Source organism: Rutidosis leptorrhynchoides, unplaced genomic scaffold, assembly GCF_046630445.1.
Source record: "Rutidosis leptorrhynchoides isolate AG116_Rl617_1_P2 unplaced genomic scaffold, CSIRO_AGI_Rlap_v1 contig80, whole genome shotgun sequence".
Lineage (NCBI taxonomy): Eukaryota > Viridiplantae > Streptophyta > Magnoliopsida > Asterales > Asteraceae > Rutidosis > Rutidosis leptorrhynchoides.
This window is the reverse complement of record NW_027266872.1, coordinates 695-72,129: the sequence shown is the minus strand read 5'-3', so window position 1 is coordinate 72,129 and position 71,435 is coordinate 695. Positions and strand designations below refer to the sequence as shown.

The 71,435-nt window shown below is 34.6% G+C and overlaps 8 protein-coding genes and 3 pseudogenes across 8 annotated transcripts in view; 8 read left to right on the top strand and 3 right to left on the bottom strand.

The window, feature by feature from the left end:
* Positions 1-6,407: 6,407 nt before the first annotated feature.
* On the top strand, positions 6,408-9,745 carry LOC139885132 (immune-associated nucleotide-binding protein 9-like; annotated as a pseudogene).
* A 1,042-nt stretch (positions 9,746-10,787) lies between these two features.
* On the bottom strand, positions 10,788-15,241 carry LOC139885131 (agamous-like MADS-box protein AGL11). Its single transcript, XM_071869078.1, has 7 exons — positions 15,060-15,241; positions 11,813-11,897; positions 11,628-11,689; positions 11,397-11,496; positions 11,236-11,277; positions 11,097-11,138; positions 10,788-10,985 (listed from the first exon to the last, which is right to left on the bottom strand). The coding sequence occupies exons 1-7, from the start codon at positions 15,239-15,241 to the stop codon at positions 10,788-10,790; spliced, it is 711 nt and encodes a 236-aa protein (XP_071725179.1).
* Positions 15,242-22,677: 7,436 nt separating this feature from the next.
* LOC139885130 (putative 12-oxophytodienoate reductase 11) lies at positions 22,678-24,433 on the top strand (annotated as a pseudogene).
* Positions 24,434-25,604: 1,171 nt separating this feature from the next.
* Positions 25,605-27,333, top strand: LOC139885129 (putative 12-oxophytodienoate reductase 11). The gene is made up of 5 exons (XM_071869077.1): positions 25,605-25,681; positions 25,931-26,071; positions 26,170-26,300; positions 26,402-26,578; positions 26,741-27,333. Exons 1-5 carry the CDS (start codon positions 25,605-25,607, stop codon positions 27,331-27,333), a joined length of 1,119 nt encoding a protein of 372 aa, XP_071725178.1.
* Positions 27,334-29,183: 1,850 nt separating this feature from the next.
* Positions 29,184-30,974, top strand: LOC139885127 (12-oxophytodienoate reductase 1-like). Its single transcript, XM_071869076.1, has 5 exons — positions 29,184-29,236; positions 29,571-29,711; positions 29,810-29,927; positions 30,042-30,219; positions 30,382-30,974. Exons 1-5 carry the CDS (start codon positions 29,184-29,186, stop codon positions 30,972-30,974), a joined length of 1,083 nt encoding a protein of 360 aa, XP_071725177.1.
* Positions 30,975-34,376: 3,402 nt separating this feature from the next.
* LOC139885126 (putative 12-oxophytodienoate reductase 11) lies at positions 34,377-36,238 on the top strand. Its single transcript, XM_071869075.1, has 5 exons — positions 34,377-34,471; positions 34,721-34,861; positions 35,007-35,137; positions 35,222-35,374; positions 35,646-36,238. The coding sequence occupies exons 1-5, from the start codon at positions 34,377-34,379 to the stop codon at positions 36,236-36,238; spliced, it is 1,113 nt and encodes a 370-aa protein (XP_071725176.1).
* Positions 36,239-37,651: 1,413 nt separating this feature from the next.
* On the bottom strand, positions 37,652-40,169 carry LOC139885125 (replication protein A 70 kDa DNA-binding subunit B-like). Its single transcript, XM_071869074.1, has 10 exons — positions 40,020-40,169; positions 39,647-39,911; positions 39,469-39,565; positions 39,221-39,351; positions 39,049-39,133; positions 38,841-38,961; positions 38,699-38,739; positions 38,336-38,456; positions 38,074-38,253; positions 37,652-37,813 (listed from the first exon to the last, which is right to left on the bottom strand). Exons 1-10 carry the CDS (start codon positions 40,167-40,169, stop codon positions 37,652-37,654), a joined length of 1,353 nt encoding a protein of 450 aa, XP_071725175.1.
* A 12,472-nt stretch (positions 40,170-52,641) lies between these two features.
* Positions 52,642-54,442, top strand: LOC139885124 (putative 12-oxophytodienoate reductase 11). The gene is made up of 5 exons (XM_071869073.1): positions 52,642-52,736; positions 52,971-53,111; positions 53,246-53,376; positions 53,469-53,645; positions 53,847-54,442. The coding sequence occupies exons 1-5, from the start codon at positions 52,642-52,644 to the stop codon at positions 54,440-54,442; spliced, it is 1,140 nt and encodes a 379-aa protein (XP_071725174.1).
* A 627-nt stretch (positions 54,443-55,069) lies between these two features.
* LOC139885122 (putative 12-oxophytodienoate reductase 11) lies at positions 55,070-61,841 on the top strand. Its single transcript, XM_071869072.1, has 5 exons — positions 55,070-55,122; positions 55,373-55,513; positions 55,644-55,774; positions 60,903-61,079; positions 61,249-61,841. Exons 1-5 carry the CDS (start codon positions 55,097-55,099, stop codon positions 61,839-61,841), a joined length of 1,068 nt encoding a protein of 355 aa, XP_071725173.1. The 5' UTR covers positions 55,070-55,096.
* Positions 61,842-62,336: 495 nt separating this feature from the next.
* LOC139885123 (uncharacterized) lies at positions 62,337-64,645 on the bottom strand (annotated as a pseudogene).
* A 4,979-nt stretch (positions 64,646-69,624) lies between these two features.
* LOC139885136 (agamous-like MADS-box protein AGL12) overlaps positions 69,625-71,435 on the top strand; it is a gene marked incomplete at its 3' end in the record, with an annotated part of 2,502 nt that continues 691 nt past the window's right edge. The window contains exons 1-4 of the mRNA XM_071869082.1: positions 69,625-69,806; positions 69,994-70,096; positions 71,049-71,110; positions 71,352-71,435. The exon at positions 71,352-71,435 is cut by the window's right edge and continues 16 nt beyond it. Of these exons, the coding sequence (XP_071725183.1) occupies positions 69,625-69,806; positions 69,994-70,096; positions 71,049-71,110; positions 71,352-71,435 (431 nt within the window). The remainder of the gene's footprint in view (positions 69,807-69,993; positions 70,097-71,048; positions 71,111-71,351) is intronic.

The following is a 71,435-nucleotide window of genomic DNA, read 5'->3' as shown; positions in this document are numbered from 1 at the left end:
GGTTCACTCACCAATGCAACCAGGCTTTTAAACTAAAAAAATAAAGAAGAAATGGCGATTTCAAATTTTGTATTTCATTACCATTCATAAGGAAAAACGATTATAGAATGTGTGTTTTTATAGTCGATCACTCACTGACCTAGCTGACATGGAAATTAAAATCGAATTACAACCTAGATTTTAAGGAAAACCAGAAAATCGAAAGTGGTAAAGTAAAACTAGAAATAGTTTTTCTCACACACGATTTTGTTTCCTCTCAATTACAGGCTGTATTTTCACTCTAGACTAAGTCATAGGGTATCTTTGAGTAGAATAGCATTGTGAAATAGTAAAAATAACAGACTGAACTTCATCTTCTTCCTCACGACAAAGACGCCATTTTTGTTAACTTTTTGCTAGACTTTTGTTCTGGGCTTGATCAAGATTGTAAGAGCATGTGAACTCCATCTACATACTACTAACAACTTGACTGAAACTTAACTTTACAGAAACCAACTCTAAAGTTTGAATTTCGTCTCTGAATTGACGAACAAGTTACATAGATGTAACACCCGTACTCTAATTTAGACGCGTATTTTAATTAGATATTTCGATTAGCCGTAGTTTCTTTTTTTCTTTCGGCGTAACAATTTAGACGCTATTAATTTAATAAGCTAATAGTAGGATAGTATAAATTTTATCATATACGAAATGAAAACTCTCAACATTAAGAACATGAGTGATTCAAACATTTATCTATCTACTTGTCCTCTGCTCACATAGTCAACTATCTCTATCTCCGTCAAGGAGCAATTTATCCAAATTATTGTCTACTTTACCATTTTCACTTAACAAGATTACTTGTGAGAAACCACAGTTTTTAAACTGTGAATAGAAAATCTAAAAGGCTACGGGAGACAAACCTAGCTACTCCATTGAATATTTTGGGACTACTCTACCGACACTACATTCACAACATTCATTCATTATATACTTCCTCCGTTTCATTCATTTTCGTCACAGAAAATTCAAGCATTCAACACAAATTTTTCAAGCATTCAAACATTCTAAAATTTCCAAACCATTCAAACACAGTTCAATTACAGTCCATTTTCTTCCGTAACAAGCTTACGAAAGATTATAACTGACGAAAATAATACAATCGTCTAATTAATCGTACTGTCCAAAACTCAAATTCCCAGAATCAATCCAAATCAAAATATGTTGTAGAATAGACATAAAGAAATGTTTTTCGTTAAAGGAGTTACCGATCGGACGACCGGAGAGAGATCGTGTCCGGAGGTTGAAGATGAAATAATGATTGAACCGGTTTGGTTCAATCATTTATATAGCAGAGGATAAAATCGGTCTAATATGTTAAATGACTATCCTACCCTTAAGCTTTTAAACTATTTACAAAATAACCAGCGTGATTTATTTCGGTAAGTAAAAGTCAAAGGATAAAATTGTCTTCTCACAGTATTAAAATCGGTTCAAATCGGTTTCTTTTGGTTCAACTCGAATTGTTTCAATCAGTACCGGATCGGTTTGATTCTATTTATCCGTACCTATATTAAACGACTTAAATACCCCTCCGTGTTTTACAAAATTACCAATGCGTCAGTATTAAGCCAAAGGTTATTCTGGTTATTTTCCAAAACCCGAACTTATTTTATCTGCCAAACCTAATAAAATTATTTTTACTTGACCCGAACCTACCAAATTTTTACAGTAGGTTAAAAATACTATTTTAAACTTAATATGTGAAAATTGAAATTTTAAGATAACAGATTTAATTTATTTCGAATTTTGGTTAAATTAGAGGTTAAAGATATATTGTTAAAGTAATTAATTATTTTAAAAATAGTAAATCAGTTTAGAAAATTATAGAAAAATTATAATATATTATTTTAAATGATTAGTAATATTGCGTAAATTTCCTAAATATTTTTATAGTATAAAAGTATTTAATTCTATGATTGTGGAAATTTGATTTTTATATAAATGTTTTAAGGGTAACTTAGAGTTATTCCGACGAATGTGACGTATACGGATTAATTCTTAATAAACACTAATATGACTAGTCTAATTAAAATTTGAACGTCTAGACATTTTTTTCATCATAAAATTAAAAAGTAATGATTGTTATATATCGTCTAGTAGGTAACGAAACTACAGGCGACGTTGGAGAAGTAGCTAATACCGATTAGCTAATTAACGGTCTTCATCACTGTGAGTAGACTTTTAATTATAGAAGGCGATTACATTTATGTATCATGCATATTGCTTGTATATAATATATATAATAGCTACCTAGGATTGGTTGTATTATATATATAATAGCTACATAGGATTTGTTGTATTATATATACGAATATAAATATATATACGAATTGGGAAATAATTTGGAATTGATATATATATATATATTGGAAAAAATATTATAAACTATATGATAAATAATCATATATATATAATTTGGGAGAAAATATCTGGAAATAATTCTAAATATATTAAGTGGATAAATATCTTAAAAATTTATAATAAATTACTATTACATGTAACCACATGTGGGAAACTCGGACGGATACATACATAAACTGATTCGTGAGTTCGACGGGACTCACACTATAAATCTACGCTTGTTCTACGAAACACCTAGATTGGGGTTGTCATGACAGGACGCTGGGCTACAGAGATCTACGGGCTGTAGTTCAGAAACTCGACCAGAGCCTGGTTGGGGAGTAGAATGATAGCTGTCCCAGTGGAAGGGCACTAGACTTTATCGAATTATCGATAGAGGTTAGACAGTGGGATAAAGTGGTTACTATATAAATAAATAATTTATTGTTTAAATTGATTGGAAAATATATATATCTTGAAATACATAAAAATTATTTGAGATAAAAAATCATTTAAGATTTTGGATATGCATTACATGATAATATTTTCAAATATTAATATGGGTAGAATCTAGAATATATATATAAGGGAGGGAAAAACCCTCCTATAATTAACGGCCTACTCATGGGATTTTATATCTCATAAACGTTGAATAAAATTTTTACAGGTAACGAGTAGTTGGGAAGTTCAGCGCGGACTTGTAGAATAAACTATCGTTCGGAGAACGAGGTAGATTACTCCACAGCCTCGAGCAGAGCCTAGTACTTATCTTTATTAAATAATCCTGTTGGGCGGTACTGGTGCCGAAGTGTGTCTTAGACTTAACCTGGCTTTTATTATTTCTATAAACTTATTTGTAACTAAAATATCTTATTATGTTTTATGGATATAAAACTCGAATAAAGATTTGTTTGCTAAATTGATAAGTATTAAAAACGTAATCCCCGATGCCTCTCGAGTGATCTCCCGTCTTTAGAGGGAAATCCTTAGAGGGAAATCGCGAGTGGGGTGTCGCAACAGAGCTACATACCCATTTAACATCATCTTCATTTCTACTTCAGAACTTCAGTTTAAGCATTTAGACACCTTCAATGGAGTATCCTTATCGTTTCTGGATCAATGAATTCAACTGCAACAACTTATAATGACAATGCTTGATTTTCGTTCTTCAGTACACAACTCGAACATCCATTATGAACTTCAGGCCATATTAGACTAAATTGGACTTAACAACTACTTCATATCAACTAAACGAAGCTACCTAGAACACTAATTCCATTGATTACTGCAGAAATTGAAGATTCGGACTTAAAATAAATATGGAATCCTAACCAAATTGGGACTTTTTGATTTAGAGATTTGCGGACCAATTGCTCTTAGAGGTGTTGTAGACGACACCCTCCTGAGTATTTTGATGGGTCGCCTGAGTTTCGACTATGCTCCGGGATGCTCCACAGATCGTAGATATTGATTTCTGTCGAGAGACTTTTTGTAAAACTGACGAGGTCCCTGACTTTTCCAGTAGGTACAGAGCAGTCCTCGAACTTTTGACGATGTGCAGTTTCGTCTTTTCTGCATAAACTCTTTATTTCTTCTCCGTTCGATCTTTCAGGGCGCTGTTTTGGTTGATTTTTTTTCGAAAACTCTACTAACATCTTCAGGAAAGCTTCCACGATCGAATTGTCAAAGACTGGCTCCTCTTCTGTGACTTTCTTCTTCTTCTTCAAGCTTGATTGCTTCTGCAGGAAGCTATCAACAAACTTTGATTTCTTCTTTTCTTTCTTTTCTGTAGCCATTTGAGCTTCTATGATCTCAAGCTCCTCGAGATGATCTATTCCAACAGAATTAAATCAAAAGTTGATAGAAAAATATTTCAGGATCTAAATAACATACATAAATTTCATTTAGGAAACACTGTCGCTCTGTGGAAATCGAAAAGTAGCTTTCGACAACAAGACAATGGATCAAGCTAAAAGGGAAACACAAGTCGAGCAGCTTCTCTCTCTGGTGGGCATGGTTATTTCAAAAAACGGTGGAAAGCTATATAGAGATGATTTAGTCAATTGAATTGGTGCTTTTATATATAATCTTTTTTTTTTTTTTTTTATGAATATATTGCTATATACATGAATATGTTGTGCTGATACTTCGTTTTCTTTATTTGACAGAAAGGTGCTATGGAGCTTCGAGATCGGCAATCACTTGTTGATTCCGAGAGTACTGACATAAACAAGTGGAAAGAGGAAGTGGAAAGCTCTAATGAGAAGCATTTGGAGCGAATTACTGAGATGGTACTTAATTTACTCACTTCATTCATGGGATTTTTTTCAAAGCTAATTTTTTTCTGAAGTTGATAACTTGAAATGATCTTAATGTACCTTGATCGTGGATCAACTAACCTTGATCATTCTCATTATTATCTAATTATCTAGAATTACAAGCTTAGTATCCTTGTATAGATGGATATTTCACAACCATGGGTTTTGCCTATGTTTAGAGGGCAAAGAGCTTTTAGAAATTTAATCTCTTTCAAATTCTGATCCTTTACTTGCTAGACTAGTATTGATTATACGATATTATTAGTTGCATTCATAGTAAGTTATATTGTGAGATATTGGCAATCTTTTGAAAATTTTGTAAGGCATGCTCAATTTATTTGCATTACTATGTATTTATTATGAAAATGTCAATTCGTAATTATGCATATAGGTTCAGTCGAGGCTTGAAGTGACTGCTGATCAGCTTCAAATCCGATTGGCAGAAGAGCAAGCTGAACGATTAAGATCCAATGAGGAAATCCTTAAGCTTAGGGAGAGCCTTGAAAAAGCAATGAGAGAGACTGAAGAATTAGTAATGAAACTACAAGCTAACAACAATGAAAACAAGAACAGCTTTGGATATAAGGTTAAGGAGGGCTTTGAAAATGCACGTTGAGAGACTGACGAGTTATGGAAGAAAGCTTATGGAAACAAGGATGTGCTTAGGGAGAGCCTTGAGAAAGCACTGAAAGGGATTGAAGAGTTATGGAAACAAGCGTTTATTGAAAATAAGAATTATGGAAATATGGTTAGGGAGAGCATGGAAAAAGCACAGAGAGAGACTGAATTGTTGTGGAAACAAATGTGTGATTCTCTCAGAGCCTTCTTCAGCAAGTAAACTTGCCGTGTGCCACAATCTTTATATATTCTGTTTCGATTTCCTAGTACTAATTTTGGATGTTAATTGCAAACTTCTTTTGTTTTTTTTTTAATCCAAGTGCGAATATTTGGATGTTAGTAATTAAAACAGAAAATTTCCATTATGTTTAGTGATTCATTTCTTTATAATGAGCTGCTAATCTTGAACATGCTGGATTTTTTCTAAGTATGAAGAGTAGCAGCTCGTCAATTGTTTTTATCGGTCGCGATGTGACTCATCACACCTTAGCTCAATATAGTCGATCAAAATATTTTTATCGACAAAAAAATGAATTTCGTCTCTAGCTAAAGAAAAATAAATTAGAAGAGGACATAGTCAGAGACGGTCGAGTTTCAAAAAAACAAAGAATAAAATAAAATCTGAACAAATGCTACTACTTATTAGTAATATTGTAGTAGTATTAAATAAATAAATTAATCGAGTAAACTCTTCAACTTCCTCCGCTGCTATTTATTTGCTTTTCTTCTCCCTAGTTGTGTTCTCCCCCCTCCTACCGAGGTAAGTATTCTCACGTCTTCTGCTTATTTTGGTTTCTTTCATAGAAGGTACCTTTTCTTTTACTTCATTTGAGTTTGGAATGATAGATCGTTTATTGAATTGCCTAATTGGTTAATTTCATTACTTTAGATTCTTTACCTTACTTGAATTTGGATTTTTTTCCTTGAAACCCTACTCGGTTAGTAGCTATATTCGAGAGAATTGCCTGTCGTTATGCTTCGCTTGGTGCATGTTTCTATTCTCAATGCCCCAAATTTATATAGTGTGATTAGACTTTTTTATTTTTAGATGATCGAGTGTTATTTCTTGATGTAGTTTGATTTTACACGATGGGTGGAAGTCCAATATATGAAGATTGGGAATTTACAACTCATCCAATGATGTTAGTACGCTCGTTTTAGTTGGCCGCACTGGAAATGGTAAGAGTTCGACAGGAAACAGTATTTTGGGAAGAAATGCATTTGAGTCAAAGCTCCGTCAAGCTGGCGTTACCCGTACTTGTGAATTGCAGGGAACCATTTGAATGATGGTCAAAAGGTTAATGTTATTGATACACCTGGTAATGTCCCATATTGACCATGACAAATTTTTCCTTTTTATTACTCCCGTCGTCCCAAAATACATAGAATTTTTCCGATGAATATTTTAGGAAGTAGTGAGAATTATCATGCTATTATTACATACATGAACCCTTAATTGTGTTTTGCACCATTACAGGTCTCTTTGAACACTCTGAGGAAGACTATTTTGTCAAAGAAATTGTCAAATGCATTGATATGGCCAAGGATGGGATTCATGCAATCCTAGTCGTTCTCTCGGCAAGGTCTCGCTTTTCGCAAGAAGAAGCTGATGTAGTTCATAGCTTGGAGACATTGTTTGGGAGAAAAATATTTGACTACATGATTGTAGTCTTCACTGGTGGAGATGATCTCGAGCATAATGAGCAAGCCATCGAAGAGCTCTTGAATGACAAGTGTCCACCCGTTCTTAAAGGTTACTAACTTACTTCAATTGCTTGTGTATTACGGACATCACAGAAGTTTTGACCCAAGTAATAAGTTTGGACTCAAAAATTATTATTATTATTATTATTTTGATAAATAAGATTTGATAAACAAGCATCAGTATTAAACCAAGAGTACCTAAACCCATCAAGTAAGGAAAAGAAAGTACCGCAGCCTTGATAGAAGCTATATTTTTCCATTTCTTATTTTTTAGTTGAAAGTACTTTAACATGTAAATAAATTTTATTTAGGAAACTCTGGCTCTTTGTGGAAATCGAATTGTAACCTTTCACAACTGGGCGGATGATCAAGCTAAGAAAGAAAAACAAGTCCAGGATCTCCTCTCTCTTGTAACTTGGTTGTCTCAGAAAACGGTGGAAAGCCATATAGAGATCATTTATTTGTTGAAGTGAAGGTTAATGCTTTTCCAAATTTTTGTCATTTATGCGCAATATTTTTGCTAAAATTACCTCATCCAAATAATTGGTTGGCTTATTTAACAGAAAGGTGCTAAGGAGCTTCGAGATCGGCAATTACTTCCCATGAGTGATATGAATAGGTTTAAAGAGGAAGCAGAAAGATCTTACGAGGAGCACCTGAGGCGAATTTCTGAGATGGTACTTCTCTTCATTGATATTACATGGATTTGCATTTCAAAGCTGAGAATTAATTTTCTTAAGTTGACGTAGGTGTCATTATTATGTGTATACTATGTGTTGTGGTAATTGTGTGCCTTCTGTTGAAGGGGAAGGAAACTTGTTTGTTTCTTTTTAAACATTCGTAAAGCATGCGCTTGCTAAATTATCTTATTGGCGTTAAATTATTTATTCTGATTAATTCAATGTGTATAGGTTCAATCAAGGCTTAAAGAAACCGCTAATCGGCTTCAACAGCAATTAGCAGAGGAGCGAGCTGCACGAAAGGAAGCAGAAAATATGGCAAAAGAAGCCCAAAAGAAATCGGATGAGGAGATCCAAAAGCTTAGAGAGAACCTTGAGAAAGCTGAGAGAAAGGCCGAAGAGTCACAGAAACATAATTGTGTCATTCTTTGATGAGTTGTTTTCACCTCTATATGCTTCAAACTGTTTTTTTCTTAATTTCTTGAAATCTTAACACACTATGTGTTGATGTTAACTGCAAACGGTGCGGTATAATTGGATGTTAGCTATAAAAACTGTTGAATTCCCTATTATGTCTAAACCCTTTGTTATTTTTATAAGCTTAGGGAGAGCCTTGAAAAAGCAATGGGAGAGACCGAGTAAGTAATGAAACTACAAAGCTAACAACATCGGAAACAATAAACAGTTTCGGAAATAAGGTTAGGGAGAGCTTTGAAAATGCACGTAGAGAGATGCGAGTTATGAAAGAAAGCTTAGGGAAACAAATACAGTATGCTTAGGGAGAACCTTGAGAAGGCACAGAAAGGGATTAATGAGTTATGGAAAGAAGAATTATGGAAACCAGTTAGGTAGAGCCTGGAAAAAGCACAGAGAGTGACTGAATGGAACAAATGATAAGTTTTCTTAGAGCCTTCTTCTGCAAGTAAACTTGCGGCCAAAGAAATCTTTATACTCTTTTTCGATTTTTTAGGATTGAATTTTGGATGTTGACTGCAAACGTGATTTTATTATTTGTTTATTTGAAATCCAATTGCAAATTAATATGTGGATGTTAGTTATCAAAACAGAACATTTTCCATTCTGTCTAGTGAATTTTATATGTTGTGGGTATCGAACTGGTGATGTTGAATGTGGCATACTGCTAATCATATTTGATTATTTTCAAAATAGGAGACTGCAACAGTTTAATTCAAGAGCTTATTTATAGAAGATTAGAAGATTAGAAGGAAAGACAAGTCAAAGATCTTCTCTCTCTTGTGAACATGGTTATTTCAGAAAATGGTGGAAAGCCATACATAGATGATTTATATGTCGAATTAAAGGTTAGTAAATATGCTTGCCTAATCTTTGTCATTTAAATCTACATGCAATCTAATTAGTTGGCTTAAATATTATTTAACAGAAAGGTGCTATGGAGCTTCAAGAGCGGCAATTACTTGATTCGCAGAGAGGTTACACGAGTGATCAGATGAAAAGGTTGAACGAGGAAGCTGAAAGGTCTTATGAGAAGGACCTGAGTGAAATTTCTGAGATGGTACTTTCTTCATTGATACATGGATTTGCATTTAAAGCTGTAAAATTAATTTTCTGAAGTTAATGTAGAGGAATAGCTCTGATTAGACTAGGAAGTGAATGGAAGGGTGTGTGCGAAGTGCAATGCCTCAGATTAAAACCGTTTCCCTCCAATCAAGGAAAAAACTATATATGGCTATCACATGCACACACAAATTTATATATATTGAAAGAATCTTTCATGTTAAATTGGATGTGTTTTTATTAAGTTCATCTTATGAGTCATTGTATTCTATTTGTTTGCAGTATTTATATTCTGATTATAGATTTAATGTATAATAGGTTCAATTAAGGCTTAAAGAAACTGCTAACGGGCTTAAGAAGAAATTAGAGGAGGAGAGAGCAAAAAGAAATGAGGCACAAAAGAAATCGGATGAGGAGATACAAAAGCTTAGAGAGGACCTTGAGAAAGCAGAGAGAAAGGCCGAGGAGGCAGTGAAACAGAAAGAAGGTGGTTGTGTCATTCTTTAAGAGTTTTTTATGTATGCAAGGTTATCTAAGTCATCTAGTTTGGTCGCATCCAGCTTTATGCTTCAAACTTGTTCCATTCTTGAAATTCTAGCTCTAGCACAATCATTTTGATGTTGGCTGCATATGTTTTGATTCATATCTTGAAATTCCAGTGCAGTGTAATTGGATGCTAGCTATTATTATTGTTGTTATTATTATTTTGACTATAAGGGGGGGAATGTAAAAAGATATGAGAATAAAGGCCACATATGGCCATATGTATGCAAGACAGGAGTAGTTTTGCAACTTTCATCATTTAATGGGGGTGACGAATACCAAAACTCCGTTTTTCATGAAGATACATATGGCCATATGTATGGCTGGGATGGATGGCGACCTGACATTTCATTTTTTGAATTTTTCCAAACTGATTGAAACCGATTATACTCGGTCACTTAATTTGTTGGAAAATTTGAAGCTCATATGCACATGTATGTAGTCAATCATATTATACGTTTGCATATGAGTGAAATTGCAAAACATATCTATTTTGAGACGGAAGTAGTAACTAATAGTCGAAACCATATATAACATCAAAACAGTATATATATATATATATGTATATAAGCTGCATGATGTGACTTGCAGTTGATTATGAGATGGTGTTTAATGATAATAATATTGAAATGAACTAGGAAAAGTAAACTAGGATTGGTGTTAGAGCCGAACTTGAGGAATTCGTTAGATATTTGGCTATTGCAGGATTATATATATACTCCATAGTTTAATTTGCATCCTGAATGGGGAAAAAATGAGTAGCACTTCAAACCAACAATTTAATTAAAACTCAAATGATGAATTCTTAGTCCCCTGTTAACAAGGGGTTTGAATCATTGACAGAAGAATCTAATATATATTTATGTTTATAGTAGTAGACGACATTCTTTATTATCCATTATGAAGCTCCGATGCCAAGCATCTTACCTGCATACCAGATCAAATATCCATGTGTGAAATCGTTTATTCTAGGATCATCCATTATTGTGATTAATTAATAACTAATCTACTTCGTAACTGTTAAAAACGAAAACATAATGGAGTACCCGAGATGAAGAATCTTCTTGTTAGGGTGAGAGAATGAGTTTCCAGCATTGTCCATCATGTTATGCTCAAAGAAGTTTCGAGAAGCCAATGCCTGGATTGCATTCAGCTCTGGTCCGGTCACCATATTCGCCTGTTGGAGCCTCTCGATCTCTGATATCTGAATTTTTACACCAAATAATTAACTATTAATATGAATCTCCGGCCTAGGAAATCAAATTAAATAGGAATCTGTAACAGTTTTTGGCAATTACTATATACTTTGTTTTACCTTAGTACGAATACAAACACTCTCGTTTTCTAGCTCAACCTCCTGTATAATAAGAATTCACCAACCTCATGCTTTCAAAGTATACGAAGAAAGAAAAAAACAAAGAGTAATGCGTAAAAGTAAAAGTAATATAGATTACCCTTTTTTGCAAATACTCGATTTCGGCTAGCAGCATCTCGTGCTACAGCAATATATTCACAGTAGAAAAAAATTAATCAATAAGAAGCTATGAAAATGTAACGCAGAATCAACACATTTCGAACTTTTTCTTGGGTTATTAATAATTCATAGATATGTTACCTTCTTTGATCTGATTCTTGAAATTCCCCGTTCAAGCCTATTCTCTAACTGCTTTAGTTCCTTCACGGTTAAGTTACTCAATGAATCTCCCATTAAATGCCTAAAAATCCATACACAAGAACCATTTCCAGTTAATTAACGTGTTTGTTTAAACTGATTTGTAGAGCATTCTAATAAATTATTATAACTAAACAATATTATTTCCATGTTCAATGAGAAAATAAGACGTACATGTTGGTATTCTGAAGCATTCGAATTTGTTGTCGCAGCTTTGCAGACTCTTGTTGATAATACTGGGCCAATTCCAATCATCACATGACATGGATTTGAATTCAGTAACATTTTTTTCTTTTTTTTACTTTTCCCAATCAAATATGTAAACTAATTATTGACATGCATATTTTTATATAGCTTACTTGAGCATTGATTTCTGTCACTGAGCTTGTGGTTGTACTATCAGAACATGCCTTCTTGTACCTTTCAATGGTTGATCTTATGCTACTATATACAAAAGACAAAGAACAATTATAGATTAATTTTGATCAAACATTTGTGTTAAGGAAGTTGTAAACGTACAAAAATTATGCTAAAATGCACCCAGGATATCAGAATGATTATATATAATAGAGACACACCATGAATTAACATGCTTGGACATTCTACCTATTTATCATTATACATGGATGCTATATATATCAAACACCGAGGACATCTTCCGATTTCCAATATCTCTTGATTTTATTTTAAAATAGACTCAACCGGTTAATAATAAAACCCCATATGCTTCTTCTCATAATCTTATGATATGGAATCGTATTGGTGATGACATAATGCAAAATTGAAAGCAATAGAAGATTTGAAGCAGAAAAACCAGAAACTAAACCATTGTGTACTGACCAAGTTTTGATGGATTAATCTAATTTTCTTGAATGTTTTTTGGTTCTGAACTTGTTAGAAGACTATATATGATTAAACGTTATCAAATACTCCCTCCGTCCTAAAATAGATACAAATTACGAAGGTAGTACAAACAAAGAATTGAAAGATTTCAAGGCTAAGGACATGGAAACAAAAGAAACTCACAGTCCCCATACATAAAACAAAGGAATTAGGAAAGGATATATCAAAGATATATTACAACTTTTGCCTCATTTTCCAAACTAGTGTATATCATTTAATGTCTAATTGATTAATAAACAAGAAGTTGGCCATACATTCATAAATATATAAAGACAGAATATTCACGCAAAAAGCGTGCTGGCAGTGCATCTACACAACTCCCAAATTGGTGCAAACAAATCTTCTGAAACTTGAGTGTAGTCTAAAAGCTCCACTCCTTTTCATTATTTTATTTCTAATGCTACAATTCGATACTATTACATATGATTTATTTTCCTTTATAAAAGTTGTTTCAAATTAGTCAATTTTCCTATTTTGAGTATTAATTGGTTTGAATAAATAATGTTTTTGTTAACATAAAATGTTCGAAAAACGATTCATATATTATATATAAACTTTGGCTCAAAGCAATTGAAAAAACTAAATAAATCAAAATATTTTATACTTAATTGTTTTAATTTTAAGTTTTACTTTTCCAATTTACCCTTCTCCGCAATGCTAGAACGGCCAGTGCCACTATGTACCAACCGACCACCCGATGTCGCACCATTTTTATCACTCTAAAAGAAAGTGTCGTTCCAAATTCAGGATTCTAGAATTAAATATTGGTTAATCATATTTTGTCACGTCATTATAATTTTAACGTTAACAATGAAACTTGTGCAATTTACACGAATGACCTAAAAACACTCTCAATGTGGACATTTAGATGAATCATACGAATGGCTAAGATTTTTTTTGTTAAGAAACAAAACTATTTGGTGGAGTCAAAAGAATGAATCACCAATATATGTATCTCAATGACAAAATCTATGTCTCCAGCTGAAATATGTTTATTTCTGTTTGCGTATTTAACATTTGAATGAAGAACTTGAGTTTAGAAGTGGAAGTCAGTCAGTTAACTTGTGGGGTGGAAGAATGAAATGATGATAGGAAAAAGAAACCCTGGAACCAGCTGGTACTTTCGGATATACATAAAAGAATAAAATTAAAAACAAAAAATGAGCTAAAAAGAAAAATAATGCCATTGGAGAAGTCAATAAAGACAAGCAAAAAAGATTGCAGTTTGGGAAAGCTAAAAATGGAAACACAGTGCCATTGAACACTGAGATACATAAATGAACCAAAAAGGAAAATCATATCACAAGTTTGCCCAAAAGAAAATCCATTTTGTTCCTTTCAACTGAATTCTACACCAATAGATTCTTACTAATTACAAACCCTAAAATGGAAACCAAAGGACCACTACACATACTAATTACCCCCCTCCATCAACAGCAGCCGGTCTGTTCATATTGGTGTAATTCAAAAAGCCTTGAATGTTGATATGAACCGGACAACTGGTTGATGATTACTATTATATTCTTTCAATTTTATAATCATGGATTATTAAATTTTTCCAACCAATGCTTATGAATGTTAATTAGTTTAATCTGTTATATGGAGTACTTGCCTAACTCATTCGTTAGCGAAAACGAAATGGGAAAGGCAATTTGGCTCCTTCTTACTCAATGTAGCTCTCAAACATTTGGAATGAAATTTATCTCTTTGAATCAAAAATAAATAAATTACCCACACATAGCAAATGAAAGAAAGCCCGCATTCAACAAACAATTCATTATTCGGGGGACACGTAAGGCACTCACTGTCTACTCCAAATCAACAGTTAGATGCAAGCTAAAGGTGGTAGACTAAAGCTTTAAAATCTCGAGATCAATCTCAACATAATGCATAACAGACAAATTCCAACATGGGTTGTAGTCGTAGCAACATGAAGTGAAGTATGGGACTGAAATCAAGTTTGGGGAGGAAATGTTTTTTTTGATGAATGGAGATGGAAATATAGGGTTAAGGTTGGAGATGGAAAATTTTTTCGATGAATGGAGGACGAGTTATTCGAGTAATTTATGAATATGGGACCGAAATCAAGTTTGGGGAGGAAGAAATTACAAAACTTAACTCTAGAGGCCCATTAATATGTTGTTTTATAAGTAATTGAAGGAATTAGCTGAAACTGTAAGATTCTACTGATCATAACCTGAGACCCTACAAGATCTCACAATCTTAAAGAGTTAAATTGTGTCAAGATTTTGACGATATTTCATAACTCTTGTTTGCGAGGATATGATCCCGAGATATCAGCCCAAACTTCATCCAAGACAAAAATCATGAACTAAAGTTTCAAACTTTATTCAACCATATTGGTCAAGCACTCAAGCTTCTCTCTCTGAGAATCTGAGCACAATGTCAGCTTCTACTTTTTCAACTTCAAATGAAAACTAGCTTGTTTTAATGATGAACAAATTATGTATCATGATTTTTATCTTCAAGGAATATCAACCAATAATAGTATTCAAAGAATAAAAGTTTCCAATTTTATATTAATTACACATAATAGTTTTAACATATTAGACAAGACAAGATCATCTATAATCTTCTTAACTAAAAATGATTGTTTTAAGCTAGACAATGTGCATGGAAAGCAAAAGCAAACAGGACAAGAAACATTGATAAAATTAGGAAGATCTGAACAAAATTACTTACTTGTTGTTGGAGTACTCGTAAAGACGGCCTCGGTTTGAGAAGACGATGAGAGCTACTTCTGCATCACATAGCACCGATAATTCGTAAGCTTTCTTCAAAAGTCCATTCCTTCTCTTGCAGAAGGTCACTTGACGATTCGTTGTGTTCTCTATCCTTTTTATTTCTATCTTTCCTCTCCCCATTCTAAACTCCCCTATTTCACTTTGATCTCCTGCAATCTGAAATAAAATAAATTAACACTTACTTTCTTATGATAATCAGTAAATTCACAGTAACAATATTAATCAAAAAACCATACTCCATTTATGCTTCAATTTTTATACTATAGTTTATCGTAGAAAATTAAAGTAGAAAGCGAAAGAAAAAGAAAAATATAAATAAAAAAGAGATGGATTATCCGATTAATTTAAACTTGTGCTTCAGCATATGCAAAAGTGTTTCAAAGGTTTCATTGTTGGAAGGAAAGGGACTCAAATAAAATGAATAATTTCAAGAACGAAAAATATCTTACTACACAGGTACAAATCTTATAAATCATGCATTAGCTATAGGATATTATTTAGGCTTGTCCAAACCCAGATCCAAAGCAGATTTTGAGCTCCAATCAGAGAATGAAACTGAGATCTACTCTCTCCGTGGGACAAGATCATAAAGAAATTTGAAGGAAGATTTTAAAATAACCAAAACCATAGCAAAAAAATATGTCGGTAAACCTAAAACTCATATGACCAGATTGACGAACCAAGAAAAACATAAAGGAAAAGGAAAACATAAACTAGTGATAAAGGTTAGATTTCAACATAAGTACTTTTAAACAATCTGGAGAATACCAGTACTTTAATCAATCTCTCTTTAAAACCGATAAACTATGTTAATTTTTTTCTTTTTAAGAGCTAAATAGCAAGGGATCATATATTTGAAAAATATATTCCATGAAAAAAATAGATAAATCCCTTAGAAGTATTTTCCATAAGAAGACCAAATATAGAGATGGGTAGTACTGTTGAATCAGAAAAAACATAAATCCTTTTTTTAAGAGAAAAAAAAAAAACAGAAGATTTCTCTTTGTTCTGGAAACAGATCTATCTATATACATTATGATGGTATACATAAATAAAAATTATGTATATATATTTGCAAGAAACTGGGAACTTTCCATATATAACTTAGTTTTCTAATTTATTTTATTTCAATTAGACTACTATAATACAGTAAGAATGAATTGTGTGATGATAATGATGATGTATTGATTTAAGAGCAAAAAATTTTCTCTCAAGGGAAGAATTGACCTACCTTTGGCCTTACACTCCGGCTACACAGCTTTCGGAAAAGGAAAAATCGAACCCAAAAGGATCCCTTCTCAAAGACTAGCAGTTTGTTTGTAAATCTCTCTCTTTCCAATATCTATATATTTATAGCTATTTCCTTCTTTGTGTATCTCTAGAGAGAGAAGGAAGATAGAGAGAAGGGGCTGAGAGACGTGGGAATTGATTCTTTACCAAAACAGGATGCAAGAAGTTGTAGTTTTTAGCCAAATGAAAGAGCTTTGCAGGTTCCAATTCGTACCATTATATATGTATATGCAATTTTCATTCACTCTCCATCCTAAAATTACTCTACCAAATTACCATATACATATATATATATATATTATTTCAAACACCGATTCATAGTGTTTTTTTCATCTCCTTAGCTATAATACTTTTTTGTTAACAAAATCTAGACTAATTTCCGGGGTCAAGAAGCAATGGCCTCCGTCTGGTTTCTAAATTCATTTTCATCAATCTACTAAGACAATTTTTTATATAATATATAGCCTAAGAGAATACAATATGGGGGTTTTATATATAGGCACAAAAATTTTGACAACTATGTCTATCAGTTCATTAATAAGTATCATCATCAAAGTTTGACTAAAATTCAGAATTCGATATATGCTGATAACTGATAGTTGAATCGAGATCCCCTAGCAAGAGAAGGAAATCGATTCCGGCAAGGTTCAACCAAGAACAACAACAAAACACAACTGAATCAACAATTATGCAGAGAAAATAGAGACTACAAAGTTAAAAATGCACTAAAATTAAGAACATAATCATATCCTTCATATCCGATTTGATGCTAACTTAATTAAGACTTGATTTCGGTATTTAAGGTGTTTTGATCCTAAAAAACTAATGTGGGTGAATGGACTCTAGGATTCACTCAACCAATACAACCAAAAACTTTTGAAATTGATAAAAACAGAGTAATGGAGGCTAAAATTTGCTTCATTCCATTCTAATTGAAAAGGACGATTACAATGAGTTTATATAGGCGTCCAAAAATAAACCTAAGTGACATGGAATTTTTAGAAATGAATTACAAGATGGATTTAACAGAAAACCAAAAAAGTCCAAAATTAGAAATGGTTGTGCTTTTTGCACGATCTCTCTTTTTTAAATATTCTCTCATTCTTTACTTGCTATTCACTTCAGGGTAATCCACATTATATTTACGAGCTGGTTACACTGTAAAACTATCAAAATTTACACTTGAACTTCATCTTCTCCAAATCAACAAAGACGTCATTTTTGGTTGACTTTCAGATTGACTTTTGTTCTAAGCTTGATCAAGTGCACAACAGCATCAAAACATCTTCTACATACTTCTACTAACTTGATTAAAACTTAACTTGATAGAAAAAACAAACTTATAAATTGATTTTGATTCAAACTTGACTAAAAATGAATAATAGAGTAAACCCACTACTGTCATCTTCATACAAGCTTTAGAATTTCAAGTTTAACATTCAGAATCCTTCAATAACTCTTTCTTAACAATTTTGAATTAACAATTCCAGCTGCAACGACTTATAATAGAAATGCCCAAATTCAGTTTTCCACTTCATAGCTCGAGCATATATACATTGTGAATTCCAGACCATGTCAGACTAAATTGGATTTGTAAACTATTTCATAATGGCTAAGTGAAGCTACCCACATTGTCAATTTAAACTAATCTTATTCGAATTTCAGAAATTGAAATTTATCTTGAAACGGTGAAGATAGAACTCTAGCTGAATTAGAAGTTTTTTTGATAGAATGAACGTTAGGTCAATTGGTGAGTATGTCGTTGATCACGACGCCTCCCTGAATATGATGAACAACAGCCTGACCTTCGACATTGTGTGCTCCGACCGGTGGGAAGTGATTTCTGTTCTGATCCTTGACGTTTCTAAAGTGTACACAATGTCCTACACTTCTAAACGATGGCTCTTGCTTCTTCTTTCCTGTTCAACAATTCATTACCTAGTTTTGGTTCCTTCATCTTCAAAAGCTTCATGAACATCCTCCAGATCATCTTTTCAACCAGCCTTGTCTAGACTGACTTTTTTTTTCCTTCTTTCTTCTTCTTTTAGCTTGCTTCTTCTTCAAGTCACCATTATTGTAGACTTTCTTCTTCTTCACTTCAGCTGTATTTTTTATTTTTTCCATGATCTCAAGCTCCCTAAGACAATCCACTTCAGCAATAATAAACTCGGAGTCCTTCATAAAAGTTGTACGCCTTCCAATGGTCTAAACGAGGACCTGTTTGGAAATTTATAGATTAAATTATGGTCGTTTCATAAAACTAATTACCGGAGAAATTAAATTAAGTTGTGGATTTGAATTGGAAAAATCTTATCAATTATTGTCAATGATGTAAATTAGGAATCAATATCTTATATATTGATTTCTATTATTAATTGAGTCTTATTCTTGTACATCAGCTAAATCCTAAGACTTCTACAACTATAAATAAAATAGCATAGGTCGATCATAATTAAAAGTCAGAAAATTAAAGTTCAAAGATGTAGTAAGTTTAAACCAACAACCATATATACCATGACGTCAATTGCTGCCTGGCCGGACACAAACAGCAAGTTTGAAATATATAGTACTCTATGGAGGTATAACATTTTTTAACATGCTAAAGATACCAAACTGTAAACGTATAACATGACTCATATATGTTACCTTATCTAAATGACGAGACACATTGACAATGAAACTCTCAAAAGTTCCACGTTTTAAAACGTAGAAAGCCAGTATGATTGACTTAAAACCCTAGAACTTAAGACCTTTTTTTATTTTTTTTGATAATAACTTAAGACCTATGTATATTGTTAATTTCTATCACAGGACGTTGAATTGTTAGCCAAAGTTGCACAAATTAAATCTTATTCATGACTCCTAACCCTAAATTTTATTACAAGATTGATTAATTTAGGGAAGACAGTGCACTAGTTAGATTAATTATGGTTTCTACGCATGAGAGCATTACAAGTGATGATTGATGATATGTCAAGAGGTCGACGTTTTCTGATGGATACATCTTGTGGTCCTATGAAAGATGCTCGATATATATACGTACCTTCATTTCCAAAATTGTCTAATCTCACTTCTAAATTAAATGGACCTCCGTCTCTCTTCTTTTAATTATTCCACTACTTTCACACAATGCCCATTCATCATATTTTTAATTTGTGCTTTGTTTGTTAACTCGTTATTTTCTCAAACCTGAAAATAGAAGTCAATGATTAATTAATGTAACCCTAATTAAGCTCCCTTCCTGGCTCCCTCAATCACGTACTTATGCCACCATTTAGTTACCTCTAAGGATAAATGTAAGTCTAATAGTTAGACATCCACTGCAAAGAACTTTTTTCTATAACATGTGTTCTTTTTTCGTTTTGCTTCGACTTGTTTTGATTTGATTATATTTGATTGTGATTTTGAATAATTTTGGATGATTGGATGAGTTACTGGATGGTTGAGGTGTGGTTAAATTTATATTATAATAATATGAAAATATATAGCGTAGATAGAGATTGATGTGTGGTTAAATATATATTAAAATATTATTAAAAATTATAATGTTAATAAAATATAATTTATTTAACTATAATTAATTAATATAAACTAAAATTTATGTCGAATCAAAATTAATGAATCTAAATAAATCAAAATGAATTAAAGTGAATCAAAATAAATAAAATTAAAAAAAAAAAAAGCCTGAAAGTTAATGCTCTCTTAATACATCAATGTATTTTATGGACTCCTCATCCCATCTCATGGCCCATCTTACTTAAAATAAAAATTCTCATCAGTCAATCAACTTTGTAATAACACTCAACTCTTGTAATAAATCAATCTCTCAACTGGTCTGTCGCCTTGCTTGCACTCCAGTTTAAACTGATTTTTAAGGTCTGATTTTTGGTTATTTTGATGTATAACATGTACTTAGGGATAAAACCAGATTAGATACTCGATTATTTTGGGATATCCAAACTCGATACCCATCAGCTTATCAGGTTCCAAATTAATTAGGTACCTGGCAGATTGGTTTTTTTAATACCCATTCCCTACCCATCAGGTTTTACACCAAACCCGTTTCCAACCCATGACAGATTTAAATTAGTCTATCCAAACCTGCTGCGGGTAGGAATAAACGGGTAACCAACTACATGTCGCAGGTAATCAGGTCAGGTACCCGGCGAGTACCACTTTTCCTCCTACCCAATTTCATCCTACATGTAATATCTCTGGTTATTTGAATATAAGATGTGAGCTTTCATAAGTAGATATATGTTATTTTGATGTAATTTTAATTATTATTTTTGATGAATAATGTAATTTTAATTTGAAATATTAAATGTCGTGAATTTGATAATATTTCGAATTGAAGAGAAGAGAGATCAATCATAATTGAATAGGTGATATACATTATAAAGTCTAGCTAGTCTGTCTAGAATATTAAGAGAATGATTTGTTCAAAATTAAGTTGATATTTTGCGTGAGAAACCTTATCTAATGTAGATACTGAACCTTGCCTAATTGTTGAAGAGGCCAAATAAAATCTGGGATATCATAGGTCTTATAAACACGAAAAAAGGAGGGATGGGCTGTTGGATATTTTAGTGTAATTGGATTGACTTGGTTGATCAGTTTAATCATAACAAGACATCGTATAAGAGTGCACGCTTATATGATGTCTTATTATGATCTTAGGGGCGAAGCCCCTAAGGGACGGGGGCAGCGCCCCCGGGAGCGGGGTCCAAGGGGCGGCAGCCCCTGGCGGGGTCCAAGGGGCAGAGCCCCTGGCTGGGGTCGAGCTGCCAGGTCAGCTTGGAAATTTTTTATTTCCATTAAAGTGTTATGGCAAAAATCGCACTTTCGTAACTCCAGGGACTGATTTGTCATATGATCAAAATCCCGAAATTAACTGCCTAAAAGGCAGTTATGAGAAAAACGTTTTGGATAACGTTTTCTTCTGGCTGATCACAGTTTTTCAACTGGTTCTTCTCATAAAAAATCATACAGAAAATTCTCGAATTTCAGATTGTATCCGATTGAATAATTTGGATTGAACCACCGAATTGATTCAATCTGAAAGCGTTTACGTGCCTTCTGATATTGCAAACTTATATCCGGTTGTTTTGTTCGTTACTTCTGTAATTTTTCCCCAACATGGGCAAAGTTGAATCCAAAGTCAGCCAGCATGTTGCCAAATCAATGAAAATAAGCAATATGCAGTACACAAGCCTTGTTTTCATTTCTTTGCAAACTATCTTTCCTTCCGTCTCAAAATTCATTATATTTTTATTATGGATGGACGGAGGTAGTAAAGGAAAATTTCCATCCAAATAATTCCTGCAATTGTAAATTTAAATCCTAATTAATCAAACTAAAGTAATTAAAATGAAACCAAATAAAATTATTAATTGTGGCAGAAAATATAGAGCCTATTAATTGTGGCATTATTTTTTCCTATTCCTAACTAAAACGGACTTATACAATAAAAATAATTAAATTAATTAGATACAATTATAAATTTTATTATGAAAATTAAATCTTGTTATGTGACTTTTACTTTTTGTTATGTTTATTATTTTAAAAATAAAATAAATTTTTTAATTCTGTGAATTTTGAAATAAAATGAAAATAATTATAATTGATATAAAATATTTGACATATATATAATAATGTTTAATACAAATAATTATTATATAATATTTTTTATGATATATTTAAATAATTAATTTTCAAATATACGAATTTTTCATCCAACGGACGGATCCAATGACTTATAATTGATTAATTATACTACTCAATTGAGTTTATGAGTCCAGAAAACAGTATAAATATTTTGAATCGAATAATGATTCTCTAATACTATTAGTCCAGAAAGCAAGTTAGCTTTCATAATAATTGAGAAAGTGAAGCATCAAAATAATAATTGAGAAAGTGAAAGGAAAACAATATTATCTTGAGAAAGATATTGCTGACCGCTATGTTTGTCGGTCAACAAAGTTAGCTTTCCTCTTTTGGTGTGGTCGTAGATGCTGACGTCATCAAGAAGAAGGGGAGGATTCCGGTGAATGCTGCGTATTTTGATGTCATGCATGACTGAGCTCTTCTAATATTAAATTACAATCACACTAACTAGTTTAGTGAACACCAATGGAGTGATTGCTCCCTTCTCCTTCGAACTTATTACTCTTCTTGTTGGTATAAATATGATACAAGACCATGCAACAAATTCCATAACAAGCTTTCTCTTATTGATCTTCAAGTCAATTACTTACAATTTTCATATGGACACACCAACTGTTCAACAGAATGCATCAGAGAATGGGGAAATTCCTCTGCTTACTCCTTACCAGATGGGAAAATTCGAACTTTCTCATAGGTTAAATAAATTGATCTTTCTAATTTGTTTATGCAAGGTTCTAATAAATTTGTTGATTTGGGAAGTTTAAGCATAGGTCTCTGTAACCCTACATTTCCCCTGTTTATACTCACTTAATTGTTTTGTGTTCCACTCTATTCCAGGATTGTTTTGGCGCCATTGACTAGACAGAGATCATATGGAAATGTTCCTCAACCACATGCCATTTTGTATTACTCTCAGAGGACGACGAAAGGCGGTCTTCTCATCACAGAAGCTACTGGAGTTTCCGATACTGCTCAAGGGTAAATTCGTTATCCAACTTCTTTTAACGTTCGCTAACAACATTGCAATTGCATACTTGCAATTAAGCCTATTTTCCTTGCGTATACGTTTTCTTTTCCTAAGCAAGATGATGTTTCTTGAATAAAGGTACACAGATACACCCGGGATATGGACGAAAGAGCAAGTTGAAGCATGGAAACCTATTGTTGTGCTGTTCATGCCAAAGGTGGGATCTTCTTCTGTCAAATTTGGCATGTGGGAAGAGTATCAAACACAAGTATGTTCACTGTCTGATATATATATTTAGCCTTTTCAATTGGCTTCTACTTTATGTATATTCACTTCTTTTTTTCTTGTCAATTGTATGTAGGCTTTCAGCCAAATGGGCAAGCTCCAATATCTCCAACTGACAAAGTATTGACTCCTCAACTTCGAAGAAATGGGGTTGATGTTGCCCAGTTTTCAACTCCAAGACGCCTTGAGACTGATGAAATCCCTCTGATTGTCAATGATTTTAGACTTGCTGCAAAGAATGCTATTGAAGCAGGTAACTTCTTCTTCAAATTTGGAGTTAGCAATTCACTAGGTTGTTTTCTGTTTTCCAAACAAATCGTGTAAGTTCACCAGAATGGAATAAAGGGCTATCTTTGGCCTTCCTGAAAATGTCAATCCTAGGATTGTGTAATTGTTGAAATCGTGTGCAACCATTTTTCTTTTCCAGTTCCAGTTCTATTCTTGTCTATGAGTACTAACAGCTGTTATTTCCCTGGTGAACTAATAATGTACATTTCGTATTTGATGAAGGTTTTGATGGAGTTGAAATCCATGGTGCACATGGTTATCTGATCGATCAGTTTCTTAAAGATCAAGTAAATGATCGAACGGACCACTATGGTGGATCTCTAGAAAACCGCTCCAGATTTGCTTTAGAAATCGTCGAAGCTGTCGTTAACGAAATAGGAGCAGATAAAGTTGGAATAAGATTATCCCCATATGCAAACTATGCCGAAGCAGGGGACTCAAATCCAAAAGCACTGAGTCTCTACTTGGCTGAATCATTGAATAAATATGGGATAGCATACTGTCACGCAGTTGAACCCAGGATTAAAATAACTGGAGACGAATTTGAATGTCCTCACAGTCTTGTTCCCATGAGAAAGGCTTTTAACGGTACTTTCATCGCTGCCGGAGGCTACGAGAGGGAAGACGGAAACGAAACAATCCATGAGAACCGAGCTGATCTCGTTGCTTATGGACGCTGGTTTTTAGCTAACCCTGACTTGCCAAGACGATTTGAGCTTCATGCTCCTCTCAATAAGTATGACAGAGACACATTTTATGCATCTGATCCCATCATTGGTTACACTGATTACCCGTTTCTGGAGGCCATTGCATAAACGGCTCCGAGCTTGATTTCCTAGCTATATTATTTTGTGTTGGGGGATACTATACAGAAATAAGTCCCTGTATTTTTCCAAATCTGGTTGGATAGTGCTTCTAATTAGAAATGTATGTACATATTATTGAATTTCCGTCATTTTATTTGGCTGGGTTTTAGTGGTAATCCTTTTCTCCGTCTCCTTGCCCAATTTCCTCGCAAAATGAATGATAGTGACTACTTAATAAGTATTCCGTTGGCCTTACATAAAAAGGAAGTCTTAATTCAGACAAATTAAGTTGATCAAAAAGAAAGACACATGTGGCACAGCACTGATGCTTAGTTTAGATCCTAAACAAAAATAGAAGATCTCAAAAAACCATACGAAATCATCACAGACGATGATAATATATGGATATTGTCCCGCGTAAAGTAGCTGAAGTCTCTAGGGCAAGTCATTTTCGAGACCACCAACAATACATAGCAACCACCTCGACAACCAAAGCTGCGACCATGTACTCCTTGTAAATTTGACTAAATGGTGATCTAATTCAATAATAACATAAAATGCAGGAGGTCTGATCATAAGATATGAAAGTCAGGGGATGGAAAATGTTATAACCAGACTATTTTCAACAAACTTATTGTGAGAGAGTGAAACAAGAGGTTCACTATTACTCCCTCCGTCTCTAATTACTTGTCACTTTCTTATTTTACATAGGAAAGTAAAAGGTAAAAGTAACAAGTAGATAGAGACAGATGTAGCAGGGATCATTATCAAACAACAACACACAACTTGCAATCCATGCTTTGAGAGTGCTCTTGCTAGAGATGTGTCAATTTCATTCATGCATCTGGTTAAAATTCATCGCAATACTTTGAAGAATAGTAAGTCTAAGGTGTCAATTTCACAATCCACTGGCAGCATATATTAATGAATGAAAAGTATACTAGACAGCCACCAAAACCAATCCATTCAACATTTTGAGAAAGTCAATTATATACTTCTACTTGATTCAAATTGAAATGAATAAAAAGAATGCCGGCGACATCAATCAGTTCTCGAATTGGAAATAATTAATGAAGTGGCTGGCTGTCCAAGTGCTTAAATAAGAACCAACTAACACTCTCCACCACAATTCATTTTCATTCTTCAATCGACCGACAATATCAAAGATATTTTTTTTTTTATGAATATCGACAATATCAACGATATGATTCCTCTTCTTACCCCATACAAGATGGGAAATTTCCAACTTTCTCATAGGTAAATTTACATTTTTTGATTCTTTATATGGTCTGATTATTTGTTTCTTGTAATAAAAAAAAAAAAAAAAACCCCCATTTTTGGTTAAAGATTTTAATTTGGTAATGCATGATTCTGATGTTTAAAATGAAAATTCGTACTGGGTATTATTTATTTTGGTTGTATGCCTGAATATTTTCGAATTTTTTAAATGCTGCTAAAGTATTGAGAAGTATTCTCGAATTAAATGTTTTATATAATGTGTTGCAGAGTTGTTTTGGCACCATTGACAAGACAGAGATCATATGGCAATGTTCCACAGCCACATGCCATTCTCTATTATTCTCAGAGGACAACCAAAGGCGGCCTTCTCATCAGTGAAGCCACCGGAGTTTCCGATACGTCTCAAGGGTAAATTTATCTCTAAACTGACATATGCAACTTTTCAAGCATTGCCATTGCGTACTTTGCATCTAATAGATATTATTCAATCACTGTCTTGCATATAGTTATCCCGATACCCCTGGAATATGGACCAAAGAACAAGTTGAAGCGTGGAAACCTATAGTTGATGCTGTTCATGCCAAAGGTGGGATATTCTTTTGCCAGATTTGGAATGTCGGAAGGGTGTCAAACACAGGTATGATCTTCCATCTGTATTTATATATAATGATCTGTGTTTTTGTATTTTTTTTTCAATAATCCATCTCTAATGTTTCATTTGGGTGTTGTTGTATGTAGGATTTCAGCCAAATGGGCAAGCTCCAATTTCTTCAACAGACAAAGGATTGACTCCACAAATTCAGAGTAACGGCATTGATGTTGCACAGTTTACCAATCCAAAGCGCCTTACGACTGAGGAAATTCCTCTTGTTGTCAATGATTTTAGACTTGCCGCAAGGAATGCCATTGAAGCAGGTAATTATTTTGCTCCAGACTGGAATAAATGGCTATCTTTTACCTTTCTGAAATCCCTAAGTTTTATCGAAAAGCCGATACTAATGCTCACATTGTATTTGTTAAACAATTTAAGCTGTTATTTCCATGTTGGACTGATACATCTTAATTTTATATATAAAGGTTTTGATGGAGTTGAAATCCATGGCGCACACGGTTATCTGATCGATCAGTTTCTGAAAGATGGAGTTAATGACCGAACCGACCAATATGGAGGATCCCTAGAGAACCGATGTCGATTCGCTTTCGAAATTGTAGAAGCCATTGTTAACGAAATAGGAGCTGACAAAGTCGGAATTAGATTATCTCCATTTGCAGACTATTCCGAATCTGGTGATTCAAATCCAGAAGCATTAGGTCTCTACTTGGCTGAATCATTGAACAAATATGGTTTAGCATACTGTCACATGGTTGAACCTAGGTTGAATGCAGTTCTAGAGAAAGTTGAATGTCCTCACAGTCTTGCTCCCATGAAAAAGGCCTTTAACGGTACCTTTATGGTAGCCGGATGTTACGACAAGGAAGACGGAAACAAAGCTATTGCCGAGAATCGAGCCGATCTTGTTGCTTTTGGAAGATGGTTTTTAGCAAATCCGGACATGCCGAAACGATTCGAGCTTAATGCGCCTCTGAATAAGTATAACAGGGACACATTTTATATATCAGACCCTGTCGTTGGTTATACTGATTATCCATTTCTTGAGGATCTGCAATAGGGAGGGTTTTATGATGGTTATTTTTACCTGGAAGTTTACTTTTGTTTCCTATTGTGGTGCGTAAAAAATAATACTTGTATTGATTCTTCATAGAAATGATAAAAAAGAAAAAGAATAAACAGCGTAAAGAAGTATCTTCCTCATAAAGTTATAAATTCCTACAAAAGGGTCTACTTAACAATGGCAATCGAATACTGTGACATTATAGTCTAGCAGACTATAAACCACTAGCAGACAACAGATTGAATATCATTTTTGCTATTCTATACTCTGCAGAAAACCCCCCATCAACTGCTTCTCGAAGAAGTTTCATCGCCTTCAAAATACGATTATTACCAACTCGAATGGACACAGTAGCAGGAGGACGATGAGAATGAGAGAAAGCTCTATCACTTATTAGAGAAGTATAATCATCGGCAAACCTGATTTGGTGAAGACGATAACCCCAAACGAAGCACCTTGATGAAGCCAAAGCATTTCTACAAAGCGTCGCCGTCTGCATTTTTTGGGTGCTTGGCGGAGGACCTGATATCAATCGAGCGATTGAAAATGAGATATTTAAGTGTTAGGTCCTGTGTTGTACAAAACACGCCCGTAGGTCCTTATATTGAAAAACGCAGGTTGGAAGTCTCTGTGTTTAAAAAAAAAAACACCGAGTCTGAGCCGAATCGAACAGCCCGTGCTATCTCGAGGGTATTTTAGTAGTTTCATATTAACAATAATAAAATATTATACTATCTTTGTATTTAAATAGATAATATTTTGAGATTTTTATGTTAATCAATATCATCGATTTCAATACATAAATCATTTTTATTTTACAATTCTATCATTTCTCTTTCCTTAATAAATTATTAATTGTGTGTGAAAAAAGAATGAGTGGAAGGATAAAATAATAAAAAATATATTGATATTCTAAAATCGTCATCTAGTTAAAAATAAAAAATCCTAAAAACGCCATCTATTTATATACAGAAGGAATATATATTTGTATTAAATTATTTAATATTTTGTCTTTTTAATATTAAATAAATATAAAAATTTATATGTTTTATGTTAAATCATATAATGTGAATACAAATAATCCTCAATAGATTTTAATACTTCTAAATTAATTTTTATAGTGTTACTTTTATCATTTAAAATTTAAATATTTTGAAAAAATAAATAAACTAACAGTTCATGAAACTCAAGAATAATAATAATAAACAAATTCGAATTTAAATTTTTGGAGCTCATTTATAAACAAACATAATTCGACTCGATAACGAACATATTTTGCTTCCAGTAGCCTTATATACTGAAACTGTCCTCTTATATATAAGGCATACACCCATCCACAGGGCTGCTTAAATGGAGCAGCTAACTGCAAGAAAGATTTCCTAGTGCGCAAACTTTTGTTGAATATGAATAAAGCTTTCTTTTGTGGGAAAATTCATTCCACAACGATCGTAATTTATTTTATCTCAATATTTAAAGTTGAAGATTATTTTTCCTTTCGCAAAAACCAATTGTTTGGGGGATTTTCTTCAGTGAAAAAGCAAAGGAAAACAAAATATTATTGGCTGGTCAACAAAGTCAAGCTATTCCCTTTTTCAAACATATATGCTCACGTCATCATTCAAGTTTGACTTTCTTATTACGTCATCGATGACTCCTTAAATCGATGATCACACTTGCAAAAGGTGTCCTTGGAAGATCTTCTAGTGGGTATAAATATATGATACCAACAAACACTCTCCACAACAATTCATTTTCATTCTTCAATCGAAATCGAAATTTTTGATCGACAGCGTCAATTATTTTCTCTTCATCTCTCCAAAATGGGCTCGACCGACACTATCAATAATATGATTCCTCTTCTTACCCCATACAAGATGGGAAATTTCCAACTTTCTCATAGGTAAATTTACATTTTTTGATTCTTTATATGGTCTGATTATTTATTTCTTGTAATAAAAAAAAAAAACACCCATTTTTGGTTAAAGATTTTAATTTGGTAATGCATGACTCTGATGTTTAAAATGAAAATTCGTACTGAGTATTACTAATTTTGGTTGTATGTCTGAATATTCTCGAATTTTTCAAATGCTGCTAAAGTATTGAGAAGTGTTCTTGCATAAATACTTGTTGAATGGAGTGATTCCCTAGAAGATCGTTTTTTGAAATTTGCAGAGTTTGGTAGACTATAAGCTTACTACATTTATTAATTAAATGTTTTATATAATGTGTTGCAGAGTTGTTTTGGCACCATTGACAAGACAGAGATCATATGGCAATGTTCCACAGCCACATGCCATTCTCTATTATTCTCAGAGGACAACCAAAGGCGGCCTTCTCATCAGTGAAGCCACCGGAGTTTCCGATACGTCTCAAGGGTAAATTTATCTCTAAACTGACATATGCAACTTTTCAAGCATTGCCATTGCGTACTTTGCATCTAATAGATATTATTCAATCACTGTCTTGCATATAGTTATCCCGATACCCCTGGAATATGGACCAAAGAACAAGTTGAAGCGTGGAAACCTATAGTTGATGCTGTTCATGCCAAAGGTGGGATATTCTTTTGCCAGATTTGGAATGTCGGAAGGGTGTCAAACACAGGTATGATCTTCCATCTGTATTTATATATAATGATCTGTGTTTTTGTATTTTTTTTTCAATAATCCATCTCTAATGTTTCATTTGGGTATTGTTGTATGTAGGGATTTCAGCCAAATGGGCAAGCTCCAATTTCTTCAACAGACAAAGGATTGACTCCACAAATTCGGAGTAACGGCTTTAATCTTGCTCAGTTAACCAATCCAAGACGCCTTACGACTGAGGAAATTCCTCTTGTTGTCAATGATTTTAGACTTGCCGCAAGGAATGCCATTGAAGCTGGTAATTATTTTGCTCCAGACTGGAATAAATGGCTATCTTTTACCTTTTTGAAATTCCCAAGTTTTATCGAAAAGCCGATACTGATGCTCACACTGTATTTGTTAAACAATTTATGCAGTTATTTCCATGTTGGACTGATATATCTTAATTTTATATATAAAGGTTTTGATGGAGTTGAAATCCATGGAGCTCATGGCTATCTAATTGATCAATTTCTGAAAGATGGAGTTAATGATCGAACCGACCAATACGGAGGATCCCTAGAGAACCGATGTCGATTCGCTTTGGAAATTGTCGAAGCCGTCGTTAACGAAATCGGAGCAGATAAAGTTGGAATAAGATTATCCCCATTCGCAGACTATGCAGAAGCGGGGGACTCGAATCCTGAAGCATTAGGTCTGTACTTGGCTGAATCATTGAACAAATATGGTCTAGCATACTGTCACATGGTTGAACCTAGGATGAAAACAGTTGGAGAGAAAGTTGAATGTCCTCAAAGTCTTGCACCCATGAGAAAGGCTTTTAACGGTACCTTTATGGTCGCCGGAGGTTACGACAAGGAAGACGGAAACAAAGCTGTTGCCGAGAATCGAGCCGATCTTGTTGCTTTTGGAAGATGGTTTTTAGCAAATCCGGACATGCCGAAACGATTCGAGCTTAATGCGCCTCTCAATAAATATAACAGGGACACATTTTATATATCGGATCCTGTCGTCGGTTATACCGATTATCCATTTCTTGAGGATCTGCAATAGGGAGGGTTTTATGACATTGATTTCCTAGCCAGTTATTATACCTGGAGCTGGAAGTGTACTTTTGTTTCCTATTGTGGTGCATAGATGGTATTATTATATTACTTGTTTTGATTTCTCGTATAAATGAAATAAATAAATAAATAAATAATTTAAGGAGTAGGCTCTTGTTGAATTTTGGAAGGTCCTAGGGCGTTAGGGAATTGGAAAATTATGGCTACAGATATGGAAATATGGCAAAGCAGAGACGTAACTTCCTCGTAAAGTTATAATTTCTACAAAAGGGTCTAGTTAACAATGAGATTCGAGTATTGTGATATCATTGTCTAGCCACAAACAGTATTGTCCCTCTGCTACTATCAATGTCACGAGGACTTGTAGAATGGACGACCAATTATGCATTACTACGTCTTAAGCAAACCTAAAGCAGCTTCCACTATCAAAACCAAACAACAGAATGTTTGTATAAGAACTGAGACTGAGAGGTAACATTTAAAAAAAAAAAAAAACTTTTTTGGAAAATAGTAAGAAAAAAAATATGCGATAAGTTCAACTGAAGTTTACCTGCTTGTTTGCTCTGTTCATCTAAACGATTAGCAGGTAACAGATTTACTATCATTTTCGCTGTGCTATACTCCGCAGAAAATCCCTTATCAACTGCTTCTTGAAGAAGTTCCATTGCCTTTACAACATCATTGTTTTGAATACAGCCTCTGATAATATTATTATTAGAGCGACTGTCTGCACAACAACTAGTGTCTCCCATTTTCCTGAACATATTACATGCTTCATCTATAAGCCCTTCCTTACACAGTCCTCGAATCATTGTATTATATGTGATCACATCTGGCTGTATCTCTTTAGATCCCAGGCTAAGAAACAAATCCCTTGCAGCTTTCAGCTCACCAGAATTACAGAGCATTGATGAGTATATTGAAGCATTCAACATCTGGAGATAATCCATTCTCTTGTATCGATTTAAACAAGTCCATTGCCTCACCTAGAAGCCCATTTTTAACAAAACCGTCCAGCAAAGTTGAGTAAGTAATCATGTTTGGAAGTTGACCTGCTGCACAGATCTCTCTGAAAAGCTCTTTGGCTGCTGGAACTCTCTTAGTTCGTAAGAAGCCACTGAGAAGAGTGGTGATAGTTTCAGTATCTGGAAACAGCCTTACTTTAGACATTTGGTCAAAAAGTTTAATTGCCTCATCTATCTTTTTAGATTTGCAAAATCCATAATCAAGATGTAGTAACATATGACATTAGGAGAAATACCATCGGAGATCATGTAATTGAAAACCTTCACTGCTTCCTGCATCTGCCCTCTTAAACAATGGCCATCGATCAATATAAGTTATAATATTGGGTTTCAGACCATCTACAATCATTGTTTCGACAGCTGCCACGGCCTTTGAAACTAATCCTTCCTTACAATATGCATCAACCAATCTGGTGTATGTGCACTCATCTCTCTTGATATTATGAGCATCCATTTCATTCAACAGACTTTTAACTTCTTCCCACTTACTCTGCTTGCAAGCACCATCAATTAATGAGTTGAACGTGATTATATTAGGTGTAATTCCATTTCCCATCATTTCAGCAAAGAGATCGAATGCTACATTTACTTGCTTATTCTTACACAATCCATCGATAACTGTGGTATATGTCACAACATCAGGCTGATAACCTCCTTCGACCATCCTCCTGAACAATTTAATGGCCTTATCAACATCGCCTATTTTGCACAAACCATTCACAATTGTGCTGTAAGTAATTAAATTAGGTTGATAACCCCTCTTGACCATATCATCGAACAATCCAATAGCTTCGGAAACTTTACCCTTCTTGAACATTCCGTTAATCATCGTGCTATATAAAATAACATTAGGCTGGAAACTGTTTTAAGTGATCTCACGAAACAAATTAGTAGCGGCATGGATGTTGCCTACTTGACACAAACCATTAATGATTGTGCTGTAATTTATTAAGTTTGGCTCATGACCTTGCTTCACCATGTCATCAAATAACCTCGCAGCTTCGGTGACATTCCCCTCTTTACACATCCCGTTTATCAAAGTGTTAAATGCGATTACATCAGAGTGAAATCCAAGTTTTAGAATCTTACAAAAGATGGAGAAACCAAAATCAACCCGACCCAGGCGACAGAGACAATTGATTAGGATGCTAAACGTGGCAATATCAGAAAATATGCCTGACAAAGTAATTTTTTTATACAATGAAACAACCGATGTATAATGTTTCATTCTGACAATAGCACCCAATAATTTATTGAATTGGACGGTGGAGGGGTGAGGATGCATAGATATCATTGTATCAAAGATAGAAAGAGCAACATCAAGACTGTTTCTGCGGTAAATACGATTATTATTACCAGCTCGAATGGACACAGTAGCAGGAGGACGAAGAGAATGAGAGAAAGCTCTATCACTTATTAGAGAAGTATTATAATCGGCAAACCTGATTTGGTGAAGACGATAACCCAACAAACAGCATCTTGATGAACCCACAGCACTCCTACAAAGTGTCGCCATCTGCATTTTTTGGGTGCGCGGCGGTGGTGGAGGAGCAGTTGATATCAATCGAGCGGTTGAAATTTTTAAGATTCCAGTTTCATTTTTAAATAAATGGGGATCGATAGTTTTAGGCTATAATATTAATTACAATAACAGTCCTTCAACTATTTCTATAATTACATGTGTATCCTTAAACTTTATCGTATTCGTAGCTAGAGAAGGAAGATGGAAACATATGTATGACGATTAGCTGTCCTCGTTTCCTTTTTCAAGAGTTTTAAAATATGGCCACACCGACTGTTCGACAGAATGCAGCACAGAGCGGGAAAATTCCTCTGCTTAGTCCTCCCTGAAGCTACCGGTGTTTCCGGTACCACTACCGGTGTTGTAAATAAGGTATTCAGATGCAGCTGGTCTATGGACGAAACAATTTTAACAATCATTGAGTAATCCAAATTGAATATTCCCTCCAACTTTAATAATCACTGAGTAATTAAACAAATGATTCAGACTATTATTTATTATTATTGTATTAAAAAAGCCAACTTTGCTTTCATAATTGAGGGAAAGTGAAAGGAAAACAATCTTTCATTTTTTACTTAGTAATGGGTGAAACTTGCCATAAAAGTTACTACAACAAGCCAACAACAAAGTCAGCTTCCTTCCATTTATTAATAAGTTTGTGATGGGTCATCAAAAAAGGAGATTCGGTGAATGTTGATGTCATGCATGACTCAGTCTTCTTCGATCGTCATCTTTCTTGTCGGTATAAATATGATACAAAACCATGGAGCGAAATCCATACATAACAAGCTTTCTCTTATTAATCTTCAAGTCAATTGCCCACAATTTTCATATTTTTAAAAAAATGGACACACCAACTGTTCAACAGAATGCATCTGAGAATGGTGAAATCCCTCTGCTTACTCCTTACCAGATGGGAAAATTTAAGCTTTCTCATAGGTAAAATAAAAACTGATCTTTTCATTTGTTAATGCATGATTCTTCTAGGTCTGTGTTTATTATGAGGAAAAAGAAGCATATTTGAGGAGTTTCAATAGTTAACTGTACCAAGTGAACTAAATTTATCATCCCCTGTTCATATTATTAATTTAATGGCTTCTATAGAGATTATTGAATATTCTGAATTGGAAAGTTTAGGCATAGGTCTATAAGTATTACTTAATTGTTTTGCTCTGCAACGTGTTCCAGGATTGTTTTGGCGCCAATGACTAGACAGAGATCTTATGGCTACGTTCCACAGCCACATGCCATTCACTATTACTCTCAGAGGACAACCAAAGGAGGTTTTCTCATCACTGAAGCTACTGGAATTTCAGATACTGCTCAAGGGTAAATTCATCTCTAAACTACATAGTCAACTTTGCTTAAGATTCAATTAAAACGTTGCAATTGCATACTTGAATCCAAGTGTATTTTCTTTGGACATTCCCTATTATCCTTGAATAATATTTTATCCTTGTGTTGCAAAATAAAGGTTTCCAGATACACCTGGGATATGGACAAAAGAACAAGTTGAAGCATGGAAACCAATCGTTGATACTGTTCATGCCAAAGGTGGGATCTTCTTTTGTCAGATTGTGCATGCTGGAAGGGTCTCAAACACAGGTATGTTCTTTGTCTGAGATAGTTAGTCATCTCTACTATTCAAATATAAGATTGTATTTTACAATTGTTGTCGCTTGTATGTAGGATTTCAGCCAAATGGGCAAGCACCAATTTCTTCTACAGACAAAGGATTGACTGATGCTTCAAAATTTTCAACTCCAAGGTGCCTTCGGGCTGATGAAGTTCCTCTTATTGTCAATGACTTCAGACTTGCTGCAAGGAATGCTATAGAAGCAGGTACTTCTTCCAAACTGCATTTGACAAAATATCTATTGTTATATATATTCCATGCAAGTTTTTTATTCTTTTGTCGGTGACCTGAGAAAATTTGTATGTTAGGATATGAATATGTATCTGTACCTGTTAAACGTCCCTTGTCACCACGAAAAAGACAGTTTCTAATATCAAATATCGGCTTCTGATGATTGTAGTATATTAAGAAAACCTTTTTCTCTGGTCATTTCCATGTATATACCTTTACGAACTAATGTTTTTACTGTTAATAAAGGTTTCGATGGAGTTGAAATTCATGGGGCTCACGGCTTTCTTATTGATGAGTTTCTAAAAGATAAAGTGAACGATCGAACTGACCAATACGGAGGATCTCTAGAAAATCGATGCAGATTCGCTTTTGAGATCGTGGAAGCCATTGCCGAAGAGATAGGCTCTGATAATTTAGGAATAAGATTATCTCCATTCGCAGACTATTTTGAATCTGGGGACTCGAATCCCGAAGCATTAGGTCTCTACTTGGCTGAATCATTGAACAAATTTGGGATAGCATACTGTCACATGGTTGAACCAAGGATGAAAACAGCCGGAGAGAAAGTTGAATCTCATCAAAGTCTTGTTCCAATGAAAAAGGCTTTTAACGGAACTTTTATTGTCGCCGGAGGTTACGAGGAGGAAGATGGAAACAAAGCTATTGCCGAGAATCGAACTGATCTTATTGCTTATGGACGTCGATTTTTATCAAATCCAGACTTGCCGAAGAGATTTGAGATTCATGCTCCTCTCAATAAGTATGATAGGAGCACATTTTATACCTCAGATCCTGTCATTGGTTACACTGATTACCCATTTCTTGAGGCCAATGCATAGATTTGCTGTACATTATCTGTAATATTGTTTTCTTAGTGATTCTCCAATTTCCCTTGGAGTAGTTTTGTTTCTCAGACTGATAATAGAGTAACATTACGTTCTATCAATTATATACTGTATTGAATACTTTGAGCATAAGTGAGCTATTGGCAAGTTTTATGTATATATTTCGACTGGTGTTTTACAAACTTTAACTCCAAGGCGCCTTAGGACTGATGAAATTCATCTTACAAGTCTGTGGGACGGAAACCTATATTTTTAAAAATTAATAATTTAAATATATCATAAAAAATTATATAATAATTATTCGTCTTAAACAAATTAAATGTATTTTAATTATGAAGAATTATTAATTGTTTGAAAAGTATGTTATGTCCGTTTTAATTAAGAATAAAAAAAATATATAGTGAATTTTTATTAAGAATAATAGTATAAGAAAATATTTAGAAAAAAATAATACATATTATAATTTGATTAGGAATTTTTTTTAATAATATGCCATTTGAATAGGAAAAAAGAAGACATGTCCGTTTTAATTAAGAAATAGGAAAAAAGAATGTAATGAATTTTAATCAGGAATTTTTTTTAATAAGATTAGAAAAAAATATAGTGTATTATAATTTTATTAGGAATATTTTTTTAAATAATAGAGAGAAAATTGATTAGGAATAAAATTATTATATTACGAAAAAGTAATTGGTTGAATTTTATTTTTATTGTATTTGATTTCCTAATTAGAATAAAAAAAAAATATTATTGATTTAAAATTATAACTTGAAATCTAATTAAACTCAAAGTTTTAAAATACATGTGTCAAATTACTGTTCATTTACTAGTCAATGGGCCCGTCCGTTGGACGGGAGGGCGTTTTCCTTCAGAAACTATTTAAACGGATGCCCATCGAAGTGATGAAAATTCATGGAGAAATAAACATCGTCCACAAATCTTAATATAATAATAATTTGTTTAATTATTTTATTGTGTCCGTGAGTCTATTCTGTGCATGTTTCGCGATTTTGAAGTTGTTTTGGGTTTGGATACTCTTTAGCAGTAGTATGATTATTTTCATAATTTCATTACGTTGCTCTCTGGCTAGTCACTTAATTATAACATTACATTCAAAAAAATTAGTTTATTAAAATTTCATATGGATTTTTTTGTCATGCGAGATTAATCTTTTTTTGATGATATGTTAGTCTAAATAATTAATTTCGGGAAGAAGACAAATACTACATGTGATCATTATTCAAAACTCAATATATTAACTCAATATAGATAAAGGAATTATTTGTATATATATAATGAAAAATTAAAAACTAAAATTTGAATTGAAAGAAAATATTTCTAGAAATTTAAGATTAATTAAAAAATATTCCTAACGAAATCTAAAACTGTTTGCTTGATTCATCAATGCTAATCTTCTTTCTCAACTTTAATTTTAACCAATCTGGGGTGGACTTTGCTTGGTTTTTCTCCCGTATCATCCTCGTCATCAGATGAAATATACATTGCTCTTTTTCTTTTGTTGGATTTGTCGGTTGTCGGAGTCATGTCGCTATCTTCTCGATCGGTATCCTACCATACCAATTTTAAAAAATTAAATTCATTATATATGTGTATATTTTAGGAATGAAAAAATGCATTATAACTAAAGATTCAATCGATAGTGTTTATACCTCCAAATTCGCATCGACGTCTTCTTCTTCTTCTTCTTTTTCAGAAATCTAGAAGGAAAAAAAAAATTCAAGGATTTATGTTAAAAATACGGGTGATAAATAAGGGAGCTCCAATTATAATATTATATATATGTGTAAGGTAAATATGAAAAAGTTTACTCGAGTGAAGTGTTTATCCTTGAACTGTTTAATGAGACCCTCGTCTGATGTCACTCGCTTAACGGTATAAGTTACGTCCCAATCCGAGAATAGATCCTCCTCGATAATTCCAAATTTGAATAGCAGCTCCTTGTCGATAATTGCCTCAAATTCAGCTAAGAGGTTTTTATTTGATTTTTCCTAATGATGATCAGAAAATAGATAAAGTGGTTTACAAACACGGTTTAAATAAATAGAAACATAAACTCAATTTATTTTCTACCTTGTTTGATGGATTTATAAGGTCCGTTGCAGATTTGTCGATCAACAATTTCACCATCCGATCAAATAGCATTAATGATGTTGTTCCAGTACGATCACGGACTCTCACTTGCATCTTAAATCTGAAAAAAAAAAAAAAACATGATAATATAAGGATAAATAAGCCAAAAAAAAAATATAAGGCTAAAAAAATAATATTACTATTAGTCTAAATGGATGAATTTACGAATATGGATTTTCGATATCTTATTTTGGCTCAGCGGTCACCAGATCTTGACACTTTGGACACCACCATTTTGGCCCATTCTTTTCAAATTTTTTATTGCACATGGTACATCCTTCATAATACTAGTTCTCGATGGACTCGACTTCGATTATTCGTGCAAGCATTGTAAAAAATCCCACCTGCAATAAAATTTTGAATATTTTATTTTTCTTGATAGGTTTGATTATAATAAATTCTCCAAATAAATAAGTATTAATTAAGACTATGAAATTATTATTACCTCTGGAGATATAGAAAGTTCTTTAACTGTGATTCTTTTCGTAAGGAGGAATTCATCCGACATCGAAACTGGTCCCGGTAGTTGAGTTATAATTTGTGCGTAGGAGCCTATATCATTAAGTCTACAATACACCATAAAATCAGTAAGTAAAATAGTAGAAAAAATATCTAATGTAAATTAAAATCAATCTATGGTATAAAATAATTACTTTTGGCTATATTCGACATCTTCAGGTAGATTCGGATTGACGAAGATTTTTGTTCCTTGAAAATTATTATTTATTCCATGAATTTCTGCAATTTCAAATTATTTCAAATTTATTATGGTATACATTATATTATGAGATTTATAAAAAATATATAGGAAATTGATGAACTTACTATTAAAAGTATTCGTAACTGCCGATTGTAAAATAACAACTATTGATTTATTTAAAGTTGTAGCATCCAATATAGCTTCATTTAATTTCTCGGCAAAAGCATTCCACAAAGTGCAATTAATCCTCTTTTTCCTTGAGCATTGGGGAAAATAAGCATTTAAATAAAAAATCATAATAAATAAAACAAAATTAGATCAATGACATAATTAAATTTATATCATAAATAATGATATAAAAAAAAAAATTTACTCCAAATCCTCTAGAACAAAGGTAAGCAATTTCATTGTCTTGTTTGGCTTGACTATTTCTCTTATTTTTTCATTCTCCACGACATGCCCAATAACATCTGTATTTTTAACAGATCTATATTATTATAACAAAAAAAAAACAAAGAAAACTAAATATAAAAGTTAAAAAGTAAACTTACCAAACATAAACGATTCATTCTCCTTATTTAAAATTGAATCGAAGCTCATAAAATTAAAAGCAAATTTTGAAATCCCTTCATCCGAAATCTTTTCGACTATGGTATCTTTCAAGAAGAACAATTTGTACTGATTTCTAGTAGCTTTAAGTTTGTTGGTAGGTTCAGAGACGAAAAAATTTTGGAAGCTATATACTTCTCCTTCACTTATTTGTTGTCTATATATTGCAAGAAGATCTTTTTTTATTGTTGCTTGAATGCGGCCATGCTACACACATAATAAAATATATTTTATAAAAGACAAATTTATTAGATACATTAAAAAATAAAAATTTCTAAATATTCAACATCATAAATATTCTAAGGATAAAAAAACCTTATCATCAAGCAAAATCATCTCTATACTTCCATCTCCTATACGGCTACGGAAATTTGGTATTGTCCAAAGATTTAAGACGCGAGCCTTAATCTTCCAATCAATACGTCCGGGACAAACATCATCGATTTGAGAATATTTTGACGCCATCCTACAATAAAACGATCTATAATCAAAAGATTGAAAAGATAATTATTTCAATATAATTTCGTTGATAACATAACAATAGAATGTTATATTGATAGTTGTATTGATGAGCAAAAAAAACCTTACCCGAAGTTTCTTTTTAAAATAAAACAAAGATAGCTTAGCAAAAGAAAATCGTACCGAAATTTTTGCTCGTTTGGGTGTGAATTTAGTATGTTGCATATAGCTATATATATACTCCTAAAATAAAAGAAAAAAAAAATAAAAATCTCATATGATTAGGAATACTAATTCATATGTAAGTTTAATTTAATATTTTGAATTAGATTTGGATATGTAAAATTTAAAGATAAGTACCTGAAAGTTCAAGATTGATAACATTGTAATTAATTAATAGTAATATCAGTTTTAGAATGAAATTATCTGGCGTTAAGTAATCTTATGTCCCAGCAATAACAGTTGTGGTAGAATCAAATTCATATGTAAGTTTAATTTAATATTTTGCATTAGATTTGGATATGTATATGAAGTAATTCTACGTACCTTGACTATTAAGTAAACTGCATATTGTAACTTTGTGAATGATCAGTTTGTTAAAGAAAGAAAGTAAGATTCGTCAAATCTCCTCTCCCCCAACCTCGATCCCTATTTATATCTAATTATTGGACGTATATTGTCTTGACTTTCTTTTTTAAAGATTACAAAGGATATAGTTCTTTATTTTTTTTACCTATCTCATATATAGTGAGCATACGACAGAGAAAGATATATAAAGTTTTTTCATTAATTAATTAATGTGTTGACATGACATGGGAGTGGAAGTAGTTGCTGACCAAACCAATCACTTAATTCAGTCCACAAAAGGAGCTATATTATTTATATTAAATCCTATTAGAATTAAAAATTAATTGCATCAAAGTTTGATTAGATTTTTTTTGAAAATCGGAATCAAATTAGATTAGGAATCAAATTATACCAAAATCGGTTGATAATTGATATCTAATAGAATATTGGTCGATTTGATAATCCTAATATAGTTCGGAATTAGATTTGATAGGAAGATTATTTAGAAATTGGATTTGGTAGGGAGATTAATTAGGAATTGGATTTGTATTCTATTCATAATAGTTTGTTTAATTATTTTATTGTGTTTTTAAATCCTAATTCAATACAAACTTGATTCCTAATTAAAACGTCATGTGTCGTAAGTTGATTTGACAATAAAATTTGCAATTGAATTGCAATTGGAACAAATTGAAAGATGTTTCTCTATTGTCTATAAGATAAAACGTCATGTGTCGGATGTTGATTTAACAATAAAATTTATAATTGAATTTATAATTAGAACAAATTTAAAATTAAAAGTCTTGTTATTGTCTATAAGATTGTCACTGATTTCATAGTTGCGGCCAAGAATGTTATAGAATCAGGTACTTCTTTTTCTCCCAAATTGAAAAACCTCACTTTCAATTTGTTTATTTCCTTGGTGGCTTATTTAATAAAAGGTTTTGATGGAGTTGAAAGTGATGGGGCTGAGGGCTATTTAATCGATCAGTTTCTAAAAGATGAAGTGAATGATCGAACCGACCAATACGGAGGATCTCTAGAAAATCGATGCAGATTCACATTAGAAATTGTCGAGGCCATTGGCAAGGAAATAGGCTCAGACAAAGTCGTAATAATCAGACTGTCTCCCTATGCAGACTTCATCGAAGCACATGACTCAAATCAAAGGACACAAATTGGATGCTCATTCTTTTAAATGGTTAATTAGGAGTTGTGTTGTCCTCGAGTCTAAGGTTAGTCAATATTGTTCCCATTCCACCTTGGTTATCAATTTGTCAGTCTTCCTCTTGAAAGCGTTCACGTTCACTCTCTTTAATCATTTAATTAGATCACTAATTTATCATTTTCCAACATTTTTATTGTAACCCAATTTGAATATTCCCTCCTACTTTAATAATGGGAGGACGAGATTCTAAAATAAATAAAAGAAAGATAAAACAAAAACAAAAAAGGTTTAGAAGAGGCTGCGGGATCGAAGTGAATATATATTGTATTAAAAAAAAACTTAGCTTTCATAATACATAATTGAGAGAAAGTGAACCAAACCAAACATTCTACAACCCTAATACTTTTCTTGTGGTTATAATAATCTCTTCTAATTTTATATTACCGATTACGCCACACCACCAGTCTCTCCAAGGGCGCGCCACTTTTATACACCTAAACTCTAAAAAATGAATATAGAAAATTTATTTCGAAATTTTCCAAACAAATAATCGTGATTAATTAAGAGATTTTTTTTAATTAGCTACATCCCGTAATTCGGATTTTCGGGAATCATTATTTTTTAAAAAAATTTATTATTACACCAATTATTGCAACTGCATGAAAAGAATTAAATTAAAACCGGAAATCTCATTTTTGGGTATAGCTTTCATCCCGGAATTTACAAATCCAGGTATAATGCTTATCCCGGTATTGACAAATCCAGGTATAATGCTTATCCCGGTGTTGCCAATTACGGGTCTAAGGCAATACCCGATAATGGTAATTACGGGAATAAAAATTCCGGTATTGCCATTTTCGAGAATATATGACTCCCGGAAATTCCATTTACGGGAGATTTGCTATATAACCCCCACACTCGGTTTCATTTTCACATTCTTTTTTCGTCTCTCTTTTCGGTTTCATTTTCACATTCTTTCTTCGTCTCTCTTCCGATTAATTCTAGAATTTATAATTTTTTCTTCGAATTTCTTCGCACTCCTTTTAGAATTCCTAATTTTTTTTTATTTATATTTAATATATCTTCTTATCTAAATTTATACTGAAGAGTTCTATACAATTTGTGGATGGCAAGGTCGTGGTGGGTAGCGTTCTCGATGCAACGTATTTCATCAATCGTATGTTGAGTTATGATGATTTTTCTCAAATAATGTGCGATTATGCCGGGATTCAAAGAGAAAGAGTACAATTGAATCTTATCTATGTATACGCGGTTGATAACGGTGAAAAACAATGTATCGTAATTAATGATGATGCTATATTATCATTGATGTATCAACATCATTCTTGTAGTCGTGACTTGCTCATCAGCTACCAGCCGATTCATAATTTGGGTCGGACATCAAGATTCAATGCTGGAGGAGAGGGTAGTAGTAGGTCTCGCGGACGACGGGGATACGGCTCATCCGACGAGGATTACTTTGTTCCCCGCGAAGGATATTATCATGTGTTCATCAACATGGATGGGTCTGATGAGGTAACAAACCGCCACATTCCTAGTGGTCCAGAATTATACAATGGTGAACCTAATACCATAAAGTTGGGGACGCATTTTTCTAACAAGGAAGAGTGTAGCGACCCGAAAATTCGAACTTAGGTAATCGTGCCAACGATAGTGACGTGTAGATGATATCACGATTAATGCTAAACCTATTCGATTCGTCTCGTAGTCAACGTGCATTGATTTCGTATTTTAATATAGTTGGATTTTTTTAAAAAAAAATCAAGTTAACTATTAAATAATAACGCGTAACAGTTTCGAGACCTAGAGTGTCTAATCGATATATTTTCGAACAATAGTAAATAACAGCACTATTTATCTATACATCAAATAACAAGTAATAGACATAAAATATCATATTTAATTATACATATACATGAGACGGAGGATTTGCAATCAATCACCTCCGAAAATTGATGACAAGTCTACTTTCTTTTCTTATGTAATTAATACACTCCACCAGTCTCAATTACACCACCGACACTTTCCTTCTCCTATAATACTCACCCTCCTCCCTTTGCAATTCACAATCAAACAAAAATCTCTCCGTAACCTCACTTCATCAGTAACCAAAACTATTTTCATTTCAACAGAAAATTCAGCAATAATTCATACAATTCCAGTTATTTTTACAGTTCACTTATACAAACTTTCAGATCAAGATTCGTCCGTAACAAACTACGGAAGAACATAACTGTTTAATTCTCCATAAATGTCAAACTAAACTGTCTAGATATCCAACCTTACCGGAATGAACCCAAATCGGAATATATCGTAGACGAAACGACAAGGAATCCGGAACTATTGGAATCAACCCGATCCAACGTCTCTAAACCACCGAGTCACGAACGAGTTAAGCTCGGGTCGACAAATTTTTGACCGAGTCTTGTCTGAGTTAGCTGTCCAAAAGCTTCCTTGACCTCGTGCGAACCAAACCAGAGCAACGCCGACGAGAAACTAAGTGGTCGGATTCTTTGAGGTAAAAATTCGACCACTCCCTGTACTCAAATCGATTTATTTTTATCATTTTATTACTCCCCACAGTCCATAGAATAACATACTAGAAGAAATTGATCTAATTCGACGTTTCTAGAAATTTGTCCCGAAACTTTAAATCAAAAATTAAAGAAAACGGAGACAAGTTAGAGAAATTAAAATATACCTTCGTGATCGTATTGACGAGACGAACATTTTGGTACCGGGATTACGGCCGGAATCGTCGGGAACGAAACGGAACAAAGCGAGTGTAATCGGGGAGAGAGAAAGCTTTGCCGGAGAAGAAGAGAGAAAAAGAGAAATTTTTTTTATTAATTAATTATGGTTAAATTACTATATTACCCTCAATTATTTAAAATATTAACGAAAATACATAAATGTTATTTCGGTCAAACAGAATGTCCAAGGACATAATTGTCTTTTCAGTATCCGAACCTAGTTAAATGTCGTTTGTACCCTTTATGTTTTAAAGTATTTACAATAAAACCAACGCGTTATTTTTTCAGTCAAAGGTTACTCTTGTAATTTCATACCCAAACCTAATCAGAGAACCAACCATGTATTTTAAAAATCTTCCGAACCTAATAAAATCATTTTTACTCAACCTGAATCTATGAAATTTTTACTATAGGTTAATATTTATATTCTAAACCTGCATTATGTAAATTTTTTGTAAATTAAAAATCAGATTTAATAAATCTTAATTTTGGTCTATTTAAATGATTTTAAATGTATAAATTTTGTCAAATAATATATTTAAGTATTATTCAGTTTTAAATAAATATGTAAAATTAGTAATAAACTTTTTGTAATAACCAGTATCAATATTTAATTTTATTAAATATTTTTCACTTAGAAAAATATTTTTAATGAATTAATTGTTTTTAAAATTGAATTAAGAATGATTAACTGATAAAATACCGTCGTAGAATACGAGAGTGACGTAATAGTTCTAGAAATGTTTCTGCGATATATTTACATAGATGATTGATTAATTTCGATAATTATAATAGGTCGTTAGACGTATTGACGTTAAATCGCGCGAACGATTATTTCAGGTGAGTATTACTTTCATTTTCATTATGAAGAATATATTGATGTTTATGAAATATATATATATATATATATATTACTATGCCATGATTTCTTATTATATCATTGTGTTACGATTTATTTAACTGTATGGCATAGTTACGTATTATATTTTTCAAAACTGGAGAGAACTTTCAAAGACCCTAAAAGCAAAGTTTTATTTGCTTCTTAAAGACGAATTTAAAAGCAAGATTGTGCCTTATTATACATATTATATAAATACGAACCCAACTAAAATGTTTTATTAATAGAGGATTCGGTCGACTTCGTGGCGACCCAATCCATATAGAGTGGTTGGTCCTTGTGACCCCATGTTGACGGTCTGATCAGAGGGTACGACTCCCCTAGTATATCTATCTGGAGTTTTGATTAATTGCGCCCATGGTGACGGGCTGCCGATAGATTAGGATACTACAGTAGGTCGCCCCTATTGTCAGTATCCCAAGTTTTCAAAAGTTGGGGTTCGATGATTTCTAAATATATTTAATGATGATTCCTAAAGATAAAAGATTTAAGATGTTTATGATCTAAATGTTTTTATGTAATCAATGCTTCATTAAATGTTTCAATATAAAACCTCACTAAGCATTATAGCTTACAGATTTATGCAAAATAAATGTTTTCTCCAGGTTAAGCAGGTTCAGGTTATGAGGCATAGGTAGGGCACAGATTCCGCAAACGATAAAAGGTACCATCGGACCCCATACTAGACCCACATGATGGGATCGAAATGCGGGTGCCACAAGTTGGGCCCCACACTAGACCCACATGAGGGGATTGAAATGCGGGTGTCTCAAAGAGCTTCACGGCATCAGAGCGGACAACATGGGCTGCAGAATGCATAAATCGTCCAAATAAACGTACTAAGCAGCCGTATCAGGGTATTGTATGCACCTGGAAGATCCGGGCTCCGTTCAAGAGCGAATATTGCATGTGGCAAATGACTCTCTGGTGTGACGGGCACAATTGTGACGGAGCAAATAACGAACATGAAGACAGGAATATTTCGTAAGATCACTTTGCCCACATCATACTGGATAAGATTCGCGACCGCCCAAATTACCCAACCAAGTCCATTGTTTCCGACTGCGAAGCAGCATTCGACTCTAAAATTGGGAAGAAAAAAGGTTGGGACGGTAAGCGAGTGGCGATGAACCAGGTATATGGAGATTGGGAGACAAAATTTTCGCCAACTTCCTAGTTACATGCGAGCTCTTAAACACTGTAACGATGGGACGAAAGTCCAGTGGAAGTTCAAGAAGGAGGACGAGATTGTGCATAGAAGGAGGAAGATTTTCAAGTAAAATTCATATTATCGAGCACCGTAATATGAATTTTACACCGTGTACTGATTATTGGTATTTATTCAAGTACGTATTTTGGCATTTTGGTGCCACGAGACTCACATTTCAACACAGTCACCCGGTAGTTACTATTGACGCAACGCATCTTCGTGGGGCGTACAAGGGTAAGGCGGTTATAGCGATTGTGAAGACTGCAAACAACAGAATCGTGCCAGTCGTATATGCCATCATAGACGAGGAGTCGAACCATAGTTGGTATTGGTTCTTAAAATACCTGAAAATTTACGTTCTACAGGATACGTTCACATGCATCATCTATGATCGTCATTCGGGCATCCTGTCTGCTATCACGAAACTCAATAGGAAATTTCCAAACTGGGGAGTTCACATGTGATGGTTACAGCACTTTAATTGTAATTTCAAGTTCAAATTAATCCATGAATTAATTACCGCTTCTGAACAGGTACTGCATGGATCACGTTCGTGCCAATCTTATGTCAAACGTCCCAAAGAAAAAATGATTATATGGCTTATCTTGGGCCGTTGGTACCGAGTTGGATGAGGCTAAATATATGAAGGCATGGGCAGATCTGATAGAAACGAGTTAGGCTGCAGCTACGTATCTGCAACATATTTCCCTAGAGAAGTGGACATTGTTCCTAGACGGATTCCACCGATGGGGAACAACCACGTCGAACGACGTGGAGAGTTACAATAACGTTCTCAGAGGCGACCGCTTCTTGCCGATAAGGGCGTTCGTACAGGCCACGCACGCAAAAGCTATGGCGATTTTTGCAGACGAGCTGACGAAAATAAATAGGTATAGATCTGCGCTTACACCGATACCGACTGAGACATTCGATGCCAACAAGATGCGTGCCAGACGGTACGAAGTCTCGTTATATCCAAATGCTCCTAAACAAACATACAGTGTCAGATCTCCGCCATTGCATCTCGGAGTTGGCGGCAGTGAACATACGGTTCGATTTGATATCGGTTCCTGCACATGTTTACAATGGGACACCTACAGGATTCCTTGTTCTCATGCAATGGTCATTGTGAAGGTACTCAACTTCCATCGTCTAGATCTGGTTCATCGTTGCTATACAAGGGATGGTTGGAGACAACAGTTCAGTCGTGTTTTTGGCCCTCTGCTAAATAACTGGCCCGAATCCGACTTTTTGCTCCTACCAGACGACAGTCGAATGGTTCATCATACTGGTCGGGGTCGCAAAAGAGTTAATAGAGGACAGCTGCGCGCGAGGGACTACGCGAACGAGACTGGTCAAAGACCACGAGGGTGTAGTAATTACAACTCCAGAGACCACGACAGAAGAAGATGCACGTTCACTCATACACCGGCGGATAGATTGTCGTTAAACATGTTGCATGACCTATACGGAATTCATGGTAATGCGCCTCTCGATGATGATGACTACGATGACGATGATGTCTACGATGACGATGACGATGACAATGATGATGACGACAACGACAAGGATGAGGATGACGATGACGGTGACAGGGATGATGATGATGATGAGTGTGATGAATAATAATTTTTTTTAAAAAAATTGTGAATACTGTCAAAAATATAAATAAAGTATTACTCATAACGTCCATATATACAATATATTCGCAAAATTTTGAATACAGGCTCATGAGTAGAACCAACTGCTCCTCCTCTTAATCTGACATCGACCTATACGATCTTGTCGCTGCAACTCTGTCTCATCCGCAGATAGTTTGGGATCATGAGTTTGAGTATCGGATAATTACGATAATTTGAAAAACTTAGTTTTATATTAACTATATAATGACAAAACTGTTGAAAAATGTAAATGGATTATAAACATATACTTACCGTCAACCTCTTGACTCCCGCGATGCCCTAAGTACTCCGCAAAACCTAGTACTGATGCGGTGGATGAATCGAGAAAACCCTGAGAACTTGATATGATGCCTAATCCCATATGAACATCTCCAGCATGTGAGTGACGATGAGCCTCGAAAGTGGTCGACTGTGGCTGCTGCCGAGACGAACCAAAAAGACTCTCGAAGCTGTACTCGACAGGATGTACTGTAGCGGCAGGATCTACAACCGTGGATGAACCAGCTAACTGCTGATATGGTGAAGTGGCATCCGCCAAATCCTCGATAGTAAAAGCCTGGCTGTTCAGAAATTCCGTAAACCTCATTTGTGATGACAAGAAGTCGTCGCTCCTCAATGATTGTGACTCTGGCACTGGAACATAACCACCTAAATGGTGAGAGGATACAGAATTCCGGGAGGATGTAGAATGCCGGGATCGAGCCGCCGCAACAGTGATCTCCGTTGGGGACGTACGTAATCCTGACTGGGATCGACATGCATGACACCCTGCTTTGAGACAACGAGGTCGTCCTGGATCGGCAAACCTGTGGCCTCCAACAAGTCCCTAATCCTGGTCAAGAACTCCCTAGAATTCTTTACATGCTATTGATGATACGGTTCATCCCTATACTTCTCTTAAAGGTCGCTCGCCCACTGCATCAGGTGGCTTAACTCGTCGCTCTATAATTCAATTCGAAGGAACATAAACAGTGAATTAATATTGCACAATAAAGAACGCTCAACGAAAGACTCATAATAAATAAATTTGTATGCACCAGGGCATTCACTGAATCCGTGTGTCCATGGTAGCCTCCTGTACTTGGCTCATGATTGGGATCCTGGACAAATCCGACGGTCTTATTACGGTACCAAGACCGATAAGGCGGCTGAGCCTCCGGGTGTGCTGTCTGGGTACCCTCCATGACACGGTTAGTCCAAATGTGCCGCTCATGAACGTAAACAGTATGGACTTGTTCCCAGTTCTTAACGTGCGACGACCTCTTCATTCGGTGCAACCTGTAAGTCTCAGTCTCATTTAAAGGAGCCTTCGAAACAACTTGCAGGCACCCAAACTGCCGCATGACCCTATTGGGATTGTGTCCCTCCATAATATAGTAATAGTGGAGGTATGTCCTCGACATCCAAATGTGCTCGCCCTAACGGCATCCATCTGGTAGACTGAGTATGTGCTCGGCGTAGGGTGTCCATAGGAACTAGAACGAAATGACGAAAGTAGTTGTTTAAAATAAATTTATATTTTGACGCAAAAAATTTAAAAAAGTTTAAAAGAAAACGAGAACTTAGATGATAAATACCTGTGACAAAGTCATCATGAAGAGCCTATCCCTGTAAGCCAAAAGGACGTGGCTTGAATATTGGTTTTGGACAAAGGTCTCGTCCACATATATAAAAAAAAAGTACGATCATTCGTACGCCATAAATCATAAAGAAAAAAATAAATAAATCATGAATTTAGTTATAACTTTAAATGTACTTGAACTTACTGTGCGGCAAATGGCAAACCGACCGGCGCCACATGTCCTCCATGAAATCTGGGCCTGACCTTAAGAATCCTCGTCCATGCCCATGACTGCACCAGTAGCCCGCACATGCTCGTATAATGCTCTCCAGAACGGGCAGAATCGCACAATGCGCGGTAGGTGTAGGCTAGCACGGCGCTGCCCCAGCTCAACTTACCGCAAGCCTCTGGATTTTTTAGCTGTCGTAGTATGAATAGATCGATCTTGTTTTGGCTCTTATTCGGGAAGAAGCAACCAGCAAGCAAGAAGGCAATGTGACACCGCGCCCTCTGTAGCGCCTCCTCATCTGAAATATCTACACGGTTAGGATGTCGCACCAAGTGGTCCTTAAGGCTAGCGAGCCGAATAGCGGTCTTCCCATCCCTGTGCGGGCTACAGCCCAACAGCCTCTGAAGTTAGCCGTCGATGTCGGCGGGATACGCCTCGTTACCCGTAATGGGTAAACCGTCAACACATAGGCCCAGCAATATCCCAACATCTTGCAACGTGATGGTGACCTCGCCTATGGATAGATGGAAACTGTGAGTCTCTGGCCTCCATCGTTCGGCAAGTGTCGTCAGCAGATGATGGTCATACTCCTTTCAACCAAATTTAAAGAAAAAAAAAGTAAAAAATACCTTCTTTTCGAGTACTTGACGAAAGGGAGAAAATTTCTTAACTTTTTCTGGGAAAAAAATAAAGCTTCATAGTCCGGTACCGATCGGGATCGATTTTTTTGGTAGAGAGAGAAAGTGGAGAAGATACCTTCACGGTGAAGAGGAAGAGAAAGATTTTGTGGGGATTTCAAATTTTTAAACCCGAGTTTGCAATTTCCAGGACAACATGCAGTTGTCCCGTTTCGACACGTGTTGGCAATAACTGGCATAGTTTGATTCGGGTTTCTCACATTCGAGACAAGGAAAATTTCGTAATTCGCTAATAAGGGACAACCTTTATTCCGGATTTCACAACCACGAGACTACTTAAATTAATACGGTCAAAGTTTGACACGGATTTCTCAACAACGGGACAATTTTAATTCCGGAAATTTCAATTACGGGACTATGTTTCCCAAAAATTCCAATTACGGGTTTCACTTAAATTCAATTGAATACAATTAATTTTTCGTAGTCAAAGTGGGTTAATTAATGGTCCCCGAAATCCGATTTCCGGGACGGATACAAAAGTTCACCTACACTTAAAAATGCAATAATATATTTAGCTTTTAGCATTTATATATATTTATAATTTTCTCGTCTTCTTCAATCCTCATCTTCTTGTTGGTACAAGTATGATACAAGACCATGGAGCAAAATCCATGCATAACAGTTACTTACAATTTTCATATTTTAAAGTATGGACACACCAGCTAGAAAATCTGTTATATTGATTTCCTAATGACATTATACTTTCCCTTGGTGTACTTTTGTTTCATACATGATATTTAATTTACTGATGAGGATCCAGTTTTTCTTGTATAAATACTGAGGCGTTTGCAATATTGATGAGCATGTACTAAGACAACAATAGTTAGAAATCAACACCAAGATATATAGTATATTGGAGAATAGAAGATCATCATGTCCGCCAAGATGAATCTTACAAAATGCATTCTTTAGGCTCTCGTTTGCTTCACCTCTGGTTGCAGGATCAGTTGCTAATATCCCGGAGCCGCAGCGAGCCGTCGATGCTCTGTGTGAAAACGAAGAGTGTCGAGCATCTTGCATCAAACGAGGTGCGAAAGGACGCCGTTGTGTTTATTTGGGTTTAAGGATAGGTAGGGAATGTTGGTGCACTGTTCCCCTCCTCCGATTCCGATCCATAAATAAATTGTTAATTTTAATTACCATTATGAAACAAAAATCAATAAGATATTTTCAAGTTGATATTATTAATTGAATCATACTTTTCATGGCCATGTGTAATTGCATTCTTAATTATCGAGTGACTTTCATCCTGGAAATCATAAAATCGATCTTTATGATCGTAATTTTTTAAAATTATTTGGACTGAGAGATTACTATTTAAAAAAATTAAGATCAGTAATATTAAGTTTAAAATGAAAAAAAGAAATCTAAATTTAGTAATAATATCTTGTTTAGAATAGTTATGGACACGACGAAAAATACATACAACAACGGAAAAAATTTAGATACACTTTCTTCCGTACGCTTTTCTGTTTTAAACAATTGTACGAAAAAACGTACGTAAAGAAGCGTACGTAAGTCTTCCTCTACAACAACACCGCCAGCTAGTTAATTATTGCTCCTTAATTAATAAATTAGACGCGACAAGTTGATTCTGCTCTGTATAATAAACTTTCCTATAATTGGATATTAACTAGGAGACAACAACAAGCACTCACCACCCGTAAGAATCTTTTTCACTTTCAAAAAATATGGCGACACCAAGTGTTCGACAAAATGCGGCTGAGAACGGGATAATCCCTTTGCTTACTCCTTACCAGATGGGAAAATTCCAGCTTTCTCATAGGTAGGTAAATTCACTTGCACTCTTGTTTGTTTTGGTCAATGGCTTTGTTTTTTTTATGGGGTACTGATATTCAAATCCAGCAACTCAGTATTAGAGTCTTGAACAAATGTTGAGTCATTTGGAATTTATACTTGTTTGATGCAGTGGGTTCTTGAAAACATTATTTGAATTTTAAGGATCTTGGAAGTTTTAAGCAAGCACCATTGACTGTTTTTGCAATCTACTGTGTTGCAGAGTTGTTTTGGCGCCATTGACAAGACAGAGATCATATGGAAATGTTCCCCAGCCACATGCCATTCTCTATTACTCTCAGAGGACAACCAAAGGCGGCCTTCTCGTCAGTGAAGCGACCGGAGTTTCCGATACGTTTCGAGGGTAAATTCATGTCTAAACTACTGAACTTTGAACGTTGGATTAAAACATTGAACACTTAAATCTCAGAATCAACCTCCCCAAGCATACTTTTTATTTAATCATATGTTCTGTTTTTTATCCTAAACTACTTGAAGGTACCCTGATACGCCTGGTATATGGACGAAAGAGCAAGTTGAAGCATGGAAACCTATTGTCGATGCCGTTCATGCCAAAGGTGGAATCTTCTTTTGTCAGATTTGGCATACGGGAAGGGTATCAAACACATGTGTGTTCTCTACCTGTAAATCATCTATGTATGTCTCTATAATTCAGACTGCTTGTATTTTATAGATATTTGTCTTGTATTCATGTATGCAGGTTTTCAGCCAAATGGGCAAGCGCCAATTTCTTCAACAGACAAAGGAGTGACACCTCAAATTCGAAGTAATGGCATTGATGTTGCACAATTTTCAACTCCAAGGCGCCTCAGGACTGATGAAATCCCTCTTATCGTCAATGATTTTAGACTTGCAGCAAGGAACGCTATAGAAGCAGGTAATTATATAAACTGAAATAGAAAAGCACTAGGTTGTATGTTTTATGTGTTCCAGACAAGGTTTTTCTTTCGCTAATGATCTACTATAAAGGTACCTTAATTGTAGTAGCATACTGTAAAGTCATCAGAAAAAGACAGATTTTTTATTTTGAATTTAAGACATTTGTGGAAAACATTTTAACATATTTTCTTTGATAAAGGTTTTGATGGAGTTGAAATCCATGGGGCTCATGGCTATCTAATTGACCAATTTCTGAAAGATGAAGTGAATGATCGGACAGACCAATATGGGGGTTCCCTAGAAAACCGGTGCCGATTCACTTTTGAAATCGTCGAAGCCATTGTTAACGAAATAGGAGCTGATAAAGTTGGAATAAGATTATCTCCATTCGCAAACTATGCCGAAGCCGGCGACTCCAATCCAGAAGCGCTTGGTCTCTACTTGGCTGAATCTTTGAACAAATATGGGATAACATATTGTCACATGGTCGAACCAAGGATGAAAAAAATGGTAGAGAAATCAGAATGCCCTCACAGTCTTGTTCCCATGAGAAAGGCTTTTAATGGCACTTTCATTGTGGCTGGAGGTTATGAGAGGGAAGACGGAAACGAAGCCGTCGCAGAGGACCGATCCGATCTCGTTGCTTATGGACGCTGGTTCTTAGCTAACCCTGACCTACCTAGAAGATTTGAGGTTAATGCTCCTCTCAATAAGTATATCAGGGATACATTCTATATAACATCAGATTTAGATCCTGTCATTGGTTACTCTGATTACCCATTTCTTGAAACCTAGAAAATCTACGACACTGCTTTCTTTGTGTCATTATATTTTCCCTTGGTGTACTTATGTTTCATACGGGCTATTATCGTTCCGCCTATATGGTGGTACTTATACCAATTTTTCATCCAAATGATTAAAAAATTTATAAGTTTGTGTAAACTAGTTAAAAATAAATTATGTTAAATTAAATTCAGCTATCTATAAATAGCATAAAAACAGAATCGATGCGGTTGCACACTTGCAATTGCTAGTCAAAAAAGCTTCCTTTTCCATTATTGCGCTGCACCCATATAGACGTCACAAGGAATCCTAATGTCTCTTTCTCATTATTGAATTTGTATTTTCATCCAACATGAACAGTGCTGTCCAAAACAAAATCTTTTCAAGAGGCTACTGGTCAACGAAGCCGCCTTTCCTCCATTATTGCTAACGAAGCCGCCTTCATCAATTATTATCCTGTCATGTCGATGATCAGCTCTACAGCCATCTTCCTTTCTCGAGGTCGTGGGTAGATAAAACACGACACAACAACCTCCTCTACACACATAACCTAAGCTCAGAGCTCTGCTATCATTTACTTTTTTTCATATTCAAGAAATGCCCAAACCAAATGTTCGACGGAATGCCGCACCGGAGGGGAAAATTCCTCTGCTTACTCCTTACCAGATGGGAAATTTCAATCTTTCTCACAGGTAAAATTACTAGCAATTTCGTTTTATTTTAATTTTATATACTGTCTGTAAATGTGGACAAACTATTTTCATCTTGCACTGTTTCTGGTTGTATTATAATACATGGGAAAATATTGAGAGCCGCTTGGTATATATATATACTTGTTAAATGGAGTGAGTTCTTGTAAAATTAATTGAATTTAGGCATAGGGTCTGTAGTCTTACCATGCATTCTTCAAAGTTATTAGTGGTTTTTTATTCCACTGTGTAGAGTTGTTTACGCTCCAATGACGAGACAGAGATCTTATGGCTATGTTCCCCAGCCACATGCCATTCTTTATTATTCTCAGAGGACAACCAAAGGTGGTCTTATCATCAGTGAATCTTGTGGAATTTCCGATACCGCTCAAGGGTAAGTTCATCTCTAAACTCCACAACTTCATTTGACATTCGATCAAATCACTGAACTTTGGAATCTCAGTTTCATCCTCGAGCATACTCTTTATATAATGATGTTCTGTTCTTTCTGTATATACTTAAAGGTACCCAGATACACCTGGGATATGGACGACAGAGCAAGTTGAAGCATGGAAACCTATCACTGATGCTGTTCATGCCAAAGGCGGGATCTTCTTTTGTCAGATTTGGCATGGGGGAAGAGTATCAAACACAAGTAAGTTGTTTTGCTGAGATATTTAGTCATGTACATACCATTCGTCTGACTTGTAATTTATAAATCATTTCCTTGTATTTTTTTTTTTTTTTTTAACTAGTTAGAAATTTTATTAACCAAGAAAATATACAACTTAATACTATTAAAATTTTCAAGTGTAACATCCTGCACTATCTCAATTCCACTTATCTATCCATTTACTATAAATCTGGTTTTTCCTATACATCATAGACATTACTACTAAATTTTTAACTGACTGTATAACTCTAGAAGAAGAACAAACCTCTCCTCTAAAGATCAAACTATTTCTTTCTTGCCATATACAATAAATTATCGCAAGAAAAGCACATCTTCTGATGAAAGCCAATACCGACTTCCCTTTAGCCTTCAGCGCAAACCAGCTTATTTCTCTCTTCCAACGAAAAGGCATTCTAAAAATCAGAGCTCGCTGCATAATATCCTTCCAAACCAGTAGAGAAATAGGACAAGTAAAAAATAGATGTCCAATAGTCTCCCTCTCCTTATTGCACATGGGGCATAAATTTGTATCACACACTCCCCACTTAAACAACCTGTCTAACCGCAAGTCGATTTTTCACAGCCAACCATAATATAAAACAATGTTTCGGGACATTTCCGGAATTCCAAACTAGAGAAAACCATGGCACTTCTCTCTTCTTCCTTCTAATGCAATTATAACCCGAAGAAATAGAGTACATACCTGAAGGATCCGCTGTCCATACTATTTATCCTCAGCTGCCTCATTACATGTAGCTCCTCTCACCAAGCCACATGCTTCTTCAATGTCACTACTAACTGGATCCGGCAGCCGCCAACCTCTTGTCCCCCACACATCCCTAGCTAATGCTACTCTTTTAACATCTGCATCACGGAAGTCAATGTGAGGATACAAATCTTTCAACGCCTTCCCATGTAACCACGGGTCAAACCAGAAACTGAATGTCTTCTCTCTTCCCAAACGATACTCATAAAACTCTTTAAACACTTCTCTGAGTTTCAGCAGATTACCCCACACAGAGCTACAGTTAGGTGGTTTTTGTACCCCCCAATATATTAGTTTACTTAATTTCGTACGTGCCACCCAAATTGCCCATAAGGATTCCATAACAGTTAAAATCTATCAAATTTGCCTTCCTATTGCTGCCTTATTCCACAAAAACACATCATTAATGCCCAAACCTCCCTCCTTCTTTGGCAAACAAACGTCCTTCCATGCTACTGGCGCCATTGATTTTCTCTCTCCACCAGCCCACAAATAATTTCGGCATTTGGCCTCAATAATTCGGACAATCGCTTTTGGGAGTAGGAAAGCAGAACACCAAAAAACATGTAAACTACCAAGTACAACTTTAACCAAAGTAAGTCGCCCAACATAAGAAAGATATTTGACAGTCCAACCATAAATTCTCTCTGTTATTTTATCAACCAGCGGCAAACAATGCTCTTTTTTCAGTTTTGAAGTGATCAGTGGTAGTCCCAAATATCGGACAGGCAACTCTTCTTCTCAAAAACCTCTCACCTCAATCAAAGTCCTTCTTAATTCATCATCCCCCCACTTACATATACATGGCTTTTCATTTCGTTTACCTGAAGCCCGGACACAATATATAAAGCTTGCATCTTTTGTTTCAACCACGTCATAGAACGAACATCCCCACCATAAAACATAAAGAGGTCATCGGCAAAACAAAGATGAGTAAGCTGAAGGTCTCTACATCCCTGATGAAACACAAAACCAGGCAGCACATTGAGCAAACCGTGTGAAAAGTACTCCATTACAACAACGAACAACAACGGAGACAACGGATCTCCCTGTCGCAAACCCTTCCGCCCTTGAAAATAACCCTCATAGCTACCATTAATCATTAGCGTACGCAGCTTTTTTAACACACGTCATGATCCAGCTAGTAAACTGCATAGGAAAGTTCAGCCCTCTTAACATCTCCTCCAGAAAATCCCATGACACCGAATCATACGTTTTTCGAATATCAATTTTACAGGCGCATATTAGCTCCTCCGACTCTTTATGATACCCCTATACAAGTTCATGCGCCACCAGAATATTATCAAAAATACTACGCCCCTTCACAAAAGCCGATTGCAAAGGACTAATCAAACTCCCCAGAACTAATCCCATTCTAGCAGTAAGAATTTTTGTTATAATCTTATATATAACCGAACAACAAGCTATCGGCTTATAATCTGCTAAGCCCCCTGGATTATCACACTTTGGAATGATTGTTAGAGCAGTCGAACTAAACTGTTTTGACAGCTTATTAGTAGCAAAAAAGAATTTCACAGCAGCTAACATATCACTTCCAATAATTTCCCAATTCATTTTGAAAAAATAGCTATTAAACCAGTCCATACCTGGTGAATTGTTGTTACCAATCCCCTTAAGTGCAGCTATGATCTCCTCATCAGTAATGACAACACAAAGAGCAGTTCCATCCTCCTCACTCAAAACATCCCCTGACCGAATAATACTAACATCTGCTGGCTGCCTGTCCTGTGTTTCTGTTCCTAACAAAGTCGTGTAAAACTCCACCATCGCATTACCAATAGACTCTTGATTTGTAGCAATAACCCCAGAACTCAAATGTAATCTTGTAATAGCATTCCTAACCTGTCTCTTCTTTACAGAACGGTGGAAAAAACTCGTATTTACATCACCCTTTGTAAACCAATCAACCCGAGCTTTTTGCTTAAAAAATTCTCTCTTGGAGTAACACCTCCCGAAAAGCCAAAGCTACTGCTCGCTCTTCATGTTGTAACTCTCCACAAAACGAATCAAGCTGTAACTGTTGTTGGAGAGAAGTTAACAAATCTCTAAGTGTATGCACCCTCTTCGATATATCAGCGAAAGCTTCTCTATTCAACAGCTTCAATCTCTTCTTGGTAGCCTTCAACTTCAGCCACAAACAATGCATTGTATTACCCACTACTGGCTCCTCCCACACTTCCTTGAGAATATTTTTAAAACTTGCATGGGTCATCCACATATTGAAGAAGCGAAATGTCTTTGGTCTATTCTGAAGAAAACTCCTCAAAGTAACTACAATTGGTGAGTGATCAGATATACCAGCCCCTAACACTGTATAAAATGCCCCTGAAAAAACAATTGCACATTCATCATTCATCAGACATCTATCCAGCTTACAAAAAATACGATCTCCCTCCTCTTGTATATTGTTCCATGTGAAAACCGGTCCCTGGAATGGCATTTCCAGCCTCTATATCCATCCCACGACCTCCTACCTTCTCTTCACTTCTCAAGATGACATTGAAATCACCTTGTACTAACCAAGAACCACTTCCAACCAAACTATGAGAAGAAAGGAAATCCCACAATACTCTTCTCCCCTCCATGTCATTATTAGCATAAACCACCGTCCAATAAAACTCAAAACCATCTCCCTGAACAAAATAATGGATCCATTGTGGCTGTACTTCCTCAACCACCAACCTGATTTTCCTAGTATCATAAACAATCCACGCCCTGCCAAGATGTGACACAGAATTGTTATGCACCAAATCCCAGCCTGGTAATTGAACACCCTGTCAGATTCCATCCACACTATGTAACTGCACTCAAGTCTCAATAATGCCGCAAGCAATTAAACTTTCTCCAACAATCAGTTGCTTGCATTCTGATTATTTAAGGGGATCGTTAAGTCCCCTTATGTTCCACGTTCCTATCTTCATCCCTTGTCTGTGGGCTTGAGTAAACTCCTAGCCCTCAAACCAACCCCCTCTACATCTCTTCGTCGAATAGGCTGCACATTAGGTACCTTCTGCTGCCAGTTCACTTGCTTCAATGATTGACCTCGGAAGACCTCAATAGGAGACAAGCGAACACTCTCCTTTCGAGAATCCTTCCCTTTTTTATGACTCACTTCTGTCCAACCAGTACTACTATCCTCCACTTCACCACCAGCCTCCTCTGAACCACCCTCTGTTATGACAATATTCCCCAAGTCTGTAAGAAAACAATCAGTAGAAGCCTTCTCCCCTCAGACCTCAGAATCTCTCGACGCCTGATCAATAACAAGAGCATGTTCCCTCTCCTCCTCATGTACCTCAGAATTCACACCAACAGAATGATGCACCACATCTTGGAGCTCTAATCTTCCAGCACCAGATACAACACCCTTCTTCACATACCTGCACTTGAGACATCATGGCCCATCTTCTTACAATGATCACATACAATCGGACGCCATTCATACTCAATCACCTGAGTGTGAGTATTCCCTTTACCGTCATCAATTTCTACTTCGGTGGAAACTCACCATTGATATCCATCATTACCAGAATACACGCAAAGCTCATTCGTGTTCGACTTCTCGTACACTGGTCCAAACAAATTGGCTTACCACAGCTACTCACAATGGCAGCAATCATATCATCAGCCCAGAATCTCAAAGGCAGGGATGGAAATTTAATCTAAATAGGAAGTTCAGTGAATACCTCAGTACCAATATCCATCTGTGCACTCCATACTTTGATTAAAACTGGCTTCTTATTAAATGACAAAGGACCTGATGATTAAACCTTAATCCTGCTATCCAAATCCACAAAGTTAGCAAGAAAAATATTCTTCTTCATCTGATGGACAGAGGCCAATCCCAGCTTGCCCCAACGATTTCTCAGGTAATTCGTCATCTTCACAAGCGTCGGGTACTCCCAACTACTGACACCACCAACGCGTTCCTCCAGCATTCCTCTTCTCTCGTGACCGCTGACGGATCCAATCAAACCATCCGCTTGCCATCTCTCTCATCGGAGGGGTATATTGCAGATTCACACCCAAAGGTTTTGTACGATTGTCTCTGAGCACCGTCGCATAAGGCCGTATAACATTCCCATTCACATCTCTTGCCATTGAATTAGCTTTCCCCTGAACAACTGTCGCTTCTCCATCACCATTCACTTCGATCTCCAGCTCAGTTGATCCTCTCTGAGCTTCCATTCTTCCAGATCTGGGACACGGCGTACGTTAGCAGTAGCTAAACGTATTTGCGCCGAGAGAAAAGAAGAAGAGAGAGAAAATTGGCTTGTAGAAGTTAATTAATCATTTCCTTGTATTGTTGTTACTTGTATGTAGGTTTTCAGCCAAATGGGCAAGCACCAATTTCTTCTACAGACAAAAAATTGACATCTCTAGTTCGAAGTAATGATACTGATGTTGAACAATTTTCAACTCCAAGGCGTCTTAGGACTGATGAAATTCCTCTCATTGTCAATGATTTTAGACTTGCTGCAAGGAACGCCGTAGAAGCAGGTGCTTATTCCGAAAAATCGCAACTGACAATCATTCTATATTCCAAATTGCATTGACAAGACTCACTTTTCATCATGAAATATACCCTTTTGAAAAAACTCATATTGTCAGGCTCTGCTGATTGTAGAACATTTGTGAAACCATTTTAATATCTCTTATGTTGATAAAGGTTTTGATGGAGTTGAAATTCATGGAGCTCACGGCTATCTAATTGACCAGTTTCTAAAAGATGAAGTGAATGATCGAACAGACCAATATGGAGGCTCACTAAAAAATCGCTGCAGATTTGCTTTAGAAATCGTTGAAGCCATTGTTGACGAAATAGGAGCAGACAAAGTCGGAATTAGATTATCTCCATTTGCAGACTATTCTGAATCCGGTGATTCAAATCCAGAAGCATTAGGTCTCTACTTGGCTGAATCATTGAACAAATATGGAATAGCATACTGTCACATGGTTGAACCGAGGATGAAAGTACTTGAAGAGATATCAGAATGTCCTCAGAGTCTTGTTCCCATGAGAAAAGCTTTTAATGGCACTTTCATTGTGGCCGGAGGTTATGGAAGGGAAGACGGGAACGAAGCTGTTGCCGAGAATCGAGCTGATCTCGTCGGTTATGGACGCTGGTTTTTATCAAACCCTGATCTTCCAAGACGATTTGAGCTCGATGCTCCTCTGAATAAGTACGATAGGGACACATTTTATACATCAGATCCTGTCATTGGTTACACTGATTACCCCTTTCTTGAATCCAATGTATAGATTGTCCTAGAGGGTCTGTGCCATTGATAAAATTGTTCTGAGAAATAAAAACGACCGTTTAAGTAATTCACTTCAATGCTTTATGTCGGTTTTTTTTTTTGGGTGCAATGCATTATATTGTTTTTATTCGATCAAAAAGTTCATTTTTAGTCTGTCCATAAAAGACTTAAAATAACGGGACCATGGAAGGCTGATGTCTCAATATTCAACGAGCATATAATAATGTAATGTAAATAACTTGACAATGAAGTCACTCTTAGTTTTGTTTCGTTCTCTACAAGTAGTTGAAGCTGTGGTCAATGGAATAGAATCTTGTTAAGTCGGAAAGAGACTGTCTTCCCAAATAAGAAAATATAAATCAAAGAATGTGAGCGTCCAGATTTTTTAAGACTAAGGAAGTAAGGTTTACTGTCCGCATTTAGAACTATTATAAATATCATCCAATGCTATCACATTTTCATGTACAAACTATAAGGTTAATGGAATTTTCCATTTTCATTTCAACGTATCAACAAAAAAGTAATCACAGATAACACCACCGGAAGTTTCAGCTTCTTCTGGGACCAATACATCAAAATCACTAATTGTCCATTCTGCAGTCTCCCCTGATCTGCTAACGTAAATTTCTCTACCAACATTGATCGAAGTCCATTTCCGAGTAGCCGGCTCTGTCCCAGGATCCTGCACATAACATAAATAAACACAATTTCATCAAAAACCGGTAATTTCTATTCAGTTTTACAGTAAAATAATTTCCCAACAAGTTCGAAACACGAATAAAAACACATACATGTAATTTTCTTACTTGTCGCCAAAACTCCAGTGTCTACAGATATATATATATATATGTATGCAACAAATAACTCCAATTACCTGGTAAAAGTATAGCCGACTAGATACAGCCCCGGCATCAAGCTCCCAAGTCCTAGAGTCGCCAATCCATCCATCTCCTTGACGAGAAGGATAGCCATGCACACCCCATTCTGGATGAGGAAGAATCTGAACCAATTCCTGAGCTTGAGGATTGCTGTAGGGATCACAAATATCGTACGGTTTCTCTAAAAACTTGGCATTTCCTGGAGCGCAGTAGAGATGGTAAGCAGAATATGGGAAACGAGATGTATCGTTTCTATATATCATCTCACCATTCAGACTAACATGATATGGTGGGCAAGAAACCAAATTATCTGGACGACACCAGCTTGTTGTTGAAGGATTGATAATCATTTCACTGTATCTAGTTACATCTGTTAAAGTATCACCATCACATGGATACCCATTGTTTTTCCAACAGCTTCCTATATCAATAAGATAAAATTGACTGTTGGATCCTCCTCCACGTTTAATATCAAGTGTCAATCTCACCTTAAAATTTGGAGACACCGGTAACTTCAAAAAGAACAGAGACAACATATATTATGGTCATGAATTTTGGCTAAAACAACAACTACGTAAGATACAATGACAAAACATTGAACACAATGAATTTTGAATGAAGGCATTCATTTCCTGCAGATTTTAGACCAAATGTTTTCCCAAGTTAAAAAAGCAATCCCATGAATAGCCAAATATAGAGGCCACAAAATTTTTTATAAAAATCAAGTCAACACAATATTCAGGAAGCATACCTTGTTCATGATGCCACGGCCATTGTAGTGATAACCACCATTGAATCCCTGTGTGGCATCTGAACGCAAATACAACATAAGCCAAGGATACTTTTCTGATGTTGTCAATTTGTTAGAAAACATCCAGCCTCCTGTGCTAATATTCTTCTGCCAAGTGACAGAAAAGTAGGAGTTTTTCCCCGGACCTTTGCTCAAGTCGGCATCGAGGTCATATGTTCCGCAAAATCCACCAGTGAGAGAAACTTGGTCCCCAAACGAAACCAATCTCGAGGAATTATGGTACACAAGTGGCTGATTCATACACCCTTTTCCAAAACATGGAAAATTTCTACCAGTTACTATCTTGCTGACTTTTCGACCATTCTCAGGACAAAGAGTGGTGTTCTTGTCGAAGTTTCCGTTCTTAAGCATAATCATCCAGAATTGCCATGGCTTTTGTGATTCATGTACCTCACACAGTGAACCAAGGTAAAGTTCTTTTTCGACCGCGAAAAGGTCTGGGTCTGTGTATGACTTAAAATCCAATGTAGGAAATTTATCACCCGTTTTTTAACTGTTGTCTGAGTTATTCACATGCTGGTGCACTTTGCAGTTAATCCCATTATCAAGAAGGCTGAGCCTCAGAGAATCTGAAACGACAAATATAATGTAGCTTATTAAAGGATCCGTAGTATCACATATTCAAAAAAATTCTACTTTTGCAAGCCTAGGCAATCACATTAAGAGAGTTCAAGATATACTATGCAGGCTTAATTATGCATTTAATTTGGATAACATAACTATCTTGAACAAATTCAGAATCCTAAACAAACTATCCTAAGATAAATTGTGCAAGAGATTCATACTAAATAAGGAAAGATTGAATTTTTAACATAAAACTTTTTTAAAATTCCCACTTTTACCAGTGATCGGAGGAGGGCAAAGCAAGTCAGCACAATCAGCTAACCTTGGACTACCCATGTTGGGAGCTTCACTGCCAACTTCATTGCAGAAATTCCAAGCTTCCAATCCCACTCTGACACGTGGACTCTTCATTCCTGGGTCTCCTACAGCCGATATGTAATTATTATTGCTGTTCAGAGAACAAGACCCATGTTGACTCAACACTGACCCGAAACTTGGAGTAATAAAAATCGAAACTTTAATCAATATGAGAAATAAAACCCAACAAATCATCTAAAAATAAAAATTATTCTTGGACATATTCTTAATAATTTGAATCGAAACAAACCTTCAAGATGATTGAATTTCCTAATCAAAATCACTCAAACTAAAAAATCAAACCGGTTAAATCTAAAAATTATTAGTAAAATAAGTTTAAATTGAACCAATCCATAATAATTAAATTATTGAATAACCACCAAAATCAATCAAACCCGATAAATCAAATAAAGTTAAATCCAATAACTGTTAATGAAATGATTTAAACTGAACCAATCTTTAATAATTCATACTGATTCAAGTAATAACCATTCAAAGTTATTGAATGAGAATCGAAATTAGTCAAAACGATAAATCAAACAAAGTAAAGTAAAGTTTAAGAATTATTAGTGGAACAAGAATTGAATTGAATCAATCATTGATAATTCAAACCGAACCAAGCCTTCAAGCCTTAGAATCGATACAAATCAAATCAAGTTAACATAAGAATTATTGGTAAAATAAGAATTTAATTGAAACACTATAATTTAGATGGAACCAATTAATAATCATTTAAAATTATTGAATGAGAATCGAAATTAGTCAAATAGATAAATCAAACAAAGTTAAACCCAAGAATTATTAGTAAAAATATAGTTAATTTTAACCGATTGATAATAATTCTATCTAAACCAAATCACAAGCCGTCAAAACTATCGTGAATGATAATCGAAATTAGTCAAACAAATAAATCAAACAAAATAACGGCAAAGAATTATTAGTGGAATTAGAAATGAATTGAACCAATCCTTGATAATTCAAACCGAATCAAGTAATAACCGTTCAAAATTGTTGAGCCTTAGAACAGATACTAGTCAAACCAAATTAAACTCGAATTATTAGTTAAAAGATTTAAATTGATTTAATTCTTAATATTTTCAACCAATTCATGTGGTAAGCATTCAAATTTATTGAATTAAAATCGAAAATTAGTCAAACCGATAAAGAAAACAAGTTCAACCAAATAAATTACAAGAATTCATATCAAGAAGTGTTGGCTATTTTTATGATGGCCGCCAACCTACCGCAACTCTCCTCCTTTTTCATCACGTGGTTGGGACCAGCAATGACAGAGTTAAACCCAATAATTATTAGTGACATAAAAATTAAATCGAATCGATCCCTAATGACTCTATCCAAACCAAATAATAAGTCTTCAAAATTATTGAATGATAATCGAAAATACTCAAACTAATAAATCAAATCAAGTTAAACCCAATAACTGTTAATGAAATGATTTAAACTGAACCAATATTTAATAATTCATACTGAATCAAGTAATAACCATTCAAAGTTATTGAATGAGAATCGAAATTAGTCAAAAACGATAAATCAAATAAAAGTAAACCAAAAAATTATCAATAAAACATAATTAATTTGAACCGATTCCTAATAATCTTGCTCAAATTCAAGTGATAAACCTTCAAAATTATTGAATGAAACCGAAATTAATCAAACTAATAAATAAAATATTGAAAAGCATAAAATTAGAGAAATAAGAATGGAATTGAACCATTCCTTGAATTAAATTGAATTGGTTTTCATCCCTTAAGTTTGAAATGAAAACCAGCCCATTTCTATATGTTTTTTTACTTTCGACATTCAGCTGATACATAATAATAACAACTCTTCAATTTATGTAATAAATGTGAGTACTTTCTTTCTATCGAAATACGTGAGGATTAATAACTATACATTAATGAGCTCTATGGCTTTAAGGGTACAATGATCTTTTCACTAGCAGCAATTGTATTTCGGCTGTATTGGGGCTAAGTATATTCTGCCGATTATCACGATCCCTTTCTTTAATAAAATATCTTCATTTGTCTCATTAATTATACAAAGATATTAAAATCAAAACATCAATTATTGTGAAATAGATGATGTATATATTTTGGATAAAATGACATAATTTAATTAACGAGATATATTGAGAATAATTTTATAAATACAAATATTTATTGAGTTTTCTCAAGACAAAAATAACCATTTGATCTCTATTTTTAACGTTTTTGAACTGGTTAGTCCCTCCAAACATAAAACGAACTAAATCGTCCCTCAAACGTTAACTTTTGAACTATTTGGTCCCTCGGCCGTCAGTGCCGTTAAATTTTGCTTACGTGTCAATTTTAGCCAATCAGAAAGCGACACGTGTACATGACGTGTTAAAAATGACACGTAGACTTATCGAACCGATTGAACCGATTTAAAACGAATTGATTTGATTTAAAACAGATTGAACCGAGACAGATTGAACCGAACCGATTTGAATCGATGAACAGTGTCATCTTCTTCCTCACAACTTTCTCTCTCCTCCAGTTTCTCTCTCTACTGCTCAAATTCCGTTCTCACTATTCCGGCCACCTCCGGCCACGTTTTTGGTACCAAAAGATTCCTCTCTCCGTCACGAACACGATGGTACCAATTAATGACTCTAACTCGCTCTAAATTTTTCGAATTCCCGAATCAAAGTTTCGGTCAAATTTTATAAATCGTTCGAATTAGCCTAATTCCTTTTAACAACAAGTTCTTAAGGTTGTATAAAGGTTGTATATGCCGGAAACGAAGTAAAACAACTAAAAGGAAGCTTCAAATTTAATTATCGCGGAGGAGCTGAGTCAGCTGACTCGGACATTGTCACATTTCACCCACTATAGTTTGAATTTTTTTTATTGACTTCCATTACGTTTGGTTTCATCTGAAAACACAAATGATTATTTCAAACGACGTCGGTGGCTGGTTTCAACGATTGCCAGAGAAGAGCAGATATTTGGTAAATAGGAATACGTGTCGTACGTGCTTGTTCATATCGAAAGTCAAAACTACGTACAAAGAGGAGTCAGGCCATTTATTTACTGAAAACTTATTTAATTATTATTACTATAATTTAGATTTTTATTTTAATTTTGTACTCCAGTAACCATCATCGTACGTGTTGAAAATTAACACTTGGAGCTGAAGATGGCCCTGGGTAAGTTTTGTCGTGTACCAATTTGTCTTCTTTAGGTTCTTCTGTTCACAAAAAGTGATGATAACTGAGTTAAGTTTAGTTACATTCTATTTGTAATCTTGTGTTTGTTTAAAAATCTTTTTCAAGTTTTCGTAATCTAGCCTGTCAAGCTTCGAAAATTTAGAGCGAGTTAGAGTCATTAATTGGTACTATCGTATTCGTGACGGAGAGAGGAATATTTTGGTACCAAGAACGCAGCCGGAAGTGGCCGGAATAGGGAGAACGGAATTTGTGCAGTAGTGAGAGAAAGTGTCGAGGAGAGAGAAAACTTCAAGGAAGAAGATGACTGTTTGAACCGGTTCGGTGCAATCTGTCTCGGTTCAATCTGTTTTAAATCAAATCAATTCATTTTAAATCGGTTCAATCGGTTTGTATAAGGGTTTATATTAAATTGGTTCGATAAGTCTACGTGTCATTTTTAACACGTCATGTACACGTGTCGTTTTCTGATTGGCTAAAATTGACACGTAAGCAAAATTTAACGGCACTGACGGCCGAGGAACCAAATAGTTCAAAAGTTAACGTTTGAGGGACGATTTAGTTCGTTTTATGTTTGGAGAGACTAACCAGTTCAAAAACGTTAAAAACAGGGACCAAATGGTTACTTTTGCCGTTTTCTCAAATTAAACAAAACATTATATATAACCTAAAAATATTTCTTTTAATAAAATATATTCATTTATCTCATTACTAATACCAGAACATTAAAATCAAAACATCAATTTTTATAACATGTATCTTTTAAGCTTTTGATTGAATGTTAATGATGGACGTTTAGATTCTGTCTTCAAAGTGAAGATGAAAGTGGTGGGGAGACGATCGAATACTTCATTTAATTTGTAGATTATTTATAAATATAATTGGATTGTCATAACCTCAAACAAAAAAATAAAAAATAAAAATGGATTGTCATGATAATAAAGTTGCATAAGTATACAGAGACTATGAGCTGCCCCACATGTAAATAAAACAATTGTTCTCGTTTGTTGCTTCAAAAGGGTACTTATTATCAGTATACAATATTAATGAATTTATAAGGTCCATGATTTGAAACCCCCACTCATTATATTATTCTTCAAATCATAAATGTGATATACGCTAACTTTATGCTTTAATTTAAGAAAATTTGCACCACTCGATAATCACTTCGCGATGTAAAGTCTTCTCACGATTTTAATATCCCTCGTCCGTACGTAAAAGTATACGTCACGATGCCGAAAATCGTGAGCTACGAAGTTAATTAGGTTAATTTAAGTGACACAAATTTAACTTTTATGGCCTGACCGATTGTTTACTTCGAATTTTCAGAATCTCATAGTTCAATTCGAGTGGAATCAACAATTAAGTATAAATATGTATAGTACTCATGAAACACCAAATTCAAAATTATAGTATACATCTCAAATTTTAGAAACTCTTATCTACATATATAATAAGAAAGTCTAAAAACTAAAACAAACACATCGACCAAAACTATTTGTACCAAAATATCTCACCACCTCAAATGAATTAAAAAATTATAAATAACAAATACATCATGAATCACTCATAAAACATAAAATTTTATATAATATACATTTTAAATTTGAGAATCTTGAATGAGATATTAAGAATATAATAAATAGAAAAAGGGAAAAAAGGAACACACTATCTATATGATTTGAAAGGTTAAAGATAAATAGTTAGTGAAGTGTAAAGGTTTGTGCCAACAAATTATTCTAGAGGGATGGGAGAGAATCAATAAAGATCACTACGTATACTATATATATAAAACCTCAAAGTGCCAATTTCTAAATGACATGCATTCTCTGCTTGAGATTGTAGGGATATAGTTAGATACAACAACTGGAAGCTAGTTCAAACTAGTGGAAAGTTGTGTGTGATCGATATTTTCATAATCTTCAATTTAATTGTGATACATTTCAATCAATCATATATATCCATTATGACTCGAGGAAAGGTTCAATTGAAGAGAGTCGAGAATCCGGTGCACAGGCAGGTGACGTTCTGTAAGCGTCGAGCCGGACTTCTTAAGAAGGCCAAGGAGCTCTCCGTGCTCTGCGATGCTGAGATCGGTCTCATCATTTTCTCTCCTCATGGGAAGCTCTATGAACTCGCCACCAAAGGGTAGCTCTTTATAATATATCTATATATAAATCTCAATCAATTACTACGTACCAGCGCCGTCCCTAAAATGCATTGGAAAATTGTCAAGTAATTAGGGACGGAGAGAGTATACGTTAAGACATTAGCCTTATAATTAAGATTAATTTATATAAGTATATCATGTGTTTCTCAATTCATATGTATATAGAAGCATGCAAGGGCTTATGGAGAGGTACACCAAGTTCACCAGTACTCCTGCTGCTCAGCCGACTGACCAAGCCATCAATTTCCACACTGATGAAGAACAATATGTAAATTTCAGTCTCTCTCTTTTTGACCAAACCTAGGATAGTGCTAATTACTGCATGCAAAAAAGAATATTGTTCTTTTAAAATAAAATATAGATTAATCACTCTATATGTTCTTTTTGAATTAAATATAGAATCTCTTTATATGTTTTTGAGAGCATCATATGCAAAGTTTGTTTGTTCAAATGTTTGGTAGATTATGATCACTGGTACAATAGAATACAATAATGACCAATCATATATTGATACGTGAATTTAGTGGTAATAAAAAAAAAGTAACGATTAGAGGCAATTTATTAGACATAATAATATTCCATTTGGATAGTATATTAATTTATCTGATGTTTATTTCACATTTTTCTAACATATACGAAGTAACATTTATGTTCTGATTAGCTTATGTTAAGTGATTCAAATTTAAGATAGTAAAATTATACTAACCATTCTATTCAAAAATAAAATTCCTTTTAATAAGATCTTAATTCTACAAAATTCAAACCTTCAATCCCTATAAAAATGAGATGGTAACATTATAATTAAGTTGAATTATGTTATGATGAGTGGCAAAAGAATGAAAAATTGAGCTCTTTATATATTCTCTGGCAAATTTATCAAACCCCATTATGAAACTAACTTATCATATTCTTTTTAGAATTATATATATATATATATATATGAGACTTTTTCTAACAAAAGTACTTTTATAATTATCTACATTAAATATTATTTCTTCCGTCTTAAAACAGATATAAATTTTTTAATATAAATTATATATAAAAATTTGCATATATTTTGAGACGAAAATAATATTATTTTTATAATTCATTAATTAATTAAGATGATCGAATTTATTGTTAGATGATATTCAAAACCTAATTTTGTAAAAAATGATCATTTAAACAAGTCATGTTCAATTGGATCTGATTATTTCTTTAATGCCACTTCATACGATCAGGATCAAAAAGAGGAGATCGGTGCACTGAGGCAGGAGATAGAAACACTTCAAAAAGGTTTCAGGTAAAATATTGATCTCCATCATGAAGTACTTTATAGTACTTTTTAAAATCATATTTTTTAAAACCATTTTATTTATTACTTATAATATTATTATGATTGTTAATATAGCTGCTAAATCAACCTTAATAAATCAAGGTCACAATATATATTTTTACAATAAACTATGTACGCACTGTATTAGATAAAAATGAGAGAAGAGTCAGATAAAAAACCATCATTTACCTTTTTAATTCTGTTACAGGTACATGTTTGGAGGAGGATCTGGCCAGATGAAATTAGATGAGTTGAAAGTTCTTGAAAAGCATCTTGAATTTTGGATTTATCG

Bases quoted from the DNA above. Each gene is read 5' to 3' on its own strand.
- LOC139885122 (XM_071869072.1), top strand. From the start codon at position 55,097: ATGGGAAATTTCAATCTTTCTCACAG. The intron at 55,514-55,643 runs GTAAGTTCATCT...ATATACTTAAAG, and splicing joins ATTTCCGATACCGCTCAAGG to GTACCCAGATACACCTGGGA. The intron at 61,080-61,248 runs GTGCTTATTCCG...ATGTTGATAAAG, and splicing joins AAGGAACGCCGTAGAAGCAG to GTTTTGATGGAGTTGAAATT.
- LOC139885127 (XM_071869076.1), top strand. From the start codon at position 29,184: ATGATTCCTCTTCTTACCCCATACAAGATGGGAAATTTCCAACTTTCT. The intron at 29,237-29,570 runs GTAAATTTACAT...AATGTGTTGCAG, and splicing joins AATTTCCAACTTTCTCATAG to AGTTGTTTTGGCACCATTGA. The intron at 29,712-29,809 runs GTAAATTTATCT...TCTTGCATATAG, and splicing joins GTTTCCGATACGTCTCAAGG to TTATCCCGATACCCCTGGAA.
- LOC139885124 (XM_071869073.1), top strand. From the start codon at position 52,642: ATGGCGACACCAAGTGTTCGACAAAATGCGGCTGAGAACGGGATAATC. The intron at 53,377-53,468 runs GTGTGTTCTCTA...TCATGTATGCAG, and splicing joins GGGAAGGGTATCAAACACAT to GTTTTCAGCCAAATGGGCAA. The intron at 53,646-53,846 runs GTAATTATATAA...TCTTTGATAAAG, and splicing joins AAGGAACGCTATAGAAGCAG to GTTTTGATGGAGTTGAAATC.
- LOC139885131 (XM_071869078.1), bottom strand. From the start codon at position 15,241: ATGGGGAGAGGAAAGATAGAAATAAAAAGGATAGAGAACACAACGAAT. The intron at 11,898-15,059 runs GTAAGTAATTTT...TTTTGTATATAG, and splicing joins TACGAGTACTCCAACAACAA to TAGCATAAGATCAACCATTG. The intron at 11,278-11,396 runs GTAACATATCTA...ATATTGCTGTAG, and splicing joins CAAGAATCAGATCAAAGAAG to CACGAGATGCTGCTAGCCGA.
- LOC139885126 (XM_071869075.1), top strand. From the start codon at position 34,377: ATGGACACACCAACTGTTCAACAGAATGCATCTGAGAATGGTGAAATC. The intron at 34,862-35,006 runs GTAAATTCATCT...TGCAAAATAAAG, and splicing joins ATTTCAGATACTGCTCAAGG to GTTTCCAGATACACCTGGGA. The intron at 35,375-35,645 runs GTACTTCTTCCA...CTGTTAATAAAG, and splicing joins AAGGAATGCTATAGAAGCAG to GTTTCGATGGAGTTGAAATT.
- LOC139885125 (XM_071869074.1), bottom strand. From the start codon at position 40,169: ATGGCGTCAAAATATTCTCAAATCGATGATGTTTGTCCCGGACGTATT. The intron at 39,912-40,019 runs GTTTTTTTATCC...TTATGTGTGTAG, and splicing joins TGATTTTGCTTGATGATAAG to CATGGCCGCATTCAAGCAAC. The intron at 37,814-38,073 runs GTAAACTTTTTC...TTGGTATGGTAG, and splicing joins AGGATAAACACTTCACTCGA to GATACCGATCGAGAAGATAG.
- LOC139885129 (XM_071869077.1), top strand. From the start codon at position 25,605: ATGAATATCGACAATATCAACGATATGATTCCTCTTCTTACCCCATAC. The intron at 25,682-25,930 runs GTAAATTTACAT...AATGTGTTGCAG, and splicing joins AATTTCCAACTTTCTCATAG to AGTTGTTTTGGCACCATTGA. The intron at 26,579-26,740 runs GTAATTATTTTG...TTATATATAAAG, and splicing joins AAGGAATGCCATTGAAGCAG to GTTTTGATGGAGTTGAAATC.